Source organism: Phyllostomus discolor, chromosome 7 (assembly GCF_004126475.2).
Source record: "Phyllostomus discolor isolate MPI-MPIP mPhyDis1 chromosome 7, mPhyDis1.pri.v3, whole genome shotgun sequence".
In the NCBI taxonomy this organism is placed as follows: Eukaryota; Metazoa; Chordata; class Mammalia; order Chiroptera; family Phyllostomidae; genus Phyllostomus; species Phyllostomus discolor.
Genome location: NC_040909.2, coordinates 89,933,821 through 90,005,909, shown reverse-complemented (window position 1 = coordinate 90,005,909; position 72,089 = coordinate 89,933,821). Strand labels below are relative to the sequence as shown.

The following is a 72,089-nucleotide window of genomic DNA, read 5'->3' as shown; positions in this document are numbered from 1 at the left end:
AATTCTAGGAGAAAGATTGCACTAATCTGCTTTATCAATCAGTTAAAAATGGTTAGCAATAGTTACATATTCTCATGGAGCAGTATCTTTTATCCTAAGAGCCTATGAAGTTGGACATTAAGCTTTCTCCTCCACATAGTAGTATGGTGCTATCCTCTCAAAATGATTCTGTGAATTTTAGAGGAGCTCTAGAGTAATCCAGAATTTGCTACAATAATTAGATTAATGAATGATTTCAAATTTTACTAGTGAAAAATACTGATACAAATTAGGCTGGACACTCAACAGACACCTCTGCAGAGATAGATGGAAGTTGTAGATTTCTTAGCACTCTAATTAAAGTATGTTAAAATAAAGATATGTATAAGAGTTGTCATGATATGTGCTGAATGCTTTGGTAATAATAACTTATAATGGTATAGAACCTTAGAATTTAAAGTGTCTCAATAAACTTCTTTCATCCTCATAGCCAACTCATGGAGGTTCTAAGACAGCTGTTATTACTCATTTTCCAGGTGAGAAAACTCAGATTCCAAGAATGAGTGACTTACATGGCTTCATAGTTATTTGAAACTGGGGCATGAACAACACCTTCCAGCAGCCTGTCCAATGTTTTTTTTTCCATTCTTCCATGCAGCTAAGCCTAAAGTGGGCAGAACTTACTGTTTCAGTGGTTGCTGGCGCCACTCACCCCAGCTGTACAGAGCTCAGCAGAGGCTCTCTCTCAACTTTATAATCAGTGACTTCAGGCCCTGTGAGAGCATTTAAAAAATAGGTAGATGCTCCAAACCTTTCCTTTGCTCCTCAAAAACTTATTAAACATTACCAGAATATCACTAGTTAAAACTATGTCTGTATATGTTTGCTGGTTCAGCTGATTGGACACAAGTTACCCATTTCCTCTTTACTGATCAATGTTTCTTTGCAGGGTGAGCTTTGTATGTGCATAGAAAATAAAATTCCCAATATTTTGAATTTACATTTTTTGTAGGTTGGTTTTGTAATTTCCATAAGTGGGCACATGGGATGTACACAAAGCATTCATCTTCATATCATCAGTAAGTAGTCTAGCCATGTTTTGTTTAAAGAGCATGTTTCCTCTGAGCAGATTCAAACAACCTTTGGATTTTATTGTTGTGAATACTTTTATGGTAAGTATTATTATCCTTTCCTTTTTTGTTATAAAAAACAAATGAAACAACACAAATGTATTGAGTTCTTTAGTAGTTAATCTTCTGTGGGGCAGTAATGTAAAGGAAAAAGTGATCTGATGTTTCTCATGCAGCAACGTGCTAGTTGGGTTGGAACAAATGGAAACCCTCTGGATTTACGGTCTGAGTCTCTCTATCGCATTTGAGGCTTCCTTTGTCCAGTTAGGCTGGCTGCACAACATAGGTGACCACCAAATTTGTCTTGTGTGTCCCCATTAGCTTGCTGCATTATTGGAAATCCACACATTTGTTAGTGATGTGATTAAAGGCATCTACAATCTGTTTAAACATGTGCTTTAAGGGAGTAACCTGTTCAGCCAGTGCTATCACTAGAACATATGTACAAATTCTCAAGAGATGTAAATTTTGGTGCAGGAGAGCTGCTGAGGATGCCTGACAGGGAGCTGTAGGTAGCAACAGAGTTGAGTCTGGGCCCTACAGCCCCAGAGTGTGAGTCTGGGCCCTACAGCCCCAGAAACACAAGGACTTGGAGAAGGAATTAGGAAAGAACTGTGATAAGCATTGCTATCCTTTCCTTTTTTTAAATGATAAACTGATGCAACACAGATATGTCGAGTTCTTTAATATTTAACACTGTGTAGGCAGCTGAACTGAAAGAGGGATTCTGCTGCCTGTATCTCCCTCCTGCTACCTGTTGCTCTGTCAGTCTCCCGTAAAATCCCTGTGGGCAGAGGCTGCAGCTTACTCACTTTAATATCTTGATTTCTTAGCATAGAACCTGATCCACTGTTGAAACCAATAATAATATCATCAATCCTAATAATATTAGAGACACACAAAAAACAATATTGATATAAGCCAAAAATACTAAATTGTTTTATGACATGACTCATTTTATTATTACAACCACTCTGGGAATTAGGCCTTATTATCCCTGTTGTGTAGATTAGGAAACAGAGAATCTAAGAGGATATGAACTTGCTCAAGATGGGGTCTAGCAGGTCTACCTGATTTCCTAGTCAGGGAATGGGCATTCTAAATATTGGGTTGGTCAAAAAGTCCATGTTTTGTTTTGTTTTGTTTTTCATAAAATGAGGGACATGTTTTTCCTTTTCACTTTATTGATTTGGATATTTTGAGTATGTTGACTATCTCCCATGTGATACAATGTTGATTGTTTTCAATTAACACCTCAATTTGATCACTATCAAATTCAACTGGTCTACTCAATTATGGAGCATCATCTAACAAGAAATCTCCAGCACAGAACTTCACAAACCACTTTTGATACATTTGATTAGTCACTGTACCTTCTCCATATACTGCACAAATCTTGTTTTGTGGTTTTGCCTTTCAGTTGCATTTTTACCTTTCTTGATATAATAAGGCATGATATGCCAAAAATGTTGCTTGTTTTCTTCCATCTTCAGTATTAAAATGGCTACACAAAAATTCACCAATTTTGATAAATTTTTAATGCATGTTGATATGACAGCTGTCACAATACAATCTAACAAAATTGTTTTAATTGAAGTTACAAGAGGACTAAGCACCACTACAGCCACTTCATGGAAAAAAACAAACGGGCTTTTTGTTCAACCCAATAAATGCATGGTTTTGCTCTGGAGATATGCTCTTTGAATATCTTTGAATGATTCTTTCTTTCTCAGATATTATCTGAACATACAGACTCTATTTTTGCAGGCTGTGAATTTTATGATTCTTTTTTTCTTTAAGGTTGACCTTGACACAAAGAAAAAGATAAACAGAGTCCAGAATGTCTACCCTCCAAACCACCTGATTTAAGGCAGCATCAAGGGAAGATACCAGACAGAAAGTAAGGGTGTCTTTCAATGCTGAAAGTCATCAGCAATGCCAAACTGATGACATCCAGGGTCCACTGAGCACTCTTCTCCACCTTTTATGCCACATTTGACTTCATCCACCACTCCTTCCTGCCTCAGGTTTCAGACTCTAGCAGAAGACCTAGCAGCTTGACTTTGAAGTAAATCTCTTTCCCCACCCCATTACCTGTTAGCAATGGGATGCTTGGTACCTTTCTTACTCTGAGCCTCAGTCTCCCTACTCAGTGTGAGAAACCTTGCTGCATAGGTTTGCTACAAGGGTTAGTTACATAAAATGATGATCCTTAGTGTTTACCACAGTGAGTGTTATACAGTGAAGCATCAGGTACCACTCACTTCTTCCCGCTCCAAGGAATGATATGGACCAAAGTCACTTGTCAAGTGAGAGACAAAGCATGTTGCAGTCTTGGCTGGTGTCCTAATGTCTCCTCTTTCAGAGGCCCTTCAGAGTCATCCTTAGTCTCTCACCCCAGTTCTGAAACAGCAGGAACCCAGTTGCATTAATGAAGCAGGGGTTCAGTGACACTTGTTCACTTGTGAAACCTGTGACCTCACCTGCTACATACCAGGAGTGAGCATCTTCTTCAAATTTATGGCCAAGTCCCAGGTTTGACATTAAGCATCTACCTTTCTGTGTTTCCAACTAGAACTCCTAGCCAGCCAGGGTTGGGAGGATGTCTTATTTATTTCTAATGATATACAGTAGGCATTCAATAAGTGTTAATTGAACAAATGAATTTTTATATAATCACTCTTTGGTTCTGTGGAACCACAGGAAAGGTAAAAACATCAGAAGAATTTTACCTACTACATTGATTTTTCTAAGGCAGAGATCACCAAAGTTTTTCTTTAAAGAACCAGATAGTACATATTTAGGCTTTCCAGTCCATATTGTGTCTGACACAACTACTCAACTCTTCCATTGCAGTGCAAAAGCAGCCATAGATACACAGAAATGCATGAGCATGGCTGTGTTCCAATAAAACTTAATTTACAAAAATAGGTGGTGGGCTAGATTGGGTGCAGAGGTTGTAGTTTCCTACTTCTGCTTTAAGAGTTGGCAAGGATCTCACATTTAAAAAATTAAGTGCCACAACAGACTTCATAACACATGTTTTCAAAATATAAAGCCTTCACACAACTATGCCTACCCTGGTTGGCAGGCTCAGAATATCATTCATTCATCCTATGATTTTGGATCCTATTATGGTGCAGCACTTTTCTAGGGGCAAAAAAGGAAACAATTCCATGAATACAACTGTATTTTCATAGTTGATCCTGAGGTGCTTACTCCCAGAAGTATGTTGCTCATTATGTCCCTTTGTTTGTCTTCACTGGCTTCTGGACATTTCTTGAATGGCTTTCAAGATAATCTTTGCCCACTTGGCATCATCTCTATCTTATCTCAATTTGGCATGACCTCAACAACTCCACTCACTACAGCTTTGTCTCTTTGTTTTTGGAACATGCTAGGGACTTTCTTGAATGATACAGTATGGCACTAGAGCCAGGGATGGGAGATTATACCTTTTCACTGCTCCTTTGGGTTAACCTTCCAGTTTGAGCTCATGAGAAGAAGCAGCTGCTAAAGCTGCAGGGGTGTGTGTAATTTTTAAAAAGTATAATTAAAATGTTAGAAAATCTTTATCTAAACAATCTAAATTATAAGGTATATATCATCATTATATATTTAGACAAGACAAGAATATAATTTAAATGGATAAACTTGGACAATATTTTTTGATGCACAGTCATACTGGAATGAGAGCATCCAAGTCATCTTTGAGTATTATTAGCATTTTGGTAAAGTGCTCTTTGGTATTATTACCAAAGAACTTTGTTTCTTAATTGGAATTATTTTTTCAGTTAAAACAAAATATTCCTTACTGCCTCCTTAAGAAATATATTTAGGCAATTATATCTCTTTACATTGCCTATAATTTTTTAAAAGATTTTATTCATTTATTTTTAGAGAGGGAAGGGAAGGAGATAGAGAGAGAGAGTCAGAGAGAGAGAGAGAAACATCAATGTGTGGTTGTTGGGAATTATGGCCTGCAACCCAGGCATGTGCCCTAGCTGGGAATCGAACCTACAACACTTTGGTTCGCAGCCCGCGCTCAGTCCACTGAGCTATGCCAGCCAGGGCTACATTGCCTATAATTTTTATACACACAGAGAAAAACTAATAAAGACACTTAGTGGTGTAATGGTAAATGTTTAGCAACCAGCTTTCCAGAAAAAAGATATATACATATACATAATTATATTATAAATCATCCTGTTATATATACATTGCAAAAATTATAAATAACAATAAACTATACATTATTGTTTATCATAAATTCCATTTGATTCTCAGATAATGCTTTTGGTGAGTTTTGCTGAAATCTTGTATCTGTAGCCAACCTAGCAATGCAGCAGATGTGACTCTGACATGATTGTGTTGTTATTGTCATAATTATGAAAGGAAGTAAGGTGAAAATAAAACAACAAAAATGGATTTAGGGATGCCGGTGACATTTTTGCTAAATTGGATAAATAGGTTTTGAAAAGTACTGAGGAAGATTACTTCCTCAATACATTGTGTCATTTTATTATGTAACAACTATATACACAAAACACTTTTAAGTATAATCTGTGTTATCAATATTTACTTCATCATTTTCTTAGGTGTGGCCAGTCACCAAAACAATTAGTCAAGCCCTGGGTTGCTGCTGAAGTTTGCGGATTTCTGCGGCATCAATATTCCCCTTGTGGCCCATCTCATGCTGCCAAAGAGATGATTGGTCACAGACTTAGGACTAGATAGATGCACATTAGCTTACCATTGCATAGTACTTCCACCATGCTGATATAATAGATGTAAAAATCCTCAAGAACATAGGTCAGAGTAAAATGGAGTAAAATATATAGGAAGTGATGATTTTTAAATTCTTATTAATTTTGCATTTAATATAATATTAATCTGTAAGTTTATATATTGTTTAATAATGGTAAAGTTTAAGAATTCTTGAAATTTTAACATTTTTTTGTGACCTACTATAAAATTTCTGTAAATATAATGTGTTTCTTGTGAGCCTCTATAAGGCTGTTCTAACTCTTGGAAAAACATGTGTTTTCCACTGATTTTGTTAATTACAGTTGAGTTTGGTGAATTACTCAACAATAAAATTAAATAGAAGTACAGTTTTAGACAAGCCTTTTAAGAAGTTGTAATGTTTTATTTGTAAACATATTAACAGTGACTCCTAACAAGATCAGTTATTTGTATTTCCTTCATGTAATTACCTTTGAAACTCAGAATGTATGTGGTGACTTTTATTGAAATATATCAAAATAAGCATGCATGTTGCAACTTGAGCCAGTTAATTGACCTAATTATTATTAGTAGATATTGTGAAATGTATATTAACAATGAATGTGGAATTACATAAAACACAGATTGTAAATTTCATGGGTGTGGGTACTGGACCTAAATTCGTATTCAATAACATGGATTAATCTTGGCTAATTGTATCTAAAATTATTACAGTCTATTTTTATGATAATCTGTAATCCAGATATAACCACTTAATACATGTAAACTCATCATGAGGCTAATGTATAAAGAAGACCTTGGACACAATTAGCAATTATTGAGTAAATACCAAAATCAATGGATAAACATAGATATGAATATCATAAAGAAAATGTTATCTTAATGTGAAGTCCTTGAGTATATTCATTACTTTTAAATTTTTCTAGGGGTTTCTATAATTATTTAAGTGAAAATAACAGAAAACCCTTTATTAAATGTCCACTTATTATTGTTCTACTCTCTCATAAGTCATTTGCTACTTAATTATGAGTCAGGATGTCTGTGTGTAAAAGCCCTGGGGAATGGCATTGCTGGTTTGCCTATGGATGTGTGATTTTACAGAAACAGGAAGTATAGAGTGAATAAAAATTAGTGTATGAAGAGGACGAACCCCAATAACTGCTGAGGGAAGACGGACAAAAGGGAACCCCATTTCTGGGGCAGAGACTTCCCAGCAAATTAGATAGACTCTTCACAAACTTCTGGGACCTATCAAGGTATGGGAACCATGGTAGCACTTAGCACACTGGGGAACAGCTCCTCAGTCCATGTCTTGAGTGGGGATGGGGGCATAGCTGCTCATAACCTGGCCACATATGGTAATCTGTACAAATGCCCTCCACATTCAGACTTAAACGTGACTTGTTACATAGTAAGGCAAATATAAACCTGTCTCTCCCTCATTTTTCATATTATTTATTTTTATAATTAAATATATTTTATTTTCTTTTTAAAGGTAAACTTTTATTAGCATTTGCTTTACTTAAATGTCCTGTTAACATCATTACAAATTTGAAAATTTTTTTTAATTTTATGATTTTTTTTATTTTAATCACTGTTCAAGTACAGTTTTCTCTCTTGTACTCCCATTCCAGCCTACCCACCCAACCCTCCCCACTTCCCTCCCATTACCACCCTCCCCCTAGTTTTTGTCCATGCATCCTTTAAATTTGTTCCTGTAAGCCCTTCCCATTCTCCCCTGAAAATATAATTTTATTTTCATTGAATTTATTGGGGTACATTAGTTAATAAAATTATATAGGTTTCAGATATACAATTCTATATAATACAGCAGCGGTATATTGTATTGTGTATTCACCATACAAAATCAAGCCTTCATCACTATTTATCACCTCTTTACCCACTTCTATCTCCTCCCAACACCTTACCCACTGGTTATCACCATATTATTATTATTATCTCCATATTATTATTATTATTTGTCTATGAGGATTTTTATTATTTAATCTCTTCACATTTTCACCCAGCCCTCAACTAACTTCTCTTCTGAATCCTGTCATCCTGTTCTATCTATCTATGAGTCTATGTTGTTTGTTAGTTTATTTTGTTCATTAGATTCTACATGTAAGTGAAATCACACAGTATTTCTCTTTTTCTGATTGGCTTATTTTACTTAGCACAATACTCTCCAAGTTCATCCATGCTGCTATAAAAAGTAAGATTTCCTTTTTTTTCTTTTTTCTTTTTACAGCCAAGTAGTATTCCATTGTGTAAATGTACTACAGCTCAAATTTTGGCTATCATAAATCACACTGCAATGAACACAGAAGTGCATATATTCTTTCAAATTGGTGTTTCAAGATTCTTAGAATATATTCCCATAAACAGGATTGCTGGGTCATAAGGCAGTTTCTTTTTCAATTTTTTGAGGTAGCTCTATACTACTTTCCATAGTGGCTTTCCACCAGCAGTGTACAAGTGTTCCCTTTGTTCCACATCCCAGTCAGCAGTTCTTGTTTGTTGATTTATTGAGGACAGCCATTCTGAGAGGTGTTAGGTGATATCTCACTGTGATTTTAATTTGCATTTCTCTGATGATTAGTGATGTTGAGCATTTTTTCATATGTCTATTGGCCATCCTTGGAGAAGTGTCTGTTCATGTTCTTTGCCCATTTCTTAATTGGGTTGTTTGTTTTGGTGGGGTTTTTAATTCAGTTTTATAAGTTCCTTATACATTTTGGTATTAAGCCCTTATCAGATGTATCATTGGTAAATATGTTTTCCCATTCAGTAGCTTGTCTTTTTATTTTATTGATGGTTTCCTTTGTTGTGAAAAAACTTTTTATTTTGATGTAGTCTTATTTGTTTATTTTTTCTTATATATGTTTCCCTTCCCTGGGGTGATATATCAGAAAAAATGTGGCCACAAGAAATGCATGAGTTTTTACTGCCTATGTTTTCTTCTAGGATTTCTATGGTTTTGAGTCCAGCATTTAAGTCTTTAATTCATTTGAGTATATTCATGTGTATGGTATACAGGTAAGAAGGTGGTCTATTTTCATCTTTTGCACCCATCTGTCCAATTTTCCCAACACAATTTATTGAGTAGACTGTCCTTACCCATTGTATGTTTTTGCTCCCTTTGGCATATATTAATAGGCATGGGTTTATTTCTGGACTCTATTTTGTCCTATTAATCTATGTCTATTTTTATGCTAGTACCATGCTATTTTCATTACTATGGCCTTGTAGTATAGTTTGATATCAGATAGCATGATTCCCCTAACTTTGTTCTTCTTTCACATTTGCTGAAATTATTCAAGGTCTTTTGTGATTCCTTATAAATTTTTGGAATATTTATTTAGTCCTGTAAACTATACCATTGGCATCCTGGGAGAATTGTGTTGAATCTACAGATTGCTTTGAGTACTATGGAAATTTTTAATGTTAATTCTTTCAACCCATGAATACAATATGTACTTCCACTTATTTGTATTTTCTCCAATTTCTTTCTTTAGTGTCTTATAAATTTCTGAGTACAGGTCTTTTACATCCTTGCTTAAATTTATTCCTTTTTAAAGCAATTATGAATGATATTGTTTCTTAGTTTCTCTTTCTGATAGTTCATTATTTGTGTATAAAAATACAACTAAATTCTGGATATTGACTTTGCATCCTTCTATTTTACTGAATTTATTTATGAGCTCAGTAGGGTGTTTTTGGTGAAATTTTTAGGGTTCACTATTTACAGTATTATATCATTTGCCGATGAAGACAGTTTTACTTCTTTCTTTCCAATTTGAATGTCTTTTATTTTTTCTTCTTATCTTATTGCTGTGGCGATAAGATAAGAGTTCTAGTATTATGTTGAATAATAGTGGTGAAAGCAGACATTCCTCTTTTTTTCCTGATATTAACAGAAATCTTTTAGTTTTTGCCCATTGAGTATGATGTTGGCTGTGGATTTGTCATATCTGACCTTTATTATGTTGACGTATATTTCCTCTATTCACATTTTGCTCAGAGTTTTTTTTTTATTGTAAATGTATGATGGATGTTATCAAATGCATTTTCTTTTTTTTTTTTTTTTAATATTTTATTTATTTATTTTTCGAGAGGGAAGGGAGGGAGGGAGGGGGAGGGACAGACAGACAGACAGACAGACATCAATGTGCGGTTGCTGGGGGTTATGGCCTGCAACCCAGGAATGTACCCTGGCTGGGAATCGAACCTGGGACACTGTGGTTCCCAGTCCGCGCTCAATCCACTGAGCTACGCCAGCCAGGGCTCTCAAATGCATTTTCTGCACTGTTGATATAATAATGTGTATTTTATTCTCATTTTGCTTGTATGATGTATCATGTTTATTGATTTGTGGATATTATACTAATCTTACAATGCCAAAATAAACCCTACTTGATCATGGTGTATAACCTTTTTAATGTATTGCAGGATCTGGTTTACTAATATTTTATTTTATTTTATTTTAATCATTGTTCAAGTACAGTTTTCTGTCCTTTACCCCCATCCCAGACCACCCACCCATCCCTCCTCACTTCCCTCCCATTTCCACCCACCCCTAGTTTTTGCCCATGTAGCCTTTATATTTGTTCCTGCAAACCTTTCCCACTCTCCCTTGATATTCCGCTTAAATTCCCTCCCCTCTCCCCTCTGTTCACTGTCAGCCTGTTCTCTATTTCAGTGTCTTTGGCTATATTTTGCTTATTTGTTTGTTTTGTTGTTTAGGTTCCTGTTAAAGGTGAGATCATATGGTATTTGTCTTTTACTGCCTGGCTTATTTTGTTTAGCATAATACTTTCCAGTTGCATCCATGCTGTTGCAAAGGGTAGGAGCTTCTTCTTTCTTTCTGCTGCATAGAATTCCATTGTGTAAATGTACTACCATTTTTTGATCCACTCATTTGTGATGGGCACCTACGTTGCTTCCAGCACTTGGCTATTGTAAATTGTGCTGCTATGAACATTGGTGCATAGGTTCTTTTGGATTGGTGTTTCTATATCCTAAGAATAGTCCCAGGGATGCAAGGATGGTACAATATTCACAAATAAGTAAGTGCAATACATCACATAAACAAAAGCAAAGACAAAAACCACATGATCATGTCAATAGAGGCAGAAAAAGCATTTGATAAGGTACAGCACCCATTTATGATAAAAACACTCAGCAAAGTGGGAATAGAGGGAGCATTCCTCAACATAATAAAGGCCATATATGAGAGACCTACAGCCAGCATCATACTCAATGGGCAAAAATGAAAATCTTTTCCACTAAGATCAGGAACAAGACAAGGCTGTCCACTTTCACTACTTCTATTCGGTATATTATTGGAAGTTTTAGCTACAGCGATCAGACAAGAAAAAGAAATAAAAGGCATCCAAATTGGAAAGGAGGAAACAAAACTGTCACTGTTTGCAGATGGTTTACTAATATTTTCTTGAGGATTTTAGCATCTAAGTTCATCATGAATACTGGCCCATAATTTTCTCTCTTTGTAGTCTTTTTAGCTGGTTTTGGAATTAGGATAATACTGGCCTTATAAAATGAGCTTAGACGTATTTCCTCCTCTCAAATTTTTTGAAATAGTTTGACAAGGATAGGTATTATTTCTTCTTTGAATGTTTGTTAAAAATTTATCTGTGAAGTCATTTGGTGAAGGATTTTTGTTTCTTGGAAGTTTTTTGATTACTGCTTTAATTTCTCAGTTTAAAATCTGTCTATTCAAATTCTCTGATCCTTTCTGATTTAGTGTCAGAAGATGATATTTTTCTAGGAATTTATCCATTTCTTCTAGGTTGTCCAATTTGTTGGCATATAGTTGTTCATAATATTTTCTTACAATCCTTTGTATTTTTTGGTGTCATGTTTTACTTCTTTTTCATTTCAGATATTTATATATTTGAGTCTTCTTTCTTTCTTGATGAGCCTGGTTAAATATTTGTCAATCATGTTTATCTTTTTAAATAATGATCTCTTGATTTCATTTATCTTTTATATATTTTTTAGACTCTATTTTGTTTATTTCTGCTGTCATCTTTATTATTTCCTTTCTTCTCTTCACTTTGGTCTCCCCCACCCCCAGTGCATTTAGTTGATAATTTTCTTGTTTCTTGAGGTAGGCCTGTATGCTATGCATTTTCCTGTTAGAAATGTTTTCACTAAATATAGATTTAGGATTGTGATTGTCTCATTTTCATTTGTTTCATGGTATCTTTTGATTTAATCCTGTATCTCATTTTCAACCCATTCAAGTTTAGTTACATGTTATTGAGCCTTCATGTCCTTGTGTATTTTTCCTTTTTTTTTTGTGATTGATTTCTAGTTTCATAGCAGTGTAATCAAAGAAGATGTTTGATGTGATTTTAATCTTCTTAAATTTACTGAGACCTGTTTTGTTTCTTGACATGAGGTCTGCCCCACATACTGTTACCTGTGTACTTGAAAAGAATGTATATTCTGCTGCTTTGAGGTGAAATGCTCTTAAGATATCTGTAAAATCTCTCTGATCCAGTGTGTCACTTAAGGCCACCATTTTCTTATTGATTTTCTGTCTGGAAGATATATCCATTGATGTCAATGTGTGTTAAAATCCCCTACTATGACTGTATTACTGTCAGTCTCTCCCTTTATGTTCATCAAAACTCTCTTTACATACCAAGTGCTCCTATGTTGGGTGCATAAATGTTTACAAGGGTCATATCCTCTTGCAGAATTGCTCCCTTTATCATTACGTTTTGTCCTTCTTTGTCTCTTACTATAGGGTGTGTTTTAAAGTTTATTTTGCCAGATATAAGTATTATACCCCAGACTTTTCAATTTCCATTTGCATGAAGTATATTTTCCCTCCCTTTACTTTTAGTCTGTGTGTGCTTTTTGTTCCTAGGTGGGTCTGTTTTAAACTGCATATATGTTGACCTTGCTTTGTTATACATTTACTCAGCATACATCTTTTGATTGGAGTATTTAACCCATTTACATTTAAAGTGATTATCGATAGGTATGTATTTATTGCTATTTTATTCTTTTAACTATGTTCCTCTATTTTTTCTTCTCCATCTTAAAGAAATCTCTTTGACCTTTTTTGTAATACTTTTTGATGTTATCAAACTCCTTCAGCTTTTTCTTCCCTGGGAAGTTATTTATTTCTCCTTCAACTTTAAATAAAAATTTTTTCTGGGTAAACTAGCCTTTGTTATAAGTTTTTTGCTTTTCATCATTTTGAATATTTCGTGCCAATCCCTTCTGGCCTAAAATGTGTCTGTTGGGAAATCAGCTGACAGTCTCATGAGAGTTTCCTTGTAGGTAACTATCTTTCTCCTTGTCTTTAACCTTTGACATTTTAACTATGATGTGTCTTTGTGTGGGTCTCTTTGGTTTCACTTAGACATGACCATCTTGTTTGCCACTTTCCTTGCTTTCTGGACTTGGGTGTCTTTTTTCTTTACCAGGTTAGAAGTTTTCAGTCATTGTTTCTTCAAATAGGTTCTCAATCTTTTGATCTGTTTCTTGTATTTCTGGTACCCCTATGATATGGATGCTATGATTCATGTTGTCCAAAAGTTCTCTTGAACTATTCTAATTTTCTTTCATTTTTAAAAAAATTGTTATTGCTCTGCTTGGGTGTTTTTTTCTACCTTGTCTTTCAAATTGCCAATTTGATCCTCTGCTTCATCCAACCTATGTTAATTCCTTCCCATGTATTTTTGATGTCAGATATTGTCTTCTTTTTTTGGAGTGGTCCTTTCTATGGTTTCTATATTGTTTTTTCATGCTATTGTATTTCTCATTAAGTTCCCTGTGCATCACATACCCATTACTTTGAACTCTATATCTCATAAATTGCTTGTCTACATTTTATTTAGTTCTTTTTCTAGAGAGTTCTCCTGTTTTTTTTTTTTTCATTTGAGTCTTGTTTCTTTATGTCCCCATTTTAGCTGACTCTTTGTGTTAGTTTTTGGGTATTAGATAGATCTCAAATGGCTTTCAGTCTTTGTGCATTGGCCTCATGTAGGAGTTGTCCTCTGGGACCTATTGGCACAGTCTCTTTGATTATTGAGCTGGCTGCTCTAGGAATGTGGGATCCTGTTCTGATGTCGTATGAAGTGTATTGTCACTGGGTGTGTTATTTTTGGGCCTCTTGGGGGGGACTCTGGTGTACACTAATGTCTAACACTATCTATGTCTGGCCCTTGGCAATCTGTTTGGAGCTACAAGCTTTTTATAGTGTGTAGCTGCCTCTCCTGGGTTTAAGTATGCATAGGAAGGACCAACTGTGCACTAAGGCCAGATTTTTCCAGCACTGGCTCTGGGATAAAGTCAGCAAAAGTCCTAAGTCACCCTGAGATCTGTCTCAACCTACCTTATCCTGTTGTCTGCTTGTTAAACTGTTATTAAAAGAGCCTCTGGTGGAGTTGGGATAATGGGGCTCATGGATCTCTGGTGAAGGAGAGGTGCCATTCTGGCTTCAGAGGTGGTGGTGGGTATGGTCCCCTCACGAGAGCCACAGGACTCAGTCTGTTTTTAATTTTTCCCTGATCTCAGCACAGTGAAGCCATTAGAAGTCAGGTGTACTGAGCTTCAGAGCCTGAAAGTTGGGGTCTGCTGGAAGCTGGGAGTGTGTTTCTATTGGATCGCCCATGAGGGGGAACACCAGTCAGTTTCCTAGGAAAGTAAGGGAAATGGGTTCTTTTCCAAGCCACATAGCTTAGTCACTGTTGCTCCCTGTGTCTACTCAGACCTCTATACCCTGACCAAGGCAGGGCCTAAACTCTGCAGGACTGAGCAAGAGGGAGTCCAGAGGGTGGGACAAGTGCTTTCCCCCAAGCTGAGACTTTCACAGAGATGAATGTTCCACCCAGAAAAATGGCATCTGTTTTGATATGTCTTTTTTCTATAAATCCTTGATATAAGACTCTTTTCAGCTAGTCTTCAGTTGTTTTTTTCAGGATGATTGTTCTTTAATTTAGTTGTAACTGAAGTTAAGGAGGAGGTGAGTGTAGCTTCCACCTACTTCACTGCCATCTTGAAATCTCTCTTTCTCCCTAATTTAAGTCACATTTCTGCTAAGTGACCTATTGTATTTAACCTTACCAGTAGGGTAGAATGTATGGCTTAAGTTTTCTCTGGGATGGGTGGCCTGTTAGGAAGAACTGGGACCCCAGTAGTTGTGGTCTAACAGAATTCTCTTTGAACCTGAATGAGCAGAAACAACAGCTCTATAGTTTAGGTGCAGTCATTCATATTTTATGATCCCAAGCCTCAAAGACACAGGTAGACTATATATACAATAAACACAATTAATAAATTCATGGGGAGACTGGCTCATCCCTCCTCCTTGGCATTGTTAAACCTGTAGCTTTAATCACTGTGAAAAGCTTGATTGCTCAGTTCCCATGCTATAAGAGTGTTTCCCAGATCTAGCCTACCATAGTGAATCCTGTAGCTTCCTTTAATTGGTCTGTATGTATATAAAGAATACATATTCCAGTTATAATTAGATGTGACACTTGGAACCTTTTGTAGGAACAGGGTCCAATTACAGAAAAAGTGACTCTTGGAATATAATTCTAATGGTAAACCTCTTCACCACCCTGTCCCAACCAGGCTGAAACAAAACACCATAAAAACAAAATAGTCATGCACAAATATTGGAACTGGGGATACATACAGGGTTACTGAAATCTTGGAGTATCCATTCCACAGGACACTTACCACATATCAACACATTTCATTCAATGGCCAAAATTATTATTTTTATTAGTTAAAATACATATAGTAGCTAATGCTAAATACTATGCTATGCTAAATAGCTAATGCTAAATACTATGGTATGTTCTAAGTATATACCATACTAATTTTAGTCATTTACTCCTTCAAACAATCCCCTCGAAGTCAGAGACCTGAGCACCTATAACCACAGGGAGATGGGGTGTGTGCTGTGCTCCAGTACGCTGTGATACAGAAAGTCTTGGAGAAATAGCATCTGACAGCCTCAGTTGCTTTTTACATATAACAGAACAATGAGGTCCCATGCCTCTCACACATGTAGGAAGAGGAGTAAGGAGGAAAGGGCCTTTTAGAGAGAACAGTGTGAGCAAAGACTTCAAGTTCCACAAGACTGCAGAAGGAATGCAAGCAGTTGTCACTCTATATGTTCATCTCCTTTTTTTTAAAAAATTGCAATAAGGAAAATTACATGAGATCTACCCTCTTAACAAAATTTTAAGTGCACAGTACAGTATTGTTAACTATAAGCACAATGTTTTACAACAGAGCTCTAGAATTTCTTCATCTTGCATAACTGAAACTTTATACACGATAAACAACTCTTCATTTTTCCTCCCCACAAACCAGGGTAACTACCATTCTATTTTCTGTTTCTATAAGCTTGACTACTTTAGACACCTCATGTGAGTGGAATCATGCAATATTTTTCATTTTGTGACTGGCTTATTTAACTTAGCATAATGTACTCAAGATTCATCCATGTTGTTGCATATGCCAGGATCTTCTTTTTTGAGGGTGAGTAATGTTCCATTATATATATATACACCACAACTTCTCTATCTGTTGGGGGATATTTGCTTGTTTTCACAATTAAAAATAGAATTACCGTGTGATCCAGCAATTGCACTTCTGGGTCTTTATTCGAAAGAATTGATATCAGGACCTTGAAGCCCAACTGCATCCCCATGTTTACTGCAGCTTTTGCCCATGCATTTTGGGAAGGGAGATTAGTCTCTTCACTGTATTACAAACTGCTCAGCCACAAGAGGTGCCACAAATAGCCTGGAGTGTGTTATTTCAAAGCCTGGGCTAGAGCTTTGATGCATAAAAAATATTTGAAAGTCAAGTGGACTTTGCCAAGTTTTTGGAGCAGGAGTTTTAAGGAAGGATTATCTACTATATTACTCAAAGTCACCACTGGTGTCCGGACTCACCTGGGGCCATGAGCCCTTTCCAGAACAATGTCAGGAGCCAGAATTAAGTGTCTACTCTTGCTCTCATTAAGGGCTGCCTCAAACAAATGTTTCTACATTATAAAAATTAGTCATAGGAAAGTGAGATATCAACATTCTCCATAGGGCTCTTCCCCTGAAGAGATGCAGGACATGATTGCATTTTGCAGAAGAATAAAATGCATAAGATAAACTATCTCTCTGAGCTTGCCTGGTCTTAGATTCCATTCTTTCATTATTCTTTTCCTTTTCTTTGGAAACCTGATTTTCATAGAAATGAGAAATTTATTCTTTTGCCTTTGGATTTGTCAAGTGAAATATTACCACCATTTGACAATTCCAAAAAAAAAGTGACATATTTGGTATTGAAACACTGTTTAGACTTTATTATCTGGAGACTCTTTTTCTTCCAGCACCTCTTCTCAGTTCTTAAGTATACAAAACCCCCACTTCTTTGACTAGGCACTGGAACAGACCTAACAAAGGATTTGCTAGGGTATACAAATCTTTGGGAATTATGAGAGGAGCAGAATAATCCTCATGTTATGATCGCCCACAGAGCAGAAGCCACAATCTCTGAGAAGTCATGATAAGGAGAAAATTGGACTTGTGCATGTTTAGGAAATTTGACATTATAATTTGGACCAGCAGTGGGGAGTAGGGTGGCTGCTTTCCTGGGCTACAGGAGAGGTTCAGATGGCTGTGGATCTTCCTTAGGTGTCACAAGGAAGTAAGTTCACTATGTGGCTTCTCCTTGGACTTCATGCTTTATTGTGATTAGAGCTACCAGTTAACCTGGGAAGAGCTGACTGAATATAAATATAAGAAACATTAATGTACACTGGAAAAGACTCATGTTAAAGAGCTGTTCGAGGTAAGGCATTGTGTGAGATCTCAGCTTCCTGCTTGCACATTAGATTGAGACTTATCCACAGTTCACTTTTTTTTTTATCTTCACATATAGGGGGTGGGATGGGATGGTAGAAAAGTGTGCAGTCCACAGAGTGTGGGGGATTGAATACCAGGGCTGGGAGTTGGGGAGGGAGTTGTGCCTCCAGGCCGGCACTGGGTCTAGACCCCATGGCTCAGGGAGAGCATGGTAGTGGGGTATGGTTGGCCAGGACATGCCTAGATCCTGATGGCGGTCGTGGGGGCCAAGTGTGGGTGGTAGCTACCTCCTGGCTCCTCCAAAGAGTCATGTGTCTGGGTGTCTGATTACTGAAGGCAACTAGCAACAGGCCTAGACTCGCTTGTGTACTTAGCTCTGAGGATAATGACAGTGTTTCCGATTAGAGCCCTTCTCTGGACTCAGAGCTCTGTAGAACAGGTGAGCAGGTGCATGGGGCTGGTGAATGTGCTTCCTTGTGACACTTGGGGCCCAGGATTCATGTGGCTGCTCTCAGCTTTCATTTCAAGCTTCTAAATAACAGCCAGCATTTGTGATCAGACACCACTCTGAAGAAGTATGAAAGAATGTGAAAATTGAGTCCTGCATGCACTATGTTTATATGTGTTTGAGAGAATATCCTTGGATTTATTTATGATTTGAGTGTTTCATAAAAAAATGATATAAAATATAAAATGATAGTGTGTTAATGTCCTATGAACAATTGTATTAATTATAACTTATTAAAAATATGATTCTGCACAAGTATCTTTGTTTTTGGAAATCAAATTTTAGTTCTTAGCCTGTTCTTTGGCATTTCAGTATAATACAGAATCAAAGCGTCTCACAGCAAACACTCAAGGCCTTTGGGAGTTTGAAATGGTTATTCTAACTCTCAAATCCTGTTGGAACCAGGTGTCCTTTATCAGAGTGGCAGGCCAAATGACCTGTGACAGTCTGTGACAACCAAATCAGATAGTATAATACAGTGCCATTTTTTATGTGTAATTTTCATGCCAAAATTTAGACCACTAGAGCTCCTTGAGGTTTTAACCAAAGGGTGTACAGATACAACCTATTTCAATATAATTGTTTTCTAATTTTATTTATTTTTTGTGTGTATTTATAACATTTGTATGAGAAGGAAGTTGATAGGCCTCACAGAAGCCAAAGCAGTTCATGCATCAAGATAGGCTAAGAACCCCTATCCATGATACTCCCATATTGACACAAGTACCAACATCCCCTAGGTCACTGCTGTCTCTCAGACTTCACTCTCTCCACTACTCCAGGGAATCTCAGTTCTGACACCTCACCCTACAGAGATGGACATGCTCTCCCACTTCAACCCACTCTGAGACAGACCTCTTTATATATATATATATATAATATATATATATATATATACACACACAAACAAACCTGGAGGTTCCTAAGCATCTCATTTTTTAATGTGTGTGTGTGTGTGTATACACATATATATAATTGATTATGCTATTATAGTTGTCCCATTTCTTTTTCCCCTTTATACCCTATAATCCCATGCCACCATCATTCCTTCACCTTATTTCATGTCCATGGGTCATGCATATAAGTTCTTTGGCTTCTCCATTTCCCATACTATCTTACCTCCCCCTGTCTTTTATGCTTACCTTTTCCCCATTCTCCCCCTTCTCCACTGATAACTCTCCATGTGATCTCTATTTCTGTGAATCTGTTCCTGTTCTAGTTGTTTGTTCAGTTCATTTTTGTTTTTTTTTTAGGTTTGATTGTTGGTAGTTGTGAGTTTGTTGTCATTTTTCTGTTCATATCTGTAATCTTCTTCTCTTTCTTAGATAAGTCCCTTTAACAATTTCATATGATAAGAGGTGGGCGATGATGAACTCCTTTAACTTAATTTTATTTGGGAAGCACTATATCTGCCCTTCCATTCTAAATGATAGCTTTGCGGACAGAGTAATCTTGAATGTAGGTCCTTGCCTTTCATGACTTCAAATACTTTTCTCTAGCTCCTTCTTGCCTGGAAGGTTTCTTTTGAAATATCAGCTGGTAGTCTTATGGGAACTTCTTTGTAGGTAACTGTGTCCTTTTCTCTTTCCGCTTTTAAGATTATCTCCTTATCTTTAATCTTGGGTAATATACTTATGATGTGCCTTGGTGTGTGCTTCCTTGGGTCCAATTTTTTGCAGATTTTCTGAGTTTCCTAGACTTCCTAGAAGTCTATTTCCTTTGTCGTATTAGGGAAGTTCTCCTTCATTATGTTTTCAAATAAGTTTTCAATTTCTTGCTCTTCCTCTTCTCCTTCTGGTACCCCTATGATTCAGATGTTGGAACATTTAAAGTTGTCCTGGAGGTCCCTAAGCATCTCCTCATTTTTTTGAATTCTTGTTTCTTCCTTCTGTTCTGATTGAATGTTTATTTCTTCCTTCTGCTCTAAACCATTGATTTGAGTCCTGGTTTTTTCCCACTCACTCTTTATTCTCTGTACATTTTCACTTATTTCACTGGGCATACCCTTCCCTTTTTCCTTTATTTTCTGGCCATACTGGACCATTTCTCTGAGCATGCTGATTACCAGTGTTTTGAACTCTGCATCTGATAGGTTGGCTATCCCTTCATTGCTTAGTTGTATTTTTTCTGGAGCCTTGATCTGTTCTTTCATTTGGGGTATATTTTTTTTTGTCTCAGCATGCTTGCTATGTAGTAAGGGATGGAGCCTTAGGTATTCTCCAGGGCAGGGCAACCCATGTGGCCGTGCTGTGGTGTTGTTCCTGGGGGAGAATTCCAAGAGGGAACAATGCTGCTTGCTCAGTTCTCAGCCAGATTTCAGTCACTTCTTCTGGTACCCAAAAACAAATTGGTGCTGATTTCCAAGTGGGTAGTTTTGTGTACATTTTAGGATCCCATGTGTCTCTCCAATGAACTCTCCTTTGAGGCTGGGATATCTCCTGATGCCTCAATCCCCAAGATTTTTCTGTCAGAGATTTTGAGGCTTTATTTCCCTATGCTGGAAACCTGGGTTGTGCAGTCTGTCTTAGTCCCCAGTTGTTCCTCCTGGTTTATTCACATACAAATGTGGGATCATTTTGTCCTCCAGCCACTGCCTTGCTATGAGTCCTCTCTACACCAGCTTCCCATCTCTGCCCCTCCTACCAGTCTGGGTGAATGTTTCTTTAACTCCTTGGTTGTCAGATTCCATACAGTTCAATTTTCTGGCAGTTCTGGTTATTTTTTTTTAATTTGTTGTCCTTCTTTTGGTTGTGTGAGGTGGCAAACTGTATCTACCTATGCCTCCATCTTTGCCAGAAGTCTGGCCTCTTTCTATGAAGACCGATAGTGGAAAATGTTCCTTTCTGTTGAGGGAATCCCATGTTCCATACAGGAGTGGGAACTGGTCTTTGATCTTAATGAGTACTTGTATGTTTATCTGGGTCACACTTCTTGTAGGCTGAGTACCTGTAAGAATAGTGCCTGTAACATTGACTGGGTGGCTCACTTGGTTGGAGCATTTTCCTGTACACAAAAAGGTTGTGGGTTCAATTCCTGGTTAGGGTGCATACCTGGGTTGTAGGTTTGATCCCCAGGTCTGGGTATGTACAGGATGCAACCAATCAATATTTCTCTCTCACATGGATATTTTCTTTCCCTTCTTCTCTCTCTGAAATAAATAAACATATCTTCTGGTTAGGATTTTAAAAAGAAATACAAAAGGAATCATGCTAGTTGTGTTCATACACCCAGTCTGGGTGGGCTGAGTCTGATGGTGCAACATCTTTTTCAGTCTCTTATCATTGGAGTATTAAAACATCTGGAGCCCAATCTCATCCATCAATATATTGCTTCCCAAAGAAACTAAAGTTGCCTTGTTTTTGTTTTAGTACTTTTTTTATTTATTTAGTATGTAAAGTAGAGAGACAAATGCAGAATACAGTATTTGTTCAGAGGAAATGTGTTAGGGAAATTAAGTATTAACTTTGCAGAGTGGAAATAAGGATTTAAGCTTTTCTTTGCACATAGGCTATCACACCCTCCCCCCAAGACGGTGGTGTTTCCTACCCATAGCCCAGCACATTGGCTCCTGGCTATGCTGTAGGGCATAAACCTTGACTGGGGTGAGAGAGGGAGACCACTTTGCTGGAAGGTGTTTGCAAATGTAGATTCAAGACTCACCTACATCCATTACTCCATTTTTCATATGTGTATCCAGACCTGAGACCATTGTTTTATGAAGTTTGAGTGGTGAGACTGAGGACAGCAATCTCTAGGTAAAAGTCATTCTGTGCTGTTTATTTGCTGAATTACCCTAAACCCATTATTTTTATCTGTAAAATGGGGGTAGTAACAAAATTTTCCTTCATTTTATTCCCAGCCCTACCCCCATCAACTAGCTCACTACAAGGCCTGAGAGCCATCTGGGTCTGGTTTTCCTGTCTCCAGGATGAGTCTCTGACCTACATGTTCTCCACCATCTCCACCCATCCTGATCTTCCAGGATGGCACTTAGTGATTTGTTGGTGTTTTAGTATTAAAATATAGACTTAATGTTACTTCAAGATCCTTTTCATCTGTGTAAAATTCTGTTCTTAGTAAAAGGGTGTGATTGACCTTCCTCTGCTTTGGCTGGTACAAAGGCAGTTATGCCAAAATGCCCAATACTACCTCTCATTGTTAATACTTTGGCAGTTATTTAAATCTTTTAAACTGTTTGTTATTTTTTAATTGATATACTTCTAGAGCCCTGCTGGGGACTGCCCTGCCTGGTCTCAGGAAGCTGTAACCCCCCGTGACTTGGGCTGAGAGACCTCCAGAACAGGAGCCACTAAGGAGACAAAACTTATTTCCCTGGCATGAACGCTGCCTGTTCTGTGCCTGACCTCCTAAGCTTGATTAGTTAGCCAATGACGGGTAAGATTTCCCACAGAGGAAATCGCCTAAGACAGGTATGATCATGTGAAGGCTTCTAGGAAGAGACTCAGGGCTGTGGAAATGAAGGGGTGATGGACATCAACCCCTGCCCCCTCGGCTTTGTCAAAGCCTGAGTCTTTGTTCTTAGATGTGAGAAATCCAAGTCTCCTGGCTGCCTTTGTCTTCTCTGTTAACTCAGGCCTGCAGAAATAGCAGGGACAGTGCAGCCCAGATCAGAAACGGCAGACCCCTGGGGTAATCAGACCTGGGACATAGAATATGCAAGATCCTGTGAGATCTGTTTGCTGGAGGATGTTATTAGATTAGAATTTGAAGGCACAGATGGGAAACCAAAACTGCCCTTTGAGCCCTGTTACTCCTTTCAAATATTAAAACTCCAAGCTCTGCCCAGAATCACAGCGGGGGTTCTGTCTGCACCTTTGAAAGTCACCTACTTCTTTTGATCTTTTCTTCCAGACTGTGAATCCACAAACTAAGTCTGTATTCTCAATAAAAATCTGCTTGGGAATGGAAATGGGGTGCTCCCCACTAGAGAGAGTGGCCATTCCATTCCTACTTCCCCACAGGACCTGGTTGTCTCCATGTATGTTTTTCTCATGTGTCAATGAGCCATCCACAGCTTTCTGTTCTCACTGCAGGCTGGTGAGCGCGTGTCAGCTGGTGCCCAATGTGGGGCTGCTTAGCTTACCCTGAGGCAAAACCTTCCATTGAAATCTTTGTAAAGGCTGTGAATTGTTAATGACCAGGAGGGAAAATGCAAAATGCTCTCTTTCCTTTTCTGCTAAGGGGATGGTTAAAAAGCAATCTTTTAAGTCAATAATTAATAGCAGCCAGTCTTTTGGAATACAGGCAGGATTAGGAATACCTGGTTGGAGAGGGCCCATAGGCTGGAGAGATTCATTAATCTTTCTTAAATCATGAATAAGCCTCCATTTGCCAGATTTCTTTGGTACTACGAAGATGGGCATGTTCCAAGGACTGTTGGAAGGTTCTATATGACCCATTTCTAATTACTGTTTAACTAACAAGCAGGCTTGTTCAAAGCATTCCCCTTTAAGAGGCCACTGATCAACCTATACTGGTTTGTTAGAAAGCCAGGTAAGGGGTAGCAGATTCATAACAACAGTGGCCACTAGGGAAAATGAGGCAGAGAGATTTGCATTCCCCACTGACTGAGGTCATGGCCCCAAATATTAAGGGGCATTGGTAAAACATACAGTTGAATTTTTCCTATCTGTCCTTCTGGCCCATAACATCTGAGAGACCACACACTGATCTGAGGTTGAGAAATTCCTCCAATGCCCATGACAGACATCCCACTGTCCGTTAAAGGCCAATCAGGCAGCCAAAACTGGTTGGATGTAACAGAGATGTCTGCTCCTATATCTATGAGGCCGTGAAAGGCTTTACCCTTAATCTTTACTTGTAAATAGGTTTATTTAATTTAATTGATTCTGTCCAGAAAATGGACTGATCATCTGTGCTACCAAAGCTTCCTTCTCCTCTCTCCACATTCTGAGTCTTAGGGGTTACATAGGGGAGGAGGAGAAGCTGGGTAATCTGTGTTTGGGCTGGAATGATACCATAACCGGATGCCTTGAGCATAATTTTAATTTCTCCTTGATAATCTGAGCCAACTACTCCTGGTTGAACAAAAATACCTTTAATAGTCATACTGGATCTTCCTAAAATTAGACCAACCATTCCCTGGGGTAAAGGTCCCCAAACTCCAGTGGCAACTACAATTACTTGATCCTGCTCTTTTAAGAGGAGTTCATGGGCAGAGACCAAGTCCAGCCCTGGCGCTCCCGAAAGTGGTGGCATGGAGGTCTGAGACTCTGCATTTTCCTGAACTCTCTGATGCTGGCAGCAGCTGTCTCTTTGATGCTGGCAGCTGTATTGGAAGCTCCAATTGGGTTTTGGGATGCAGGAGCATGCACCCCCTTTCCCGTTTCCCTGTAGGGGATAAACTGTTTGTTTGTTATTTTTTAATTGATATACTTCTAGAGCCTTTTTGAGTTATATAGGTCTTTCTAAAGTTCATGTTCCTTTTCCTGAGCTAAGAAAAAAGTTCTTTGTCTTTTTCCTATCTAGATTATCATTTACATCTTCTGGGAGCAAAGAATAATGCAATGATTATGGGAAATCCCTCACCAATAGAAATTTTTTAACGACATGTTGCTGCGGAGGGGGCATCTCATAGGATCTTAGCACTTTTTTTTTAAAGGAATCACATTGTATATGTTGTTTTGTAATTTTTTAAAAGATTTTTATTTATTTATTTTTAGAGAGGGAAGGGAAAGGGGGGGAGAGAGAGAGAGAGAGAGAGAGAAACATCAATGTGCAGTTGCTGGGGGCCATGGCCTACAACCCAGGCATGTGCCATGACTGGGAATCAAACCTGCGATGCTTTGGTTTGCAGCCTGTGCTCAATCCACTGAGCTATGCCAGCCAGGGTGATCTTAGCACTTTTTGTCTCCTCCTTCCACTCCCTTGGAAGTCTCCTCCTGACAGCAGATCTTGGCTTTGTTCAGAGTCTGTACCAGCAGGAATGAAGTGTGCTTTCCCTCAATTTTATAGGAGGGTTTTTTTACTCTTTAAAAAAAAAACTAAGAGTACTTCATACTGCAAATATTATGGAAGATAGTCTTTCTATGGCTTGGTGGAAGTGATAAGAGAAGACAGAGAAAATGTGATTACAGAAAAAAGTGGCAGAAATATTTGTCAGGAGGAATATTTCCTCACTCCTCTTTTGTTTCCAAGTCTCTCATTTCCAGGCAGGTCACCTATTAAACATACAAGTGTGTGTAGTGTGTGCGCGTGCACCCTTGCATGTGTGTTCCCACATGTACACATGTATGTGTAGAAAACAAAGAAACTAAAGCCTTGAGGGACTCTACTTCCAGGAAATCTCCTTGCTATGGTTGATGCAGAGAAAAAATAACCACTGCTTGTCTCTCAACTTAACATTTTTTTTAGTTTATAGAAATCTAAATATTCAGCAGTTTGTTGGTGATAATTACACAGTCACTTTTTAAAAACATTCTTTGAACTTTTTAAAGCCCTTTGTGTGTTCCTAACTGTAACTCATAAGGCTGGGGTAGGAAAAATGCAGGCAGGCTGGTGTGCCTGCTTCTGGGCACTCAGATTTGAGCAATAGTATACACACAAACTCAGTTAGTTTATATATATGTATGTGTGTGTATGTGTGTACACACACACATACACACACATTGGACAGGTTTCTAGGTACATTGTGTTCTCCAGTCAAATAAATGACTTCTTTTCAGCCTTGTAAGTTTGAAAGGAGTTCTTGACACAGGTTCTGTGTCCTGATGGGGGCTGCTTGTTTGTGTGAACAGCCAGCAGGACACAGGGCTCCAGGTAGCCCAGATCACTATGTTCTCACCAGGTCCAGCTGCCACCTGTTCTACCAGAGAAGTGTGAGAGAAAGGGTCATTATTGCCACATTGACTGACCCCTTTCTCCCTCAAGATATTTAGTCAATTGAGGGCTCTAATGTCTTAGGACATATGATAGGATATTCCTGGCAGAGGCTGCTGCTGCTTTTGAAGTGGCCTTGCGGCAGGGCCTTGTGGGTGAATTACCAAGAGATGCTATCTTTATAACATCTGCTATCATCTGTGCTGTGTGAGAACTAATGGCTGTGTTTGAATAATTAGAACTTTGCTCTATAGCACAACAGAAGTGCACATTGCTCCATTAAAACAAACATAGTTATTATACTGCACATATTCAAAGCCCTTTTTATCTCCTCAGAACATGCAACATTTGTGGCAGTTTGTGTGCAAAGTGACACTCAGGTCCCAGGGACTCACCATTCTCTAAATGCGGGCCTCTCCTGGGCTATAGAGAGCATGCCAGGGAATTTGGTCTTTATATTTTTCTCTGTTTTCCGTAACACTTCAATTGGACCTCTGTTTTAGCATGCATCACTCCTCTATTTGGTTGCATGCGAATTTTGTTTAAAGTTGCTGGATTTTTCTGGGCAAGTATTGTAATCTTGTTCACAGTCATTTTTCTCATGCAGACTTCAGAGCTAAAGTCTCCTGATCTCTCTGTGCTTCAGTTTATTCATCTATTAATTACCACATCTATCCCATTCACTTCTGGGATGGTTGTAAAGATCAAATGAAGTCATTAATATAAAAGTGATTGTAAAGTATTAAAATGACACACAAATAACAAAAATCCTTCAGTTACCTGAGTTAGGGCATGGATAACATTTAACCATATCTGCCAACCATTAGATTCCATATGTGGCTCTTCATAAAAAAGTGACTGCATTGTCAGTCACCACCAAAGTTTTGAATATTTATACTTCTGTAAACTACAACTACTTTGGAGAAACAGGTTTTGTTTTCATGGTGGCCGGAATAGCTCTAAAGAATAATGGTTCTGCTTAGTAGAAGCTCTGGTCTTCAGCTTCCTGGGGGAATTTTCCTTTAGATCAGTGGTCAGTATGTTCTTTTTATCAGTCAAATAGTCAAAATTTATGGAACACCTATAACATGACAGTTGATGCCAAAATATAAGTGTATATGGGAAGAATGGTGAATACAAGTCTTTTGAGTATCTTAAATCTACAAAACTGTGCCAGATTGATAGCAAAAACAAAAACAGCACCAGGGATTCAAAAGATGGAGAAAGGAATTTGTTGATACCTCTCTCATTACAATTTTTGGATTTTATTGATGAATTAAGGGTTGGAGATATACCACGAAAGTATAATTTGATGCACATCTTCAAGAATGGATAAACTCTTAGCTGACAAAAATGCAGGAACTTATAAAATAATTCATTGAGAGGACTGATGTGGATCATATTTTACTATTGGCCTAAGATACCCAGCCAACAATTGCTTTCCTCTGTGTCTGCGTAGCCCACAGTACATGTGAAGAGTATTTGTGTTGACTGTCATTTGTAGGAATACCCAAGATTAACCTGAGATGGAAGTCTTCTAGGAGCTGGTGGCTGCATTACACTGTGGGTGAAAGGGGCAATGGGAGGTAAATTCTTCACATATGTCAGCTCCTCAATGAAGAACTGTTTTGTTTTCCCATTTCTATTTTTAGGCTTGAAGAGAAGGACCTGAATAGGTTTGGTTTTCTTTAGATCTTAGCAGTACTCCTGGGATGCCCTAACTTTCCAAGGATCCAGACAACTTATATCCTCCTCAAATCCCTCAGCTTTACAGACCCTGCCCAGGCTGTTTACAGAATCTTCACACAAGATGAGAGATTAACAATCATTTATTGACACAGGATTGCAGATGAATAAAGTATATTTTGTCCCTTGAGGAGTTCATCTTTTGAAGAGCATAAAGATTTGCTAACAGGAAATTGTACTATAAAGGCTGTATACAACAATGAAATGATAGGAGGGTGTGCTAACATCTCACAAAGAACCACCAGAGAGTGTTTCTTGAAACATGCAAGGCCAGAAGCAAGTCCGGTAATGAGTAGGAATTAGTCAGTTGAAAAAATAGAACAAGAAATGCTAGGGAAAGGGAATAAAGTATGGTCAATGCAAGTTGATAATTTGGGCAAAAATGTAGGTATTTAAGTAGTGGAAGCATTTATGACATGAAAAATAAAGTTAAATAATACTGGGGTTTGAGAAGCTGAAATTTAGGAAATTGTGTTAGAAGTTTAAAATAATCAAAGTGAATAAAAAAAACTAGTACATTTACACAATGGAATGCTACACAGCAGAAAGAAGGGACTCCGACATTTCACAAAAGCATGGATGGAACTGGAGAATATTACATTAAGTGAAGTGACCAGGCAGTGAAAGGCAGCGAAAGAGAAACCTAGTGAACAAAACAAACAAATGAACAAAATAGAACCAGAGGCATGGAAACAACGAACAGACTGAGAGTGACCAGGGGGTGGGGGGAGGGGGATAATCATGGAAAGAAGGGAAAGGGACTAGTGAAAGAACATGTATGAATGACCCATGGACATGGACAACAGGGTGGGGAATGACTGTGGGAGCAAGGGGTTGGTAGGGGTGGATGGGGCAGTGGAGAGCAACAGGGGGGAAATTGGGACAACTGTAATAGAACAATAATAAAATATTCTTTAAAATAAGTTTTAGTAATTAAAAAAAATTTTAAATGATAAAGCTAAAGATTTTGGAGGAAAATGTATTCCTATAATGGCCAGATCTGTGGTGTGGCATGCTTGTTAAGAGGGTCAGATACATGGATTATATACATAAACATTTGTTATTCATGAGGGTAGAAGATCTTAATTCTGAGAATGTTTGGGAAATTTTTAGAGTCCATTAGTTTAGTCTGAGAACTTCATGTATCTGTCACTTTAATGGGGAATTATTATATGCCAGACAAGGCGCTGAAATGAATTATAGTCCCTGGTTTCAGTGAAATCAAAATTTATAAATGAGTGCAAATGCTATATGATGCTGTGAGAGGTCCGGACAATGAGCTTGGGGCCAAATTTCTTGGCAGAGATTGGGAAGGTTGAGAGTGGAGGTGAAATTTGATGTGAAGGGAGAGTAAGAGTTTTGTCAGGCAGGAAAATGTACAAGGAAGGCTGAAAGAAATGTAGATGTGTGAGAGGACTTGGGCTGGTCAGGTAGGTGAGCCTAATGTCAAAAGTGACTAGAAGACACTCCAGAAGTTCTTTCTCTTATTAACATGATCTAGTATGTACTGAGAATTCAGGCAACATTTCAGAAGCACCAAAAGTGCCATAACTTCTAACTGGCATAGACATTGCCCATTTCTCAGAATGTAACAGATACCTGCAGGAAGGAAAGACTTTTCTCTGTCACTATAACTTTTAACATATAATTTCTTATCCTGCTGACTTATACAACCACTGCTTTTAAAAGTTAGGATTTTGTGGCTAGCCAAGTGCTAATAAACCCACGAATTTTGAAACCCCTCAACATTATGATTTTACCTAGGACCTGAAGATCAATAGAAGCATTATCCTTGTGTAATCCATCAGGTGCCTATCCTTGTGGGAGGTCATCTTAGAAAATAAAATATATATATAAAAGTTATTTTTCTTTTAAGGTTTATTTTTTTTTAATTTTTTGCTTTTATTTTTATTGATTTATTTTTATTGTTGTTCAGTTACAGTTGTTTCCATTTCCCCTCCACCACTGCCCCCCACCACAGCCATCCCCACTTCCCACCCTTGATCCTACCCTCTTTGGTTTTGTCCATGTGTCCTCTATGCATGTGCCTGAAAATACTTCCCCCTTTAATTTTTAAGCTTCATAACAATATTAGTTGCTTAAGAGATTGTCATAGCTTATTCTGCCTTTATCAGTAGAATAATCCCTATTTAAATGAAACCAAAATTACTACACATGTCAATTGGAGTCACTTTTGTTCCATTTTTGAATGTATATTCCATGTAATACACTTACATGTGTAGAATTAAAGAAAAGACATTGAATCAATTCTAACTCTTCTATAAGCAAAGAAATAGTTATCTCAGTAACTATTCTAGGTTACAAGTCTCCATGGGTAACTCCTTTCTTTTCTCCAAGGGGCCATTCTCAAGTTTGGCAATCAAAATAAACAGGAGAAAGCCTATGAAATGATGGGTGGAGTAAAACCATTGACTCCTATACTTGATTTCATATAATGTTATAGACTTTTAGGGCTGCATTAGACCTTGGAGAATTAACTCAGCCCCTCACTTTTTATTGTTGGGTACAAAATGCTGTCACAATAGCTTTCTCAACATCAGCTATACCCTGAGCACACACACTCTTTTGGCGTCCAACATAAAAAGAGATTTTCCAATAATGCCTTAGGGTTCCATAATTCACTCATTCAGGAAATATGTATTAAGTGTCTACTGTGTGCAAGGCCAGTGAAAATGTTAGTAAATAAAACTGGCAAGACCTTCTGCATTCATAGATTTCCATTCTGGTAGAAGAAAAAAAAGCATTAAACCAGTAGCAATTTAAAAAAAGCATAATGGCAACAGGGTGATGTGAGACTGACAACCACATTATGTGGGAGCCACCGCCAACCCTTTTCTGTGGATGGGTATTGAAAGCCCCATCTTCCCTTCATTAGTGCTGAGATGTTTTAGTAGAATAAATTGCAATGATGGTGCTGTTGAATTTTATATTTATCTTCTACAATTTTGATAGCTTAACTGAGTGCTATGTATCTCATTTCTCACAAAAAAACTGATAGAAATATTAAATCCTGTTTGAGGATTGAAGCCTTTTTGAGAAAGCAAAGGTTTGTGGTAAAATATGTGCTTAAAGTCAGGGTCCCAGTCTAAGTTGTTGACATCACATAGACATCAGGAATGAGGAGAAACCTCCCAGAGGGGCTGAAAGGTAGTTTAGCAAAAACCACTGAGCAACGACAGTGTGTGTGAAACCATGTTGGTTCCTGGGATGTGCCAAGAGAATTCCGGTAGCATTTGGAAGTTCTGGGCTTTTGAGCACCGAAGTGTAATGCTCAGGTCATCATTCTGCCCAAGGATGGCTAGAATAGAAAGAAAAGGATGTGCAGAGTGGAGGCAGAAGGGCAGTTCTGGGTTGCAATCAGCAGACTCCCTGAATCCACCTGGGCCTCTGGAGCCTGAACGGCCCTCCCAGGGGTCCAGGAGCTGCATGGGGCTGATGTGGGAAGTCCCCACCACCACCACTGCCCTTGCACAGTCACATCCTCTGACTGCACCTCACTTCTGGAGCAGCTTGCATGTGTCATCAAAGCCCCAGAACTGGAGACTCCACCAAACCAGGGAGGGGAAGAAAGAGGGACTCCACTCCTTTTTTCCTCCCCTCCCTCTGAACACTGTAATCTTGCCGGCAGACAATGAAGATAGAACAACTATTCAGAAAAATGCGTGTCTTTGGAGACTCAGGACATGTCTCAACTGCACCTGCAGGTTTTCTTTTCCTGGGGCTGAGAGCACTGGCTGCGCTGCACCTGCCACAGGCCAGCTCCTTGCCTTTTAGTCAAATACCTTGTGCTGGGTGTGCAGGCCCTGGCCTGCTCCACATCCTGCTCTGCCTGTGATGATATCTCCTGCACTCCACTAACTTCTCAACAGGCCCTGCAAAATGAGGCTATGGCTCTTATATTCGCCATTTGATTTTCTGTAATAACATGGGTATGAGAGAGAGAAACTCCATCTTCTTTGCCTCTGGCTCCCTGCCAGTCCATAGTGAGACCTTGCTTGCCTTCAACCAATCTGTTATTTGTCAGTTTCTTTCCTTATTTTCCTCATTATGTTTTTTTTAAGCAAGCTGATCTATCTGGATTCAAGTTGTGTGTGATCTTGAATGAGAAACGAAACCAATTATTCATGGAAATAGGAATTTGTTATGATTAGGAGCCTCCTTTGAGGGAGTGGCTAGATTTTTCTCTATCAGAAGCAATACTGCCTTTAGTTTTTGTAAAACTAAATGCTTTACCTTGAACATTTTAATAATTTTTCCAAGCTCTAAAAGACACCTATAGGATAAGGTTTTCTCTGAAAGACAGGAAGATATACACTAAGAAGTAAGTAGCAGTACCAAACTCACAAGCAGTGAGCATGGATTAAAGAAGGAGCAGGAAATGTCTTCTAATGCACAGATAGTCCACCGCTTTTGAGCTCTATTAACTACTTAACCCATTAGCAAGGGTGTGACCTGGTGGTTTTCAATCATATTGCTACTATGATTTGTTGCTTGGTGATGGAACAATGAGAAGATACTGCTATTAATGATCAAGCATTTTAATGCCACTAACTCCTCAACCAAAACAGTGATTAAAATACTAAAAATGTTCTTCAATGACAGGAGTTTAAAATCGTGTTTTCTATTTTACTGGAATTTTTTACTTAGGCATTTTTATTTCCTTCAAACTGCATTTTGTATAGGACTGGAAGAAAACTGTCCCCTGCAGGGATAATTGGCAGTTGGGGACTGTCAGTGGAGGTTCATGATGCAGGGAGGGGGAGGTTGTAAAAGTGCACTTCAGGTTAAGGGGGAGGAAGGAGAACCCATATTTTACCCATTTATTCAAATGTCTTTTCTCCTGACAGCCTCTCACCCAGGGAACTGTGTGTGTGTATGGCTGGGCACATAACAGGGGCAGTGTAGGCTGACCAGGCAGAAGGAGGTGAAAATAAACAAGAGAATGTGTGTCTTAGGGGGAGGGATGTTTTCTCTAGGGATTAAATCAAGGCATGAGTACACAGCAAGCCACCAATTACTGAGGACGAGGGCCACACTGTTCAGCACCCAAAGTATGTCGGTGATTGAGTGCATACAATGACACACCAGTGGGATTTCTGGCATGTCTTCAGCACTCCCCATGTTGTTCTTGAAATTTCCATGACTGTGTTCATGTAAGTGAATTCACATGTGAATGAAAGGCAGCTAGGAACACCTCATCCTTTGGATGTACATATTGGGGTAAATTCTCTTTTAAATATTAGATTTACTGACAGACCCTTATAATATTATTAGTTCCATTTCTTCCTAGTCTGTAAGCCCATGAGCTCCTCAGCCATCCAGGACTGCTGCTTTCTTGGGCTGTTTTCACATAATCCAGTGAGGAAAATGATGCATCCTATTGGCAGACTCACTGTCTAGCAAGACCTTTTCCTTATTATGTTTTACCAAGTTACTTCTGGATGCAATAAAATCCATTTCCATTAAAAAATGTTTTTCTTCTTTGGGTATGGGTAAAATTAGGTTAACACTTAAATTAAAACAGCTTCCCATTTTTGTTGTTATTGTTGATTTTTTTTTGGGGGGTGGATTCAAGGCAATTAAATCAAACCTCAGTTTTCATTTTTACAGGTCCATTAAGTGATTCCTTTTGCAATATGTGATGCATTTGTAAAGTTTTTGCTACACGCTGACAGTCATGGTTGGTCAGTCTTCGGGGCATCCAGAGCAGAGTTTTTCACATGTACCTGTGTCACTGTAGGATCCAGTGAAATGAGAGTCCTGATTCAGCAGGGCTGGTTGGGTTCCAGACTCTGAATTCTAACCAGCTCCCGGTGGACTGCTGCTCTCTGGGCAGTGCAGGACTACAGCTGCTCTGAAGCCAAATGAGACCAGATTTATCTTCCAAAGAGAAGGGAGTTCTCCACTGAGGCATGGACCCTCCATACAGGGGCACCCCATCCTGAAGTTGAGGTGTGCACTCTGTGCTTTTCTAGCACACTTGCTCACCGCCACCAGCTACTTGTCTGTCATTCATGTTACAACCAGAAGTAAGGTTGAGCCCAAACCAAGTAATCCATTCCTAGCAGCTGTTTCCTATTTTCCCCCTCCTCCAGGATTTTTAAGCTGGGCCATGTGCCATAAGCATGAGATGCACTGGGACACTACTGTGAGCAAGGCAGTCGCTTCCTGCTCCCTACAGAGCTCTAAGTCTGGTTTGTTTATTATTCCTGGAGCCTTGGCTTAGCTGTTTCCCACTACCGTCCATCAGAAGTGGCATTTTCCTAATGCAAAAGTAGAACACATCTCATTTTTGTTTTGTTGTACAATGCATGTAGAAATTCCTAAATAAGGGTAAAAGGTTCATGCTGTTTTTCTTCTTTTCTCACCATTTAATTTTTCCCTCTTGCCTTTCCTCTTCTTTCTTCTTTTTTAATTTCCCTGCCTCCCCCCATATTTCCCTCACATTCATCTATCTTATAGTATCTGTGAAAGGATGGCTGTATGTGCTTGTATATGGACTCCTGGAGTCATTACAATTGTAGTGCACATTACAGCAGAACTTTCACTGTTTATTTTTTCAAGGTAATTGTTTTCTTCTAAGCAGAGATATCTAAGGAACAGACTTAGTATGACCATGTCGAGTTTCCATGTCCTAGTTGACTCTTGTTTCACTTTTCCATCCTCTCGGCTGTTGGCATTAGCCAGCCAGTTAACTCAGATGCACCTTCAGCCTTCATTAATAGGAGTAGAGCTGCTTTGCAGATTGGCCTTCAGGACAGTGTTCAGGGGCTGCCTTTGGCCTAAAATTTATAATCAATGTCCCAGAGACATATATCTATCTGTTGCCTGTGACTCCAAGACTGTGTCCAATTCACCTTATTATCTGAGCCCCACATAGGGTCTATAAGCTTTTATGAAGTAATTAGAAATGGTCAATAATGGAAGAGACCATCTCCTTCAGGTAGAATGGGATGTCATATGCATACATCTGGAGACTCAGAGGCAAAACCTGCAAGTAAGTGTGAGAAAAGGTGGAGCTGAGGAGTGAAGACAAGAGATTCAGAGTGAGAAAGTTCCACTGAGTGTAAGTTTGAGTTCACATGTGTGTACACACATACACAGGCACACAGAACTTCAGCTTAAATTAAAACCTGATAAAAAAAATTGCTGTAAAAACTCACATAACAATAGATTGTAATTTAGTGGTTAGGTAAAATATAGGAAAGGATTCCTTCAAAGTGAGGGAATCTTTTCCTATATTTTCACAAGGAGAAGGCCCCTAGATTAGATGCTTAACCAACTGGGATTTCAATTTGAACAAAGGTCAGCATCCCATGAAATGAAATCATTTTATTCTTAGCTGAGTAGTTTTACAAGGAATGTATTTTGCTTCATATAACGAGGACTCTCTTAATCATCTCTTCAGAGCAGCTGAACTGTACCTATCTTGGCTCCTTCCAGGCATGCCCACCTAGAACGCTGATCCTTAGAGGAATTTCAGTCTTGCTCAGGAACTGCAGCAGACTAGTAGCCAGTAGCACTGAGGGTCATCTGAATACTTTAAAGGGTAATCAAAGGAGTATGATATCACAGCTCTTCTGAGAAGGTAACAGTGAATGAAAAGACTAGTCCAAAATCCAGAAATGCAGTGAAAGCACACAAATCCACACATAAGAGCTGTGTGTAATAATTAGAAGAGCTAATATTTGTTGAGCATCTATTATGTGCTTGGCACCATTCTAAGTGTTTCTAATCTATTCACTTCCTTATGTGGTAGATATTCTGATGACCCCCACACTGCAGTTGTGTAAAGTGAGGCATAAAGTGGTCAAGGTACCTGTCTGTGGCCACACAGGAAGGTGGTGAAACCAGAGCACCAGTCTTGCCTGTTGCAGAGCCTACCTCTAACCCTGACTATGCCACTTCTCTAGTGCAAAGGTTCATTGGGGTGCTACATGTCCATAGGATCTGAAGATGGGCATCCCTTTCCTGGCATGATGATGAGGACTTCTTGCTCAATGGGCTTACTGGAATATACATGTGCTTGGCCCTGATGGATGCAGCTGTGAGTGCTGGGTTTGGGCAAAGCAAAGGTATTGGGGTCTCTCTAGCTCAGAAAGGCAGCCACAGCTTTGCTGGTGGTGGCAGCAGCAAGAGAGGGAAGGAGCAGAACAAGGGGGTGCTCCTACCCATCTGGAGCTGGGAGGCAAAAGAATTCTACCACCACTGGTTTCTTGTAGTCAAGAAACAAAAAAAACTCACCAACTCCTACTCTCTCTGGGTTCTGGGGTTCAGTCGTAAATTATTTTATATTATGATTTTGTACTGTACTCACACCCCCAAACCCTGACACCTGACAAAGCAGAGCCTTCTCCTTTCAGCATTTGAAAGGATTTGATATTCTTGCATTCTTCCCCATGAAGCAACAGGTCCTGACAGGGCATGTGGTTGGAGCAGCTGCCTGCATGCCTCAGGCAGACTAAGGCAGGCCAAGAATGAAAGGGGGAGGTGCAGGGCAGCCAGAAACCAGTCACCTGAGAAAGAAGGAATTCAACTTGGAATAATCCCTTACCCTCTTCACATGGGTGCATCTCTCCCCACCACCCAGATGCTGTCTGCCCTCCAGGAGCTCCGAAGACCTGAGTGTCAGAGGGAAGATCCAAGCAAATATTCAGAGTCTTCCCCAGCATGTGACTTCACAGGACATCTGGACCTGGTGATAAACTTGGGCTGCCCCATCTGCTCTGGCCTGGTGGCTTCCTCTGTCCAGCCCTCCAGCTGTCCTTCCACACACTCTTGTCCTCCTTTTCCTCTGACCTCTCTCCAGATGTAGTGCTCTGGGCTGTGCCATCACCTGTACTGTCTCTGGTAACTGTTTTTTGAAGGGATCAGCTTGTTCTTGCTGTCTTCTCTAATTTTTGTTTTGGAGCTCTCTTCACATCCCAGTACTTCCTTTTCTGGCTCACTAGATCTTTTTCTTGTTTCACCATCCAGTCACCTCACCCTTCTGTCCATTCCTCCTTGTTCCTTTGATGACAGTCATTACTATAGCAACTACTATAACCTTGATTTATAAAATAGAAGATATAATCATAGTTTCCACATCCTGATCCCTCCATTCTCTAACAGCCTTTTTCTGAATGGGGGAGGGGGCCAGTTCCCCTTTACCAATATTGGAAACTTGCAAAAGACACATGGATCCATTCCTTTACCATTTCTAGTTAAACACAATCGCTGCTTATATGCAAAACTTCCTCTGATTACAGGTCATGAGAGGGACTAAGACGTCCTTTAGTAAACAACTACTAAGCCCTAACACTGTGCATAAAACTATGTTGGTTTGGGGGATGTGCCAAGAGAATTTGAGTAGTTCTGGGCTTTTGAGCACTGAGGTGGAATGCTTAGGTCATCTTTCGGCCCAAGGATGGCTAGAATAGAAGGAAAAGGATGTGCAGAGTGGAGGGCAGAAGGGCAGTTCTGGGTTGCAACCAGCAGACTCCCCGAATCCACCTGGGCCTCAGGAGAGTGAACGGCCTTCCCAGGGGTCCAGGAGCTGCATGGGGCTGATGTGGGAAGTCCCCACAACCACCACTGCCCTTGCACAGTCTCACATCCTCTGACTGCACCTCACTTCTGGAGCAGCTTGCATGTGTCATCAAAGCCCCAGAACTGGAGACTCCACCAAACTACTCCCTCCTTCTTCCCCTCCCTCTGAAAACCATAATCTTTCTGGCAGACAATGAAGATAGGACAACTATTCAGAAAAACGTGTGTCTTTGGAGACTCAGGACATGTCTCAACTGCACCTGCAGGTTTTCTTTTCCTGGGGCTGAGAGCACTGGCTGCGCTGCACCTGCCACAGGCCAGCTCCTTGCCTTTTAGTCAAATACCTTGTGCTGGGTGTGCAGGCCCTGGCCTGCTCCACATCCTGCTCTGCCTGTGATGATATCTCCTGCACTCCACTAACTTCTCAACAGGCCCAGCAAAGCGAGGTGGTCTCTCTTATATCTACCCTTTGATTTTCTGTAATAATATGTAAAGAGAGAAAAGCAACTCCCTCTTAACTTTCCTGGTTACCTGTTTTATTTTAAAAAACCCATGCCATAAAACATTTGCTCCTACACAGTTAATCTTTTTATTTTTGCATATTTTCCTGACCTCCTTTTCTCTCCTGGTTCTTCTTTCCCTCCTCCTTTCCCTACTTCTCTTTCTCTTTTCCTCCTCCTCCTCCCCATCTAAGACAACAGGAAATTTGACACTTAGATTGAATGCTCCTTGCATGTAGGGACCATGTCCTCTTTTGCATATTGTTTTTGTCATCTCGTATGTAATCTGCAGTTATTGGATGCAGTGGTATGAGCACATCATGCATCAATACCAGCAGGATGATTTTTGGAGTCCTTGGATGTAAAAAGGGTGCACCCACTTCCTAGTTAATGACTGTAATTCTTAGGGCTGCTATGCTCTTTTCTATATTTATATAAATCAAAATAAAGAACCAAGCAATATTTAGAAACTCACAGAGGCCAACAGCCTGTTTTGTACCTAGTCAAGTTTACATTATCCAATTTAATGATGCAGCAGGTAGAGAAATGTATAAATTTGTTTGGATGGAGCTCATATGATTTGGATGCAAGTTTCTGTTTGCTTACTGGGATTTTAGACCTTTATACTTTTATACAACCCATATATTTTATTAGTTTATCTTTATTATTTCAGTACCTTAGAACTGGCATAACAAACACATTAAGTCTTGACTATGGTTAATCAGGATCAGAGTCATTAATCCTATGGGCCAATCGCTGTAGAACTAGTCGTATCTTCATGAAATGAGAAATTATAAGAGCTGTAGTGTGTCTGTTAAGTGGGATAAATTACCATCTATATCTGTGAGTTTGAAATGACAGAGGTGTGTGTGTGTACATTTGTGTGTTAATAGGATGGGTCACTTCACAAGGACTAAGAGTATAATGTTCATGAAAATTCTGGGTGATGCTTACATTGGGATTTTGTCTTAGTTTCAGGATCTTCATTTCTCTAAGTAAGCTACATTACTAAAGGTATTTTCCAGATATCCTTTAACTTCCTTTGACTGGCTAAGTAACTTAAGCAATACTATATATTTGGTCCCATGAAAGGTCCCAGAAGCCAGGGATTTTTATTTATAGGTTTTAGATGTTCTTATTTAATAATTACATATGAGCTCCAATTGAGAACATAAGCATCCTCTAATACAGGGCATATATGTCCCTGTTTAATGCATATCTATGTTAATTTGTGTATTGTATCATAGTTTACAAAATGGTATCACAGACATTATCTCATTAAATTCTTATAAAAACCCTGTGAAATAAAAGCAGAGAGTAGGTATTATTCCTATATTATGTGAAGTGTAGTTTTTGGAGTATTTTATAGACTATAAATAGGGTAACCATACATTCTGCTTTGTCTGGGACAACCCAAAATGATGTTGTCCTGATGTAATTATTAGCATCTCCTTTCTCTCTCAATATTACCCCAGTTTGGGTGGCAGATACTATGGTCTCATCCAATCTATAAATCACTTTTATTTACATTAGGCTTTCAAAGTTCATGTGGTCTGTGCAAGGCAAGGTGAGAGCCCATGACAGTAAGAAATAGTCAGAGCTATGGCCTGGTTAGGGGCCTGTGCTGCAAATCCAAGGTGCAAGTCTCCTAGTTGTATATCCTTGTGTTAATTACTGCCACCTAATAAGTTCTATATAATCATTTATTGTGTTTGCTGCTTGATAACACGCCTCATCATGGGCATCTTTTTGTTGCCCAGATAGAAGTCTCTCTGATACCACCTAAGACGGCTCAAAAAACACATCCCTTGTCCTTGTCCATCTGAAGAATCCAGCTCTTTTCCCTCCCTCTAGAAGGACTTCTGCTGTTCTCATAAACCAGCAGTGATTTCAGCTTCCGTGGTTCACTGACACACATCTCACTTTTGCCCCCATGCTGACCTTGAAGTCATAGAATCTGAAGCCTGGCTACTATTCACAGACACCTGGATTCTTGTCAAGGCCAGGTTCCAACCTGAGGTTCAGATTGACATTGGTACCAAACATGGATGCTTTACTTCCAAACTGGAAACTTCAACTAAGGAAAGAAAATTCCAAAATCCCAAGGTGTTTTAGATGAAAAGAGAGCCTTGGAGAGAGTCATCAATGGCCTCATTCACATACATAAATATTACATAACACCACCAGGTAGTCTTAAAGGTGCAATTTGAAGATTCTTCAGGATCCTGGAGTTCTCAATTATTCCAAGCCTCAGGGGGTTATCTGTGGCAAGAAGAATAAATGTTTCTTTAGAAAAAGATCTCAACATTAGAACTAGATGAGTTCTTAATCGGCTTTGCTATTTACCAGTGTGGGATGTTGAGAAATTTTCTCCATTTCCCTAAACTCCAATTCTCTCAATCTGTAGGATGAAACTGTTAAGTAATGTTTACATTTCCCTCTTACACTAGTTGTAAGAAATGAGTGAGACAATAAATGTAGTATTTAGCATAACGCCTGGAATAAAAGTGTTCATTGGATTTTTGTATAATGTATTATAGAGATTATGGGATCATTTTATTCTACTTTATGACTCTGCTGTATGTTAGCAGGGTTCATTAAGGAGGACTTGACCAAATGGTTTTAATCTATCTCCTGGACTGCCCTGTGCTGTGGGGCTAATGGCTTCTACCAGGAAGTAGTGACTGTAGTTCTAGAAGCCACTGGCAGAGAGAACTTGTGAATTCCTCTGTGGAAGTGCAGGACATTCTCCATCTTTAGGCTCACTGTTGCCTGGCCCTAAGCTGTGTGTACTCTCAGTTAACACAGACTTTGGAGATGCAGACAGGAGACAGGAAGGAGCAACTCAGGTTAAGGGGAAGACAACCTGTGTTTCACCCAATTTATTGAAATGCCCTTTAAGTTGACAAACTTCTTACCCAGGGAATTCTCTGTAAAGCTGGTTGGGCCATATAATAGGGGCAGTGTGGGCTAATAGGCAGGAGGAGATGAAATAAACAAGCAGATGTGTGTCTTAGGGGGAGAAATATATTCTTGACAGATTAGGTAGAAGGTGTGAGGTACACAGAAAGCCACAATTGCCAGTGATGGAACTGCTGCAAAGGTAATGATACTCTGATAAAGAAATTTCAAATATAGAAGCATGCTTTATTTCACTCAGAATGTTTCATTGTTAGAGTGCCTTCCTTTTTTGCTCCCCATGTGAAACTGGGCAAGTCTCCTTCAGATACATTTCATGAGAAGGAGGCTTTGATTTGCTTGGCTGTATTCAGGTGGCTCCTCTTTCAATGGCAACTGAGACTGGAAACACTTCAAGAAATCATCTGCTTTACTCTAAAAGAAAAGGTATCTGCAATAGTAGAGAAAAATATAGTATTTCTACCTCTTCTGAACTATTACCAACCCTCACAATGTGGTAAATTGTAATTAACATATGTATGGCTTAAAGTTTTATTTTGGTATATATCTTTCATAGTCTCTTTGTGTCAAATGCATTTCCCCATCTTTCTTTGCCATAGTTGGTGGGAATTAATCATCAGCTCTGGATGCTATGGGGGAATTAGGGGATTATTCTATGAGTAAATGGATGCAGTCAGATAAAATGCAATGGGAAAAATGGACAATCTGAGGAGCAGCTCAGAAAAACCTTTCCAGACATAAATGTCTTTCTAGTTTCACAGCATATTTTATTTTAATTTCCTTTAACATATTCCTTAATTAAAAATAATGTAACTTTTGGGGGGCAGGGGAGAAGGGCTGTCATAGTGACTCTGAACAGTGATAAGTGATGACAGCACTATCACATGGCATAGAGTCCTCATTGTACAGCACAAACAAGGTGAGGAAAGGGCAGCTGACCTAGAATATGTTAAGTCTCATGGCTTAGCACTAAGTAGGAACTTAGTGAGTGTTTTGGATGATTTTATAATGCAAGCAATTGCTGGCTTGGTTTCTTACAAGTACAATCTTGTACCCAAAGATATTTGCAGGTTAAGAATGCAGGACTGCCAGTTTGCAGTGGCAGTTTTTAAATCCTGGAGTTAAAAAAAAAAACTTGATTGTTTCCCAAACAGAATACCTCCATGCTGCTTGCAGGGTGATGCTCCCCTCTCCCACAGGAGCCTAACCTGCTTTCTGCTGGTCCTACCAGAGTACTGAGAGGAGAAAGGGAAGTCAAAGCTTTGAGAAGTCAGTGAGAGGGCAACTATACTCAGTCCTCCAAATTACATTTGTTCATCCATAGCCGCAACCCAGGTGCTCCACAGGCTGACAAATATGGGCTGAGAATGTTGGCTGTTGGCTGTACTTACAAGGAGGAGGGGTCAGGGCAAACCTGGCAGCAGGAGGCAAGGGGCCACAGAGCTCAGAGTAAGAAAAAAAAGCTCTTCCTTAAAGGTAATCTGTGGTCAGATGACCCTGCTATTAAGTTGAGTGAATTTTCAGTGTTCACATCATTTATGAGTTGCTACAGTAGTGAAATTAAGAGAATCCAGAAATCTAGATATACTAGCAGAAGGAAATGATTGGGGAAAATTATGATGAATAGCCACAGTGGTGTGTTCTATAATATACAGGACAGCTCATGAATAGAGCTCATGAGTTCTTATGGTCAAGGACTGATATCATCTTAAGCGTCACTAAAATTATTTAGAAATTTAAAAAAATATTTTAGCTTGAAATAATATTATGTAATAGCGCAGGGTTATTCACATGGACTCAATATTTTATTTTATTTTATTTATATATATTTTTTATTTTAATTGTTGTTCCGGTATAGCTTTCTGTTTTTTACTCCCGTCCCCGCCCACCTCCCATCCCCACCTCCCTCCCATTTCCACCCCCACATAGTTTTTGTCCATGTGTCCTTTATACTTGTTCCTGTACACCCTTCCCCTTTTCCCTTGAAATTCCCTTCCCTCTCTTCTCTGGTCCCATAGACTCAATTTTTAATCAAACTAAAATAAGAAGCTTAGATACAGGTGTATAAGATTAGTTATTTAATTGATAAATTAAAGTCTTGATCAATTTTGGTCCATGCCATTAGCAAAGTTAAAAGAATGTACAACATATGGAAAAGAATTGGAATTCTCATTCATCAGGCACAGTAGGCCTTCCTGGAGGGTAATCTGATAACATGTGCTAGAAATCTCACAATTATACTGGCCTCTAACCCAACATTCCTACATTTACAAATTCACTCCAAGGACATAACCAATGATGCATGTGAAAAGATTTATCTGTAAGGACAATTCATTTTGGAAATTATTTATAATAGAAAAAACATGGGAACAACCAACATGACAGTGGCAGGGAGTGATTTAATGGGGTCTGTAGTGATGGGACACCAGGAATCCATTGCAAGTGAGGCTATAGAGTGATATCTAGTGATCTGAGAAATGTTTGTGAACAAGTAACACATAAAACAAGCAGCTTTTAAAAGAGCATTTTCAATATGATCACCTAAAAATATACAGGTATACTTACAAATGCCTTAAGAGAACCTTAAAGGATCTATACCAGAATATTGATGTATAATTTTATTTATTTCCTAAACTTCTAAAGTATTCTTCAGGAATCTCTATTACTTTATAATCAGAAAATTACAATTAAAAAATTAAAAACATTGTGTATTGCATTATTTACACATACTCAAGATAGAAAAATTATGTCAGAGTCCAAGTATATAACAATCTTAAGTTTTAAAAAAATACTGGAGCCCTGGCTGGCGTAGCTCAGTGGATTGAGCATGGGCTGGGAACCAAAGTGTCCCAGGTTCGATTCCCAGCCAGGGTACATTCCTGGGTTGCAGGCCATAACCCCCAGCAACCGCACATTGATGTTTCTCTCTCTCTCTCTCTCTTCTCTCCCTCTCCCTCCCTCCCTTCCCTCTCTAAAAATAAATAAATAAAATCTTTAAAAAAAAATACTGGGACAGTAAAATATCTTTATTTTGTAACTTCTTATTCTACTTATTTGTAACTGTCCATTTTTTGCCCAATGTATGCTTTTGTTTAATGCTGATAATGTATATGTAGTAAAAGATCTTTAATATCCAAGCAGCTTCTAAATGTTTATGTATTGACAGAGAGGTATCAGCTGTTTGCATGTGTTTACTAAAAGAGCGAATAACCCATAGAACATAACTAGGCTCCATCTTTCTCATGCTTCCATCCAATACCTACAGGCGCCTGCATGATAGTGAGGGGCAGAGGGCAAGTCAGGTCCCTTTTTAAGGGGGTACACAAGGGGAATCCCAGGCAGTGGGGGATGCCACTGAGGTGCACTTTCCTATGGGGACAAAGAGTGGAGGTGAAGTAGAAAAACAGATCCTGGAACAGGCTTCCCAAAGGAGTGCCATGGCAGGGGTGGGGAGCAACCAGGATGACTCCAGAGATAAACTGAAAGCAGTACCCATGCACTATTCATTAAACTCAAGAAACAGCACTTTCTTCTTTCACTGCTGGACAAGAGTTTGGATTTTTCTTGTTGTACTTTGTACTTTTCAATCCACAGTATTTATTGAGAGCCCATTCTGTGCAGAGGACTGTAATGAATGCTGAGACAGATATAAATATGGGTGTGATAAGGCCCCTGCCCTCAGACACTAACAATCTAGTCAGGTTGTTACGGCAAAGCCTCAAACAATAGAGATCATATTAAAACAGGTTACATGTTTCTCTCATTTCTCTAAATCTCCCTCAATGCCTAGCAGAATGGTATTTTAATGCTAAATGCCAATATTATTTGATGCCATCTTAATTATTTACTGCTCCAAAAAATACTCAGTAGTTTTAATGATTCTTAAATTTATTATACCCAGTATTTTCCTGACATGAATATTTGTCTTAATACTTCACAATTGCACAATCTTTCTATTCATTTCATTAATACAAACACTTTACAACAGTTATGTGCTTCAACAGATGTCTAGGATAAAATACCTCCAGCAATGTTAAATTATTTTACCAAACCCAACATCTAATAAGAAACTTCTTGTCTTCCATTCATTTCACCTGGTTTTTAGACCAAAGTTGAAGGATATATGTATGTTAACACCATTCCCCACCCCAATCACACAATTCAGCATCATCTTTCTGAGCTAAGCAGAAAATATATACACTTCCTATTTTACTCACTTGAGACAACACGGACATTTTGGTACTCATATGTCATTGAATTCATTTGGTTCTTTGAATACATGGGCTTCAAATTCCATCTGGCTCTATAAAATGAAATGCTCAAAATTAGTAGAGACTTCCAAAAAGAGCAGAACAAAACAAAATATTCTGTGTGTCTTCTTTGAAGAGAAACAAGATAGCAGAGGAAGAATGGGATCAAGAACTTGGGATGCTCATGAGTTTTTCTTTCAATCACTGATAGTGACAGTACAGACAATATTCCAAGCACAATACTTGATATGGGGTCACAAAGCTGAGCAAGACCACATGACTCAGCACTCCAGGAGCCTCCAGACTAGTAGCAGAGGCTGTCCAGAAACTGATGAGCTTAATTCACTGTGCTGAAGGTTTTAATAAAGTAAATACACTGTAGATTATGGGAGGCCAGGGGGACTCATTAGGTCATAGCCTATGGCAGGTAACAGAGGTGCTTCCTAGAGCAGGAGAAGCTGGCCCAAAAGCTGAGGGTGGGGAAGGAATGTGGTGCAGTGAGACAAGAATCCAAAAGCTGAATGCTTGGGATTTATTAACAAGGAGGGTGTGGTGATCTCAGCAGGAGCTGCTTCACAGGTAGACAGGAAGAAATATAGTGGACAGGTAGTATAGGTTGCACATGTGAACAATTCCCTCAAGATGCTTGACTGTTAAAAAGAAAGCCATTGGACAGGACATAGAGGTAGCTGTGAAATTAAGATAATTCCCTTACTTTCTTTCCTTCCTTTTTCCCTTTCTTCCTCCTTTCCTCCCTCTTTCTCCCTTCCCTCCTTCCCTCCCTTCTCCTTTTCTTTTCTATTTTCTTCTTTTGCAGATGGGACATTCTTCTTCCCCATTTTGACTTAGCTGACTATTTGTCCTTAAAACCTAGCCTTCCTTTTCCCAACAGCCATTTACCAGCCATTTGAAACAGCTAGTTTAGGTGCCCTCTTTGCAACTACCACAATATTCTATGCATATCTCTATGGACTCCAGAACCCAGGTACTCCATAATTGTTGCATGAAGTTGAACAAGTCGCCTAAACTTTGCAAGCCTCAGTTTCCTTATCTGTAAAATGATAATAATAATAATACTTCATATAGTTGTTGGGGGAATTAAATGAGGCAGTATGGGGCATAGTGCTTAGCACAGTGCCTAGGATAGATAAAGCCCTGTGCAAGTCATTGACTATTATTATAACATTTATCACACTGTTGAATAATAACTTTCATGTTTGTTTTTCCCAGAAAAATATTAGCCATTGATCATTGTCTTTGAGCCTTCCTTCTGTGCTTCTAGCCCCCATTAATCTTCAATAATTATTTCTTATATAAATGAATGGATTAATAAATGAAAAACACAGCATTGGACTACCATAGTACTATAAGATGAACCATCAGGTTCTTCTTCAGTGGGCTTTCTCTTTTTAGCAGCTATTCTCAGTGGGTGAGGGTGATTCATCTCATGCATCACTCACCAAACCAAGAAGTCTTAGATTGCTGATCCTCATTATATTTTTGTCACTGTTCAGTGGAAATAATATTTATTTACCTTTGGATCGGGTAGGCATGGCCCAAAAGCTTCCAGCAGAAGAGTCTCTTCTCTCACAGCTTGTTCATAGTCTGAGAAGGACAATTTCCCATCATGGTCATGATCCTGGGGGTGACCAGCCATATGTTAGTCAACACATAAAACACTTATCACAAATACAAGCTGTCTTTTCATGGACAAGTGTTAAGAGAAAAAAAGGTGTTAGAAAATAAGAGACTAAATAGTGAAATTGAGAAGAACTTTTAATATTATAATAAAAGAACATAATCAAAGTATTTGATTTCACCAAGCAGGAAACTGATAGTTACTATAATTTGAATTATTTTTATCCTACATCTAGCCTGAAAATTTTACTATAAAACTCTAATTATTCATACTGACCATTTTCTTAAGTGTTATTTCAACCAAATCTTTAATTCCTTCATCAGGGTCTTCTTCAGATGGCTGTTTGAGAAGGCTGTTCTTCAACATATGGAACATTTCCTCCTTTGAAATGAATCCATCACCATTCAAATCAAACACTTCAAAGCAATCTTTAAAAAAATAGCCAATTATGAATTTGATATCATCATTAAGGTACCAGTTGTTCTGATCAAGTTTTCAAGGGCAAGGTCTACATTGTTGATGTTCTTATCAACCCTGAAGGCCTTAGCACAATCTAATCTCCATAACAAATACTTAATGTACACTTGTTGAATATATGCAACAATCCTTAGAAAGAGTTTTTGTTACACTCAGCTATGGAAAAGCATGACAAGAAACAGTAACTCCAACATTTTCATTTTGAAATTCTTGGAAAACTGATTGAAACATTATTCTTAAACAGTTTATCAAAATTATGAATGAACTAATTATTAGAATACTAGAATCAATATTCCCTACTTTATGGTTATAATGCAAGTAATTAAATATGTAAAATCTTAATACCTTGATATGTAAATGCATATATACATGATTAGCACGTGTATAATATGCCTTGCAGTCTTTCTTGACATGAATTATCCTTCAAAAATCTCTTGATTTTCCTTTTAAGTTTTTCAACCTTTATCATTGACTTGAATTTGCACCATAAAAGACACTAATGGAAATTCAAACCAAGCAACCAACAGACAACCTACTTCACTGGCTGGGTTGGAGGACATCAATTTAAATTCCTTAGATATGTGAATCATAATGTACAAACCAGTAGAATAACCTAAAATCTTACATTTCATTTTTTCTTCCAAAGTTCCTCGAAGAAACAGTGATAATCCATAAACCCACTCTGATACGTTTATACTACCATCGTTGTCTTTATCAAAACCTCGAAATACTAAAAAGAAAGAAAAGTACAATATAATATGTGTGCTGCATCTTTAATCTCAGTAATGTACTACATTGGTACCACTCACTTTTAAAATTTAAAGAAAACTTCAGGATCATATGGTTCAACATTCTCATTTGACAAAGGAAGAAATTAAGGCATCATAAAATTGGAAAAGTTTTTTATTTAAACTTTCACATTTTGCCCTGGATGGTGTGGCTCAGCAGATTGAGCACTGACCTGTGAACCAAAAGGTCACTGGTTCAGTTCCAGGTCAGGGCACATGCCTGGGTTGCTGGCCAGGTCCCCAGTTGGGGCATGCAGCAGGCAACTATTCGATGTTTTTCTTCCTCTTTTTGTCTTTCCTTTCCCTTCTTTAGTGTCTAAAAATAAATAAATAAAATCTTTAAAAAAATTAAATGTTCACATTTTCCCCTCATAATTTGTGGGAATAAAGTAAATTCAGAATATCTAAATATATTAATCACTAATTATTAATATACACATGCATTAATATATTAACATAAGGTAACTTATGTTAATATATTAACATAAAATATGTACTTTTATACTTTTGTTTCTCAACAAATATAATGCTATTACATGATAGCCTGGACTATTTCTTAATTCTTATTGAAATACTTCCAATGAAATCTTAAATGTCATTTTAAAACTATTTTTATTATTACTTTTAGTAAGTAAAAACAGAAATATTTGAGGTTTTCTAATAAAAAGTAAGGGAAACCTAATTTTTCAAGCTGATTTTGTCTTCTCCTTAAATATACAAAGTAGAGTGGATACTAGTTCTGTCCCTATGATATGTTCTTGAACATAAAAATTTAAATTTTACATTCATGTGAAACTAGAAATACAGAACATTAAGCTTTTAACCAACAGCATGTCCAAATTCTAAACTTTTTTTCAGTTATGGTGGGTTTTCATGTTTTCTTACCTCTGTCCATAATCATGTCATCTGTCATTCCAAATGTCACATGCAAGATGTTTCGAAAGGCATTGCGATCCAGTCCAGTGACCACACCTTGCCGCTTTGTTACATCTCCCATCAATTTATAAAAAAGATTTATGAGACATTTCACTTCAAATTTATTAACTGTGAAAGAATTAAATTAAGATATGACAAAATGTATTTTAATTTTTACTTTCTAACTTAAATTTTACATTAATGAATTTATAGGCAAAAAGTAGCAAGCCATCAAACATGTAGCTGTCAAGAGAAGACAATTCTGTTTTGAGATTCATGACTCTTAATAAAGGATGGCTACTACAGATGACTCTCCACTAAATCAAGAGAAAAAGCCTTCCTTCCCATATTAAACAGATGCAAGCTCAGTCAAACTTAGGAAAAAAGTTAACATTATCCAAGTTACCTGAATAATGACTGTGGGGTCAGATTCCAAACTTTATAAGGCAGTAGAGATATGTATGGTTCAAAGTAAGTGTGGTAATGTTCAGGAATGGTAACATTTCCCTCGGGATTTTGATCATAGTCATGTGTGAGATTTGTAACTTAACATTTCCCTAGAAATGGATGGCAGGCTCCTGAAGTTGAGCAACAATTTTTACCTCATATTAGCCTTAGTAAATTCATAAGCCAGATTTTGGAAATAAAAATCACCTATTTTCCAATAAAAAAGTGTATAAGCATATTTTAGCACTCTTGTGGTTCTTGTTGCAGATGATATGAAAATTAACATGCAACTATTCTGTAGTAGTTTGGATGAAGGCAATTTTATTTTTAATCCTCACCTGAGAATAAGTTTATTTATCATAGAGAGAAAAGGAGGGAGTGATGTGAAAGAGAAACATTGATTAGTTGCCTCCTGTATGCACCTGACCAGGGATCAAACCCCAAAGCCAGGTATGTGCCCTAGGGAATGGAACCTGCAACCTTCTGTGTACAGGACAACTCTCCAATAACTGAGCCACCTGACCAGGTTGGGTGAAGGCAATTTTTATTGAAAAAATATACACACATCTTTACATTTTTCCACATACATAATTGTATAAAGGGTGGTGTTTATAAATACCGAGCTAATTATTTGTGTTCCAATCCCCATTTGAGATATGCAAGTGGAAGGGTTATTGTCTAGCACTGAGAACATAAAAGTGAGTTTAAATATGAATTATAGGTTTAAAAACAAGGAAAAACTGTGTGCATATAAAAGAAAACAGAACACAGAAATAAAGAAATCACTTCTAGCCCTATAGATCATGACAGGTGAGAGTAATTTCTGGTTTGGGTACCGGAATGTAAGGGAAATGTCCAAAACTCTAAAAAACAAATGAATTAGTAAGTAAATTAAATAGTAGACAAGAATATAATGATTATAATTTTTAAAAGAGCTGCTAGTTGCTGTAGAAAACACACAAATGCTATGTAATCTAGTTCCACTTCTGGGTGAATATTCAAAAGACTTGAATACAGGGACCCAGATACTTGAGCACCAGTGCTCACTAGCACCGTTATTCACAGTAGCCAGAAGTGTAAACAACTGAAAGGTAGTATATGCATATGGTGGAATGTTATTCAGCTTTAAAAAGGAAGGACATTTTGACAATGCTATAACATGGATAAACCTCGAAAACATTATGGTGAGTGAAATAAGCCAAGCAAAAATAACAAGAGACAAATATTGAATGATTTCACTTTTATGATATACCTAGAGTGGTAAAATTCATGGAAGCAAAAAATAGAATGGTTGTTGCCAGAGCTTTGGAGAAAGGGAAAGTGGGTAGTTATCCTATGGGTAAAATAGATATAGAGTTTCAGCTGGAAAATGTGTTAAAGTTTTGGAGATGAAAAGTGGTAAGAATTGTGCAACAATTTCAATGAACTCAATGCCACAAAACTGTACACTTAACATGCTTAAAATAGTAAATTTTAACCACAATTTAAAAAGCTGTAAAAATAAAAAGGTTGTTGGTTGGGAAGAAAAGTCTGCATAAAGAATGATTACTCAAAATCCCCTTTGCTAGCATGTCATGTTTCATCTTTTCCATTTCAACTGAAATAAAAATTAAAGAATATCAGCTTAATATTTTGAGCAACTGTGAGGCTCAGTTGTTTGGAGCATTGTCCTGTATACTGAAAGACTGTGGGTTCGATTCCTAGCCAGGGCACATGCCTAGATTGTGGGTTTGGTCCCGTCAGGGCACATAAAAAAGGGAAAAGATCAATGTTTCTGTCTTGCATAGATATTTCTCTTCCCTTCTCTCTCTCTGCCCTCCCTTCTCTTTCTCTCTCTCTCTCTCAAAAAAAAAAAAAAAAGAATATTAGGTAAATTTATTACCCAAATAATACAAGATTAGGCAAAAAAACCCGTTTCTTGCTAAAATGTTTCCTAAATTCCAGAATACAATACTAAATCAAGGATGGTTTTCCTTTCTGGGGGGGTTGGTTTCTTTGTTCTTCAGATCATTATCTGTAGAATGGTGGATTAATTAGATGATCACTTAAAATACTTCCCTCTTTTCTGATTCCACACAATTTATTCATTTCATCCTAGTGGGATTATCATCTGATTACTGAAAGAAAGTATGACTTTAGGGGAAAGGTCCTTTATTTGAAGAAATTTAAAATCATTGTAAGTCCATGACTTGTAACTATTTCTATTATATTATCTAGTTTTTTAAGTCTTGCTTTAAAATTTTTATGTAAGTACACAAAGCAAAAGTCTTTCTCCTACCATGTTTTCCTTATCTTTTAATACACCCACCTTCTGATTGTTCACAGAATGTCTGCAATGCTTTGCAAACGTACTGAACATGGTGTGAATCAAATTCAGTATTGTATACTGAAGTTATTTTTTATTCAAAATGTTTACTAGATGTTTTTAGAAGGCCGGTTTTCTCCAAGAAATGGAAGTATTTTAAGAAAACAACAGAATAAAACTCTCATCAGATTATAATAATCATAATAATGCCTTATAGGATGGCGTTTTTCTAAGTTTAAGATGCTTATACACACTCCAACTTTTATTTATAGCACCACTCCACTAAAAGAGTCTTTCTTACCACTCATTGCATTAGATGCTAAATACAATTAAAAGGCACTAGGATCCCATAATCTCTAGAACTACATTAAAACATATTTATTCCTCCTTTTTTTCACACTGGGGTTGGTCTTGAGATTATGACCTCTTCTACTTCCTCGAGTGGCCAATACTTTTGCAATCAGCCCACAATTTATTAGCTTGCTCATTTGACAACATCTTTTTCACCTAAACCACATTCTTAGCTTCCTGGCCTGGGAAGAGTTCTGTTTTCAGTTTGAATATAATTCTAGAGTTGCTTATGCAGTTCTAGAACCACCTTTCAGAATGTGTGATTGGAGCAGGCATCTTTAATAACTACTCATCTTGTCACCTGCAAAGTCTTCTTTAGGATGCAATCCCACCAGCAACTGGAAAATGAAAGTATAGGAGGGAACAGATTATCATGTGTTTGGCTTTGGTGAGCTCTTTGGTTCCACTTTCCTCCTTGCTCTGGTACAAGTTTCTTTCCTAAGGGTCATTGATAACCATTTACCCTTTGGATCTCTTGGTAAGTTTCCAGGACTTGGACACTGCCAGTTTATTTGCTCTAGAAAGCTAGAATGCAGGTGTATATTGGTTGTACTACTCTTCTTGATTCCATGTTCTTTTAGTATTTATTGTATGCTTATGTCTGAGGCTAAAACCACATGTGTCTTGTAGATATATATTATATATATAATCACGTTTCTATAAGTAAAGGTAAATTAAGAAGAACGTTTGAGAAGCAAGTAGGTGTATTTGTGAGAGAGCAGTAGTGGATGCCTAGACACCTGGACACTGATCCTTACAATCATTAATAGGCCTGGGTGTCTGCTCCAAAAGCTAACACCTGGGTATTCTCTTCCACACTTCTCTTTAGCGGTGGGAATGGAGGGGCCTCCACCAGCCCTAGAACTGGAGGTGGGAAGCAGGTTGATCAGAGGATTTTAGAACCGGGTAGAACACGAAACCTGAACCAGGAGCTTCTGGTAGTCTAGGACTTCATTCTTACTTACAATGCTTGCAGTTTTTAGTTAAGGTGTCCGTCAACTTTTGCAGCTTCTTGCGGTTCATGCCGCGCGCTCAGGAAAGCTGGCCGCAGCTGGTGTCCAGCAGCGCGCGGCTGCCCGGACGCTCACAAGCCCTAGGCCTGGGGAAAGCTGCCGGTTCTCCATCGCGCTGCGTGTGCTCACCCTAACACACAAAGTGGCCATGACAACGGCTTGGCTAGCCGCTGATTGGTTCCCGGGCGCGCGCAGTGCGTGGACCGCCCAAACTCAGAATGTGACCTTGGCAACAGCAGGGTCTGGCTCCTTTGCTCCAGGGTCCTGGGGCGTGCAATCTCGCTTGGAGGTTCCTGGCTAGGTACATTTGGGACTGTGTTTTGGTTAACCTCGGAATATTCATTGTTTAGTTGTTATTGTCTTTTGGGTTCACAGCCCCTTCAATGGACTGCAGTGTCAATCATCAGGTCTAAAAACACGTTGTGCACGAATGGTAAGTGTTGCACTAAGACAGGCAAGGCTCTTCAAAGAGATTTGGGGGAAGTTGGAGGAGATTCGAGAATTAGCATGTCTGTTATCCAGAGAATTGTTTTATGGGATACAGAAGGGTGAGAACTTGGAATAGATTTTTTTTCTCTCCCGCTCCCCACCCATTCATTTTTGAAGGAGGGGTTGGACTGTCAGGGGAATCTGGGGAAAGCCACTGTCAATGTCTAAGCTAGTTAAAAGAGTCAGCTTGCCTAATGAACAGGCTGACAACTGCCACTTGGATGTGTGATACAGCCCAAACTTGCTTTTCTGGAAAATATCCCTTTAAGTAAAATTGATCCTTTACTTATTTGAAAAACAGATCCTGTGACTGCAAACAAAGAATAGTTCTTACAACTTTAATGTGGGAGGAGATTCTGCTCTTCTAAACCATAGATGGAACACCCTCTTTGAATGAGGACAACAACGAAATGGGTTAGCTCAGCCAGGAGTGTAAAACCTGAAGTATTCTCTAATGTATCTACTTGTTTAATTTCAGAGGCGAAAATATCTTTGAATAGAAATTATTTTATATAATACATATGGTCATTTTTAGGCTGAAAACAGAAAAATTATGCCAACCATGAGTAAAATCCAAAATAAAATAATTCCAGTGCTGAGGTCTCTGATTTTCCCTCCTCATTTCTTTTGTTTGTTGAATAAAGGACTGGGATGCTGTTTGAAACCGGAGTCAAGGATGCTTGGTGAAGGCAGGGACTGAATTATACTGAGAACAGTTAACCAATGTAAAGTGATAGTGATTATGAGTTTCCAATAGTTTTCTGGTTAAATAGTACTCCTGTATGTCCTCTTGTCTAGCAGCTGTGACATTTCTAATGAGATTGTAGAGTACAAATGGGAAAGACTGGACATATTCTAATTACACTTACCTGTGAGACCCTAGTGGCTTTTCTTAGATTACAGAATTATAGAAAATATTTAATTCACAGAGGTTGTTGCAGTGCTTATTTCAAAAGACATGGGGATGAAAGAGTGCTTGTGAGTGGCCGTGGGTCCCACATATCTGTGCTAGTAAGTCTTGTAAGAACTTTCTACTAGGTTTTCTAAAGGAACACTGCTGGCACATCTTAGGGGGCAGGGCCCTACTGGTGGGGAATCACAATGATGGGCCTGTCCAGGCATCCCTGCAAATACACTGGGAGCTTGTTGGGGAGCATCTGTGGATGAACTAACCAGTTCTTAATTCACAAGCTTCAGGCCTAGGACCGATCAACCGTGTCCCCTAAATGTAGGAAAAAAAATGAAGTAAAGGCAATACCACAGAAGGTTGAAATTAAAGAGTCAAATCTATTTTACCAGCCAAAAATTACTTAACCTGCTAAAAAAACTTAGAGAGGTACTCTTTTACCATTCCTCCTCCTTCCCAAGTTCTTTCTTCTATGCTGCTATTTTTACAGAAATTTTCCAAATGCAGTTTAATAAAACTCACTTCTCCAAAAGAGTAGCCTACATTATTAAACTTTCTATAACATCTTGAAAATCCTTCTCAGGGAAAACAAGGTATTTATTAAGGGCATGTTTTCTCAACATATTGGTAAACTTTGGACCATTCCTTACATTTCTGTGAGTTTTTTATCTTTATTTTTATTGTTGACACTATTACAGACAGTATTTTCAGACTTCAGAAACAAGCTGTAGGCCTGACAGAGTCAGCCAATCACATCTCAAGACAAATAGAAATTTCTATTTGTAGAAATAGAAATAAAAATTTCTATTTGTAGTTCCTAGTTGCTTGTGTTGAGTAGGCATAGGATTGCTTTCCCCTAAGGGCCTTTTCAGAGTAAGGCAATTAACCAGAACAGTTACCTCATATCAGATCAATAAATAATGGAATAATAATAAAAAAACTGTTTAATTTGTACTGTACACAAATTTTACTGTGCATGAAATGATCACAGACCTTTCCAAAATTCAAGCAACTTTGAGATGGATACTTATGTAAATAAAAAGTACATGAAAGTGACTATTGATGCTATAAATGTTTCCTTTAATTTTGTATGCAAAACAATCTTCTCTTTGATTCACAATTAATTAGAATTTTGCCATGATAAATAGTTTGGATCTTGAATTGATGAGTGTTTTATTTAATGTGGGCCTTTTATGGTAAAGGCATTTGGAAGCTATTTGGGAAATGACATTGTAGAATTGATATCCAAGTATATTACAAACATATTATGAAATTACATTAATAAAAGGAAAATATAAAAGTTAGTATGTACATAATTTAAATTTAATTTTACCGATTTTACTTTTGTAGAGATAGTGATGAGAAATTCTGAGGTGATTTTAGCCAATTATTTGTGTGGTTGAAACGCCACTGCTCTCTCTTACCAACTTTCTCCTTTAGCTGCTAGCTGAAATGACAATCCATGTTGAGTACCTCCAACCACACAGCTGTCTCACTTCCGGACCTTCTACATATTCTTTTCCCATTCCCAAAGGAAACTCTTCAAAGAGTTTTTGACTTCCCGTACAAAGTGAATTCCACCATTCCCATTGTCTTTCTCTGCCTCAGAACCATTTTGGTTCTAGTGCTTGCTACCATAGTGAGTGATAACTTTGTCTAATCTCTCCTCCCCACTAGACTGTCAGTTACAGGATCTCCCCCTCTCTCTTTCTCACTCTCACTCACATTCTATTTTTTCCTATATTTATGTATATTTATATCCCTGTATCTATCACCTATCTTTCTACACCTCTGAAGTTTGACAACACAGACCACTTATTAAAGGAGACTGGTGGGAAAAATCACCTGAGCATGCTGATCCCTGAGTTTCCCCTAAGCACCCTGTTGTGGGGAGTCCCCTGAATACATAGCAGAGTCTTTAAAAGGAGCTGGGTACTAAAGAAGAGATTTTCCCAGAATATACCCACAATATTCATGGGCATTAAAACATTTCTTTATAAGACTTTTTAAACCATAATCAAGGGACTAATAAGGTAAATGCCCAAGATTTACTAAGGATAGGATTCTTATATCTTACATGTCATTTATGAACTTGTAAATTAAGATGTGGTATGTGATAAGTAATTAATGTAATGGCAATGATGTCAGTGGGTTGAATAAGGAAGCTTTTTCTCCAGGCCTCAAGTTGCCGACCAAGAAATTCTGTGTAATCCTCTGGACTCCTTCTCAGTGAGTGCTGGGTCATGGGTACTCAGAGCTAGGTCATGTGAACTGTCCTGTCTGCATAATGACCACAGGGCCAGTAGATATCTATCCCTTTCTAAGGGAGCCTAGAGCTCCTGGTGGCATCTGGCACCAATCACGGCCTTCTAAAGCTGTCGCACACTTCCTACCCAGAACTGTCCCAGGTGTATCCTCTCAGACCATGCCTGGCACTGCCTAGGCCCCTGAGGCAATGCTGACCAGAAAAGGGCATGTAGCAATCTGAGTACCTGAAACTTAGGCCCTCCTAACCACACTGTTCCTCTACATTCTTGATCACTCAGAGAAAAGAAAGCTCCCAAACTTGCCTTTCTCCAATAGTCTTACCTGATTATGAAACTTTCTTAGCTTAGATGTCTCTAGCCCCTTTCAACTGTTCCCAACAAATTCCTTTACTTTATCTGATTCATCTTTGGACAAAGCTTCTTTATGCTTTTCTCCTCTGAAACCTGTTTCTCCCCCAAAGATATTGCTTCTTCTATAGATATGCCACAGAAAAGTCTACCTATTTTCTCAAGCCTACTCACTTACCCAGAAGGAAGTTAAAATTCTCTTGACCTTGTATCTTCTTTTCAGTATTGTATTAACTCTATCTTTTCTTCTCTTTTACCTTATCAGAAAGTGGAGCCATGCTCTCTACCTCCACTGCTGCACCTCCTGTTTTATTCATCCATTTTGCCCTTGCCTAGCTCTTGCCCATTATCTTCTGCCTGATTTTTCTTTAAGCCATCCAAAAGCTTGCCAAAGTGATTTAGCTAAAACACAAAGCCAATCATGACTTCCTTTTGCTTAGTATTGAAATGCTTTCCTGATGCCCCCCAAGATATACCCAAGCCTCATAGCATAGTTTTCACAGTTCTCTAGGACATGGCCTCTGCCTGGCATGTAAGCCTCTTCTTTATCCAGCTCCTGTCTATTTAATGGCTGGAGCTCCAGCAGCATCTTAGACCATGAGGTTCACTGAGGACTTGGAGCCATTCAGAGTAGAGGGGAAAACTAAAAGGTGCTGTTTCTCTTAGATACACAGGCACTCCTAGATAGGGATGTGAAATAAGCTTTCTCTCTTATCTCATTGACATTTGAGTGTTTTCAATTACTTTAAGTTACACCTAATCCTACTAAAACAATGTTTAAAATAAAAAAAATTAAACTTATTTCTTAGTCCTTTTGGCTTTGTGATTCTTGAAAACAAAGCTAAAGTTGATATGATACTCATCTACCCTCATGGCCTCTTTGCTAGGTTGAACCTTATGAAAATGTCAGCAGTTGACCATGTTTGACCTGCAAACCCCTGCAATCTCATATCAGCCTAATGTGTCAGGATGGCTTTTCATTTCTGCTTGATATTTTAAATTATCTGACAGAGAAAACCCTGGTGACATGTTTTCTGACCTTTCATTAAAATTAATATTACCAAACAAGCCACTCCAAGCATACTTAGTCTATCTCTTGAGAAATGTAATAATGCTTAAAGAAAATTCTTTCTGCTCACATGTAATCTTTAACATGGGGTTACATATTGGAAGTTTCAAAAAGGTATTTTCTTTGAAGTATCAGATACACAGGCAAATCAAAGACAGTTTCCCATTCAAAACTGTAGAAAGATAACATTGTTATCTTTTTATTAGCAGATATGCCTTTATTCTGTTTCAGGGAGGAAGACTTTTAAGATTACAAATCCCAGGAAAGTCATAGGATTGGTTTCCATGCGGCACACCGGTTGCAGCAGTTTTTTTATTCAACCACTATTTTGGGTGCTTGCTATGTGGCAAGCGAATCACATCAGTACTCATGAATTATGCCCTATTCCTTCCTGCTGGGCTTTACCCACCCCTGATACAAGATCACGTGGTAAAGTAGTGTATGTGCTAATCTGGGAAGACTGTACTTTGAGGTCTATTGTACCATAAAGGAATTCAGTCCCTGGGACATCTTAGTCCAGGTGATGCTTCCTAAAATCTAGAGTGGGGAGAGCTCAATTTGTTCCCTTATTCAAATATGAGGATGAGATAAAATATGACCTGAATTTTTGTAAGAGAATAGACTTTCTTCAGAAGTGAGAACAGAGACGTGGCATATTCCAACAAGCCTTTTCAGAGGTGTATGGATAGAATGTCACAATTTATCTGTGGGGCAGCAGGCCTGGGACATAAGTGCATTCTTTCAGTTTGCATCCTACTCTCATTGTAATCTCTTATTATCTTAAAGGCAGAAAGTAATGATCAGCCTTTGGAGAAGGTAACAGAACAGGAGTGTATACTTACATGATATTCGCTTGTTCATTCATTCATTCATTCATTCAGTCAGTCAACAACTACATGTTGAACCTTCACCAAGAACCAAGCATCAGCTGGGACATTGACATAGAATATTGAGCAGACATATATGATCTCCCTTAAGACACTTGTCACTTAGTGAAAAGACAGCTGTGGAGTAAATAATTGAAAAAGCAGCTAAGTACAAACGGTGCAACATGTTATCAGAGAAGAATTCAAGTAATACTGAATGAGAAACTGGTGAGAGGCCATAGTCACTTTTGATTAAAATCAGCTAACAAGAATGACATAGTCACCAAAGTACAACCACCATCAGTTTAGTGCTTTGCAACCAGGTACATATGAGTATAATATCTGCCCCACCATTAACTAGCCAAGTGATACCGGCAACTTACAAACCTTCCCATGATCATTTTCCGTATTGAACAATGACCAAAGAAATAGTACTTACCTTGTACAGCAACTGGGAAGATAAACTTCAGCAATGACTTTGAAGCAGTTAGCTCACTGTCAGGCACACAGTAGGCTGTGCTCAATTCATGTTAGCTGTTATCATTATCAGTCATGGTGGGCTGTCTGTGGGGACAACATTAAGGTCCCCAAGAAGATTCATGTCACAATCCCTGGGACTGTTTATATATTACCTTAGATGGCAGAAAAGGCATTGAAGATGTCATTAAGGTTACTAGTAACAGTTGACCTTAAAATAAGGGGATTATCCTGGATTATCCAGGCAGGTTCAGTGTAATCACATGAGCCCTTAAAGGCAGAAAGGGGAGGCAGAAGGGGAAGACAAGAGATTCAATGCACAGGAATGACTGCACTTGCCATTGCTAGCTTAAAGATGGAGGGGCTACATAACAGGGAAATGACAGCCTCAATCCCACAAGGAGTCCATGAAGGAATTAATACTGCTAACAATTTGAATGAGTCTAGAGGCAGATCTTCCTCCAGAGCCTCCAGATGGCTGGCACTTAAATTTCTGCCTGGAAGACTCTGAACAGAGAACCCAGTAGAGCCTACCAGAAACTTTTGTTGTTGTTTGAACCTGCTATTGTGGTAATTTGTAATAGAGCAATGGAAAATAAGTACATCACCCTGGCTGGTGTGACTCAGTGCATTGAGTGCCGGCCTACGAACCATAGGGTCACCGGTTCAATTCCCAGTCAGGGCACATGCCTGGGTTGCAGGCCAGATTCCCAGTAGGGGGCATGTGAGAGGCAACCGCACATTGATATTTTTGTCCCTTTCTCCTTCCCTTCCTCTCTTTCTAAAAATAAATAAATAAAATCTTTTTTACAAATCTAAAAAATATATATTATCACTCTAAAAATTTTCAACTTCAACAGGTATTTTGTTAATAAAATCAAAACCTCAAAATATATTGAAAAGTTTTATTGAGATATAATTTATATAAAATAAAGATCACCAGTCTTAAGTATATGAAATTGGTGCATTTGTGTGACCATCCACAATAATCATGCTATAAAATATTCCATCACCTTATAGAATCTACTTCTACCCCTTGGTAGAGAGCCCTTTCCTTACCACCCTGGCAAACACTGATCTCCATGTTTTTCTAGAGTATCACATAAATATCATCATATTTTTTTATCTGGCTTCTTTCACTTAGCTTAAATTCTTTGGAGATGCATTATGCTCTTGCATGTATCAGTCATTTATTTTATTGTTGAGCAGTGTTCCATTGTATAGATGTATCACATTTATTTAGGAGTTGGTACACATACACACTATTTCTATTTTTGGCTATTACTAATAAAACTGCCATGGACATTTAAGTGCAAGTTAGTGAGAACATATGTAGTTATTTCTCTTGGGCAAATACTTAGGAACAGGATTTGGGGGTTATATAATAAATATTGGTTTAGCTATGTGAGGAACTACTGAGCTGTTTTCCACAGTGGCCACACAATTCTGCATTCACACCAGGAATGTAGAAGAGTTCCTTTTGTTCCCAATCCTCACCAACATTTAACATTGCCAGTCTTCTCATTTCAGTCATTCTAATAGATGTGTAGTGGTATCTCACTGTAGTTTTAGTTTGTATCTCCTTGTCTAGTGAATTATATGACTTAAAATTAGGTTGTCAGTGTTTATATATTATGGATGGAATACTTATATCAGATACTAGTCTGTAACTTTTATTCTCTTGTGGCTTTTGAGGAGAGATTTGAATTTTGATGAAGTTCCATTTGTCAAATTTTAATTTTATGGTTTATGCTTTTTGTGTCCTATCTAAAAAAGAAAAAGAAAAAATTGCCTAACCCGAAGCCACAAGGATATTTTCTGTATTTTTTCATGGTTTATAGTTTTATCTCTTACATTTTTATCTCTGGCCCTTTCAGTTATTTTTTGTAAATGTGTTCATTATTTTTCATATGGCTATCCAATTTACGCAAAGGACTATCTATTTCTATTTTTCAGGGCTAGTTTAGTAAAACCAAATAATTTAATTCATAAATCCACTTAACCAGACACATGTGAACTGCATTACCCATGACACTCTGAACAAATGAAAGGGTCACCATCCTTCCCAATCTTCCCAGAATACTGGTCTTAGGAGACTCACATGACTATTCTATGAAAGCAGAACATGTTGTTTTGAGAGCCTGCTTTAGAACATACCTTATAACAAAAATGAGATAAAACAAAGCAAAACGCCCTTATTTTAATTTAATAACTAAAAGTGGAATAATCTGTAATCTTGGTAATGTGTGAGATCTGCTGCTGCATTTGTTTGCTCACCACGGTACTCTGCAGGCATCACAGCCCTGACACATGGCCTTGCCATTTGCTTCCAACAGAAAATACAGGTCATCCTATGAGAACTTTAGAAATTGTTATCTGTTTTCCTCCTACCCTCAGCAGTTCTATCTACCCTCCCTCCTGATTTAAGGTAAGAAGCTCTTTTTCCCTGACAAAAAGGATAATCTTGATAATGTCTCCAGAAAGTACATCATATTCCCTTCAAATTTTAGCTTATATTCAAGTGTACTTTTTAAAGATGTCCTCGAGACTTTGGAAAATTATTCTCTATTTTTTAAATTCTATTGTTTTTGAGAATCTGCCTTCCTTGAACTGTATTGTACTCTGTTAGGTGATATCATGTCCTGTGCTAAATAGATATAATGCTAAACAATGAAAAGTCCCAACTAGACCTTTAGTTATAATGACATCATTTGACATGCCAAAGTTTGGTTTGAATTTGTAGATAATTAATTTCCTACAATTTTCTGACTGTTTGTCATCTACTCATTAGGCCTTGGTGGCAATTTAGCCTCAAAATTAGCTAGACCTTCACTTTCTCTTTTGCATCGCACACTGAGTTTACAATGAAGAGAAGTGGCATTACTGGTCTTCTGGTTCCATAAACAGTTTAGCTATGCTTGCAGAGTTAGAGCCAAGAGATTCTTTAATAAAATACTGCTTTTACACATTTGACCTTATTTTATTTATAGAGAGCTTAGGGAGAATTAAACATATTTTTCTTCTTCTTCTTCATCTCTGGTGAAGTCAGTTTCTGATTAGTGTCAAGTTTTTCCTTTGGCAAATCTAAGAGTCTCTTATTAAAGCTGTGATTGCATGCACATGACTGCTCCAGAGTCACATTGAAAAACATGTCAGGGTACACAGACTGATGTTGTTTCTGCTTTTCCCTAAAGTATCTAGCATGTGAGAAATTGTACCAGTTGACTCTGTGTCAGTAAAACTTCATAATTGATGTCTCTTTTTGGATTCCCCTAAAGCAGAATTATTCAATTTAGACCTAGGGATCTCAGAAACAAAGTGTGTCTAGTACTTATGTTAGAGGATAACCGCTATGATTTAGGGGAGAAAGGCTAACTTACTGATCAAGCAACATTGTTTTATAATCACTTTGTCATTAACTGATTGGCTTTCTGAAGATGGCGATCGATGATGCATTTTAGATGCTGGCCTGTAGGGTCTGGGAATGTGAGTGCTGCTGGGATTGGGATGTGTGATGGGACTACCAGGGGTACTACTTGGGGTACTAGGGAATACCATTAAATCTCAGTAGAACCAAAAGTGATTAAATTTAAGGTCTATTTGAATTAATATCAATGGCTGATTCGTAAAGTGGTTCTCAATAATAGGCCCATGCTGTGGTAAATTCAATGGGGAATCCTGTAATTTCAAATTCAATGCAAAAACATTAATATTTTTGTCTTTTGTAGTGGTCAGAAAACCTTGCATTTAAAGAAAATGTATGTAAGAATTGTAGAGCCTTTTATGTCAATTCTGAAGTGTTTTTTCTTATTCCAGATTTCAAGTTTTTAAATGTCTGTTTCAAAGTCTTTTGTTTGAATTATTGATGTCTATCATGCACACATTAAAAACTGATTTTATCATTGTGTGTTTATATATCAGTATAAGCAGGTAATAGGTAATCAAGTCATACCTTATTTAGATTAGAAAATGGTTCACTTCAGTGTTTCCTTTTTACTAGCAAACTCTTGATAATGGAAAAGTGTAACACAAAGGGCGACCTGATGCCAGGAACAGCAGTCATGGTGAATGTACTTCCATTTCCTACTTTGGGCTTTGTATAAAATCTTTTTTAAGGCTTCACTTTAAACACAATGCCAGCTTTAGTAGTAGAATTGTGAGTTTCATATAAACAAATATATTTTGAAGCACTTTTGTGACTATTCTCTAAACATTTGCTGAAAAATTGTTATTTAATGGGAACCTCCAATGAAGGGAGCTCCACTTCAGCTGGCTCCCTTCCTGGAACCTCTCTAATTTGTTGGGCATTCTCTTGGACAGAACCGCTTGGATGTGTTCTCTGTTTCTTTTATTTTTCATTCTGAGACTCATAAACTTCTAAGTATACCTGGCCTTCATGAGTGCATCAAATAAATGCAATGCCTATGTTTACACTTACAGAAACACTAGATAGCAATAAGCTGCAAAATATCTAAATTTTACCTCCAAGTTACTCACGAAATGCCCTACATGTAGTTTCTTTCTTACCACCAAGTAGTAAGAGGTATGACTGTCAGTATCCAAAGAGATTTTGCTAATTTAGGGAAGTCCAAATTTCCCAAATACTAAATATGCTCCAAGTTGGTTGTGTAGTGTCTCCCTTCAGCTGGTCTAGATAATATTCAGTGTTTTCACAGCCTTCTGGTCTCCAGTCTGCTTTCATAGTCATCATTTAATTTCATACTTAAACATACCTTCTGAAAGTATTTCCTGATTTTTTAGGGGAAGGAGCAGGTGATCAGAATAATGAATTGTTTAGTGTACAAGATGGCCAATCAGAGGCAGGTTTAGATTTGAACCAGAAATGGTGCTTCACATCCTTTGCACACTCCCCAGAATCATAGCTCTCTGTCATCTGATTTCCTACTCAATGTGAAATCGAATGATTTTTATCTCTCTGCTGACTTTCTTCTAATCCTTAGCGTGTGGCTGTGGATTCCACCAACTAATCCATCATGTCTCTCAGCTAAGCATGAGAATCCTCAGGAAAAGTGGTGTATGCATATAATTTATTATTTTATATTGTTAATTTCAACATTAGTTATTTTGGTACAAGTTCCTTAAGAACAATTCCTTGGAAAGATGTCCACTTCTGATGGAATGGTGGCCAAGTCTATTGTTGGTACTTAAAGTCTCTCCTTTACCGCCCCATAATTTGTAGTTGGGCACAATTCTGCCCAGACAGACCTTAGCTCCTGCTTCCCATGTGGATAGGAATGGCTGTGCAAACAAAAGAGATTTGTACTACCAAGGGGGTCTATAACTTAAGATATCTAAGCATCTTTACTCCCCCCTCTCTTGAGTTGGGATAGAGAGGTTTGCTGCCACATAGACTCAATTAAGCAAGGGGTTGGGGAGAATTCAGATGGAGAACTCAAGTCTCTGAAGGGTTTCTTGGAGCAGAGCCCCCTTCTAGACTGGAAAGTTCACCTGGGAGAAATAACTTACCTATTTTAAGCCACTAGATAATTATTGGATCTCTTTATTATAGCAGCCACACCTACCCAAGCTAATATACCTTAGTGTGCTAAATGTTGTTCTAGGACCAAACCAATAAAAACTGCTTTCATAGAGCTCTTATTCTACTGTAGGAAACAGATAACAAACAACCCAAATATTTAAATACATACTCTATTAGATAGTTATGAGTGTCATGTGGGCTAAAGAGGTAAGAAAGGAAGATAAAAGTGTCAGGGGAAATGGTTGTCATTTTATATAGGAGGCAAGGAAAGCCTCACAAAAAGGAAACTTTAAATAGACCCCTAAAGAATACAAGAGACCTGGCCATGCAGAAGACATTTTGGGTGGGGGGTGGAGGATAGGGCAGGCACTACAGGTAGAGGAAACAGCCAGTGCAAAGGCTCTGAGTTAGGACCAAGCTTGGTGTGCCTGAAAATGTGAATGAGGCCATCAGCTGTCTGCTTCCATGGAATAAATCACTCCAAATCTTAGTGGCTTAAAGCCACAATCAGTTATCAGCTCTCCATTCTGTGGGTTAGAAACATGGGCTTGGCTCAGCTCAGCAGTCATTCCACTAGTCACTGATGGTTCAACAGAAATGAGATAGTCTGCAATGGCTTCAGTCTGGGATTGGTGCTGGATGTGGACTCGTCTCTGTCTCCAGGAGGTCTCTCATTTTAAGGACACTATCTCAGACCTCAGCAGCAGCAGAAAGAGTGAGTGTGGTTGCTGCATCTACCTGAAGCCATGGCTCTTCAGTCCCCCACCTTCTCTTCTGCCACATTCTACTTGTCACGGCAATCCATAAGATCAGTACAAACCCAAGCAGTAGAGAAGTAACTTGCACCTCTTGGTGGGAGAAATGGCCAAGTCACACTGCAAAAGAGCACTTTGGACACTGTGAAGAGCATTTTGGACAGGTTGGAAAAATCACTGTGGCTGTCTTGACAGACTTTCCACTGCAAGGGTAAATGAGGAAGGCAAGCTTAAAAATAATTAGGGCCTGATCATGTGAGCCCTGTAGGTTCTAGTTACTTTGTCAAGACATACTTCTTCAGATTTTGGCCAACTATGTTAAGCAATCTCTAAAATTCACTGGAAATAGGTTGCCTAAATGAATAAGTATTATCTAACAGTAAACCATCTGACCATTAGCCAGGCAGAATACTACCACTGTGGCTACTACTACGATTAGGTGTATACCTGTATTTAGGGCTTACTGATAGTGGGCTAAGACCTGGTATTCATTTTGTCACAATTCAGAACAGCACTGCATGGTGTGCACACCAGAACCCAGAGAGGAAGTGTTACTACTAAGATGGCACGAGTGACAGAGCAGGGATCTCTACCCACACCCATCAGACTATAGAGTCTGAACTTTCTACTGTGACCTTCTGTTGCCACTGAGATTCTGCCATTGTGCAGAGCTATCAGAAGTTGTGAAGTCAGAGGTATTACCCTGGGAATACTATCTACTTCCTCACTTTTCACAGTTTGGTCGGGGAGAAAGGAACTACTAAAAATAACCACGAGAAAGATTCTAGAGGAAGAGCCAGAAAAGCACTTCCCCAGTTATTTTTTTTTTTTTTACTAATATGGGCTTTCTTGGTCTTGAGGAAGTACTTTGTTTCAAAAATAGCTGATGCTTTTCCAAGAGGAGGCTTGGAGCTCTTAGCCATTCACCTCTTGCCTAAGATGCATTGCTCCTGCAGGCTGGGGAAGAGGTGGGCCACCATCACAGAACCTGCAGGAGGCAGATGGCCCACTGGTCTCTCCGGAACTGCCAGGACAGGGTTTCCTCATTCCTGCTGGTGCCCAGATATTTATGCCTGGGGGTAGAAGGGACAAAGAGAGCGGCAGGAAGGGAGGGTTTTCCCCTCTTTGTTTCCTTAAGGTGGAATTGCTAGTGTTGAGCAAGCATCTGAAAACAGCTGAGGTGACCGATCAAGTTGGTTAAGGATAAAAATTTGTGCTAAGAACAAATTTTGAGCTTTTCTAATTGGAATTCACCAGCTTTTATAATCAGGGGTGCTTGTTTAACTGGGTAAAAGTTGGAGGTGGAGGGTGGACACCAGAAAGGTAATGATGAAAAGTCTACATCTTGTTTTTTAAAAAAATAAGCTCAAGTTACTATATGCTAGACATTGTTCTTAGAATTGTACATGTATTAAAGCATCTAGCCTGATGTGATCCCTATGAATTAGGCAATATTATTTTCTCTCATCTGTATTTGAGGAAACTGAGGCTGAAAGAAGTTAAATAAGTTGCTCAATGTTGTAGGCAAAAGGGTGGAGTTCAACTTCAGTTTCCTTTCCAAATGCCCTATTCATTGTTTCTATGCCACGTGTGTGTGCATGTGTGCACATATGCTTGTGTGTATGTATAGGTGTGTATATGTCTGTGTGTGTGAATGTGTATATGTGCTGTGTTTGGCAGGTATGCATTTGCCTACATAATTCTTGTCAAAATTTAACTGACTTTCTCAACCTCAGGGGGCCATTTATCCTTTGACACTAGTGCTTCATTTATCACTTGCCATTTCTTATCAGCCTGCAGTCCCTGGAAAGCTATTTCTCTTGGAAGATGGATGTGGACATTGCTTTCTGGAGAAAAAGAATGTTCTGTTTTCACAGGCCTCACTGCTGAGTGCTTTCAGCAGACCTGGATATGCTGTTATTTGAACACCAGGTCCTGCTCTGAGTCTGCTTTGTAGGCTGCTTTGACTTGTCTCAGGGGCAGATTTAGTTTATATTATTATATGCATTAGAAAGCAGACTTCTTTCTGCAAAGAGAAGTTAAAGGTGAAGAGTAAAATCTAGGTGCCTGAGAAATGAATCTATATTTGTGCACATGAATGTACGTGAGCTTACTTGAATACTTTGTATGCTCCATCATGGTATATTATGTATTAGACTTGACTTCACTTGGTAGCAAGAAATCATCTTTTTAAAAACATATCAAAAATCATTTGAGTTTATAGCAAAACCTCATGAAGTCTGACTCTACCATATTATGTATCTTAGCTTCAATTAAAATTTATAGTATGCATGAAGAATTATTTGCTTAAAATTAATAATATAGGCAGGATTTGGGGCTTACATATAATATATTAAAGATGATGTCCAGTTCTTTAGTATACAACTTATATGCAAATTCATGTTGATTACAATATAGAACTGATAACATCTTCCAATGTTTGAACAGTTCAAATTACTAGATGTGAAATTACTCGAAAGAACTGACACTGAAGTTGTTTAAAATTTATTATAATCCAAAGTGTTTCCTACTCCAGAATTTATCCCTACCTGTTGTGTTCCCATTAGTATCATTCATATACTCACTTTGAAGCACTTATCCAATTCTATATTACTTAGATTTCTCTTTATGTCTTTTCAGCAAAGGCTGAGATTAATTTCAGTTATTCAAAACGTCTGCAACATAGTGCTTCTTGAAGCTGTGAGCCTCAGAAAGAGCTGTTTTCGTGGCTCCTGGCATTTGCTCAGTCTTTGCTGTTCTTTCTGTCTGGGGGTAACCTGGATCTTCCATTTTCAAGAAACAATTTTAAACAGTTAGTGTTGTTTTTTTAAAGATTTGGTAGCATTCACCAAGGAAACAATCTGTGCCTGGATATTATATTTTTGCGATACCTTCATTACAAATTGTATTACCTTAATAGTTGAAGGACGTTTGAATTACATATTTTATAATGGGTAAGTTGTGGTAGTTTGTGCTTTGCGAGGAATTGTTCCATTTCAACTAATCTGTCAAAATTATGTGTGTATAATTGTCCATTTTATTCTCTTATTATCTATCTGCAGGATCTATAGTAATGTCCTCTATTTCATTCCTGATGTTGATAAGTTGTGTCCTTTCTCTTTTTTTTTTTCCTTTTAAGTCTTGTTAGAGGTTTATTACTTTTCTTGATCTTTTCAAAGAAAAAGTTTTTGTTTCCTTGATTTTTTTCTGTTGTTTTTGTGCTTTTGATTTCAGTGATTTCTATTCTTTTCTATTATTTTCCTTCCTTCAGTTCCTTTGTGTTGACTTTTCTAGTTTCTGATGATGTATGCTGAGATCTTTGACTTGAATATTTCCTTCTTTTATGACATAAGCATTAAGTGCTATAAGTTTCTCTCCGAGCACTTTAGCCAGGTCCCACAAATTTTTATATGTTGTATTTTCATTTTTATTATGTTCAATATGTATTATTTTATGTCTCTTGAGACCTCCCCTTTGGCCAATGGAATATTTAAAAGTGCATTGGTTAGTTTCTAACTGTTTGGAGATATCTTTCTATTTTTAATTTATAGTTTGATTCCCTTGAGGGCAACAAACAAATTCTATATGATTTCAGTTTTTAAAAATTTGTTGTTTTTGTTTTCTGACCCAGAACATGGTATTTTAACAGGGGACAGAGTATGTGTCCCCTGAGAGTAGGGGAACACCCCTCACAATCCTTCTTTCAGGCAGGATGTGAGGCAGGATTGGAGGCCAGGAGAGTGATGGTACAGCACTTAAGATACATAGCATAACAAAAGGCAAGTTAATAGCCATGCCTTCCTGAAGGGAAGAAGGCTGCTTCAAGGGTTAATTGTGTATGTGACTGTGAGAGTATGCAGGGACACATGATATAGAAGGACAGGAGCCGATGCCCATCCTGGATGCCCTCCTGTGTCCCTGGGAACTCCTGACCTGACTAAAGATGGCAGCTGCAAGAGCATAAAAGACACTGGGGAACTGACAAAAATGGTGGACACTAATGCACCATAGGGAGGGCTGCATAGGAGATCACAAGAATTTCCGGGCTGTAATTCAAATTAGGGTGGGCTGAAGATCGGGGCAGGAGAACCACAGGTCTGCAGGTGGGAGAGACTCAAGGAGAGATAGATAGATAAGAGATAGAGATAGAGATAGAGAGAGAGAGAGAGAGAGAGAGAGCGTGCGCCGTGAGGACTGCAGTGGGAAAGATGTTTCTGCTGGAGATGGTGGCAGATCTGATGGAGCTGTGGGGACCCACCTAGCCACCCACACTCATGAGAGATGCTTGGAGCTGAACTGTGACTGGGAATGTTGAGTTGCAGACTTCTGCTTCTCTGAATGATGTACAGAGAAGATACTCTTTTGGGATGTTTGCCTCCCTAGACTCCACCATGATCCAGTGTAACATGGCACATTTTCCTGAACCACTATCTGGAGGCTGAGAATAGCACACTCTAGGTCCTCAAAGAGAGAGCTGCTGCTAGAGGAAGTTGACTCTGAAATCCACACGTACACATTCCAGAAAGGGTGGAAATCTGTTTGTGTGGCTGGACGACAGACAGATAAGGATATGGGGAACTTCTGGGCATGGTTTTGGCTTGTGGCATTTTGGAGAGCAAGGGACGTTCTGGGTCTCATGGGAGAGGATGGCTCTGAACATGAGTGCTCTCAGCACTCCACCCTGGTTGGAACTCTGTTAATAAAACCCTGTTTCCCTCAACACTAATAGTTGTGTCATATTTAAAGGTGGCAGGTGCTCAGGTGACTGAGCCTTGGTTTGCTTGACTAAATTCTGTTGGTTAATGGTGCAGCAGAGTTCTTCCATATTTTTCTGGTGGTTTTCTGTCTATTGTTCTACCAAATTCAGAGAGAGGGGTATTAAAGTCTCCAAATGCAATGTGGGTTTTCTATTTCTCTTTTCAGTTTTAACAGGTTTTACTTTCCATATAATGCAGCCCTATTGTTTGGTGCATATACATTTGGGATGGTATGTCTTCTTGGTGGCTTGGTCCTTTAATTGTTAAGCATTATTACTCTGTTGAAGTCTACTTTATCACACGTTAACATAGCTTTCCCTCCTCTTTTTTGATTATTTTTTAGAAACGCTTTATTTATTGACTTTAAAGAGAGAGCAGAAAGGATAGACAGAGAGAGAGAAACATCAATTTACTGTTCCATCCATATATGCATTCATGGGTTGATTTTTATATGTGCCCTAACTGGGTATCGAACCTGTAACTTTGGCACTTTGGGACAATGCTCCAACCAAATGAGATACCCAGCCAGGGCAATTAATGTTTGGATAATATATCTTTTCCTGTTTTTTTTTCTTTCTACTTATGTCACCACATTTGAAATGAGTTTGTTTTAGGCAACATAAATTTGTGTCATGATAGTCAATCCACTCTGCCAATCTTTGCCTTTTAAGTAATCTATTTAGACCATTTAATTTAATGTAATTATTAATTGTTTAAGCTTAAGGATATCATTTTCTTTTTCTATTTAATCCCCAGATTTCATTTCTTGTTTTCCATGGCTTTCTGTGGGTTACTTGAATTTTTTTTTTGGTTTCATTTTGATTTTTTCCCATCCTTTATTTTTTATTATTGTTCAATTATCTCTGTATTTTTATTTCTCCTATTTTAATATATTTTACTGATTAGGGTATTACAATTGTACCAATTTTCCCCTCTTTCTCCCCCTCTGCCTCATACCCTTCTTCCCTCCAGCAATCCTCCCCTTATTTCATGTCCATGGGTCATGTATATAAGTTCTTTGGCTTCTCCATTTCTTATACTATTCTTGACACCTCCTTGTCTATTTTGTACTCTCCAATTATGCTTCTTAATCCCTGCACCTTTTCCCCCATTTTCTCCCTTCCTCCTCCCAGCTCATAACCCTCCAAGTGATCTCCACATCTATGATTCTATTCCTGTTCTGGTTGTTTGCTTAGTTTGTTTTTCAGATTCAGTTGTTGATCTCTGTGTTTTTATATATTCTAGTTTGACTAAAGGTTAGAAACCTTATCTCCCTTTATATCATATTTTCCCCTTGTTTAGAATATAGTTAGTCATCTTAAATACTTTCTCTATGTACTTTTGGAGCCACATCAGAAGGCTTTATCATTTCTGTTTCAACTACCAAGAGTAATTTAGAAAACTTAATAAGAGGATGGAAATGTATTGTCTCTCTATATTTTTTACTCCTTCTATTGTTCATTCTTATTTCCTGATGTTCCAAGTTTCCTTCTTTTAGCATTTGCTCTCTGTTTAGAGAACTTTATGAAGTCATCCTTTTGGGTTGCTCTTCTGGCAGCAAATTCTTTTTTCTTAATCTGAGACATACATAGGAAGCTTTCTTCATTGAAGGGTATTTTATGAATTAGGATTCTGGGTTGATAGTTCTTCCCCTTCAACACTTAAAAA

At 38.4% G+C, this 72,089-nt stretch overlaps 1 protein-coding gene and 1 long non-coding RNA gene across 6 annotated transcripts in view; one reads left to right on the top strand and one right to left on the bottom strand.

The window, feature by feature from the left end:
* Window positions 1-39,243: 39,243 nt before the first annotated feature.
* Window positions 39,244-53,131, bottom strand: EFCAB1 (EF-hand calcium binding domain 1). Of its 5 annotated transcripts, none has more exons than XM_028533840.2 (7): window positions 52,939-53,131; window positions 48,841-48,999; window positions 47,793-47,897; window positions 46,967-47,118; window positions 46,586-46,690; window positions 45,019-45,104; window positions 39,244-40,144 (listed from the first exon to the last, which is right to left on the bottom strand). In XM_028533840.2, exons 1-6 carry the CDS (start codon window positions 52,994-52,996, stop codon window positions 45,045-45,047), a joined length of 639 nt encoding a protein of 212 aa, XP_028389641.1. In that variant the 5' UTR covers window positions 52,997-53,131; the 3' UTR covers window positions 39,244-40,144; window positions 45,019-45,044. The 5 variants fall into 5 exon arrangements, with proteins under 5 accessions (XP_028389641.1, XP_035887003.1, XP_035887005.1 ...); XM_036031110.1 differs by lacking the exon at window positions 39,244-40,144 and adding an exon at window positions 41,013-41,231 and having other exon boundaries at window positions 52,939-53,128; XM_036031112.1 differs by lacking the exon at window positions 39,244-40,144 and adding an exon at window positions 42,831-43,271 and having other exon boundaries at window positions 52,939-53,128.
* An 8,573-nt stretch (window positions 53,132-61,704) lies between these two features.
* Window positions 61,705-72,089, top strand: part of LOC118501876 — a 17,902-nt gene continuing 7,517 nt past the window's right edge. The window contains exons 1-2 of the long non-coding RNA XR_004904538.1: window positions 61,705-61,837; window positions 63,410-63,473. This is a non-coding gene — a long non-coding RNA (uncharacterized LOC118501876). The remainder of the gene's footprint in view (window positions 61,838-63,409; window positions 63,474-72,089) is intronic.

What these genes read in the sequence shown, in the direction of transcription:
- EFCAB1 (XM_028533840.2), bottom strand. Translation starts at nt 52,996, where the DNA reads ATGAACCGCAAGAAGCTGCAAAAGTTGACGGACACCTTAACTAAAAAC. An exon ending in AACTAAAAACTGCAAGCATT is followed by an intron (nt 49,000 to 52,938) that starts GTAAGTAAGAAT and finishes ATTCTTTCACAG; the next exon opens with TTAATAAATTTGAAGTGAAA. An exon ending in CATGCCTACCCGATCCAAAG is followed by an intron (nt 45,105 to 46,585) that starts GTAAATAAATAT and finishes TTCATTTTATAG; the next exon opens with AGCCAGATGGAATTTGAAGC.